The sequence below is a fragment of the Peromyscus eremicus genome, chromosome 10, assembly GCF_949786415.1.
Source record: "Peromyscus eremicus chromosome 10, PerEre_H2_v1, whole genome shotgun sequence".
In the NCBI taxonomy this organism is placed as follows: Eukaryota; Metazoa; Chordata; class Mammalia; order Rodentia; family Cricetidae; genus Peromyscus; species Peromyscus eremicus.
The window spans coordinates 77,105,690-77,168,614 of record NC_081426.1 but is presented as its reverse complement, the minus strand read 5'-3'; the positions used below and the strand labels follow the sequence as shown (position 1 = coordinate 77,168,614).

At 37.9% G+C, this 62,925-nt stretch overlaps 1 protein-coding gene across 4 annotated transcripts; it reads left to right on the top strand.

The window, feature by feature from the left end:
• Window positions 1–2,261: 2,261 nt before the first annotated feature.
• Window positions 2,262–56,524, top strand: Cenpc (centromere protein C). Of its 4 annotated transcripts, XM_059274599.1 has the most exons (19): window positions 2,262–2,544; window positions 8,805–8,848; window positions 11,035–11,105; window positions 12,746–12,816; window positions 18,227–18,326; window positions 20,351–20,633; window positions 21,503–21,712; window positions 23,837–24,441; window positions 25,950–26,123; window positions 27,145–27,424; window positions 27,921–28,067; window positions 29,476–29,558; window positions 37,799–37,855; window positions 43,156–43,260; window positions 44,198–44,320; window positions 44,859–44,954; window positions 47,430–47,584; window positions 55,056–55,146; window positions 56,362–56,524. In XM_059274599.1, the coding sequence occupies exons 1-19, from the start codon at window positions 2,527–2,529 to the stop codon at window positions 56,430–56,432; spliced, it is 2,784 nt and encodes a 927-aa protein (XP_059130582.1). In that variant the 5' UTR covers window positions 2,262–2,526; the 3' UTR covers window positions 56,433–56,524. The 4 variants fall into 4 exon arrangements, with proteins under 4 accessions (XP_059130582.1, XP_059130583.1, XP_059130584.1 ...); XM_059274600.1 differs by lacking the exons at window positions 55,056–55,146; window positions 56,362–56,524 and adding an exon at window positions 50,681–50,838 and having other exon boundaries at window positions 2,263–2,544; XM_059274601.1 differs by lacking the exons at window positions 2,262–2,544; window positions 8,805–8,848; window positions 11,035–11,105; window positions 12,746–12,816 and having other exon boundaries at window positions 18,225–18,326; window positions 20,356–20,633.
• The last annotated feature ends 6,401 nt before the right edge of the window (window positions 56,525–62,925 follow it).

The window sequence follows — 62,925 nt, the reverse complement described above, 5'->3', positions numbered from 1 at the left end:
ATGACATGGAGGATTCCAAGTCCCAGAGCATTTCCCTTCCCTCCTTTATGGCTTTCTGAGCTGTAAACTTGATGAGGTCTCTAGAAAACAGATGCATTCATCCTGGAGGTGGTCTCCACTCTCCTCATCCCTTGGCCGACTTCAGCATTTTGATGACAAAAGACCAATGGCTGTCCTGTTCAGTCATCTTCAATATGTGGCCTTTTTGAAAGTTTCACATGGATATCCAAGAGCTTCATGCTCTGCAGGGGACGGAATATTTTCATCTACATACAGGTCTTCAGGTTTGGCTGCATCAGCATAGCATGGAAAGAGGTGGCGGGAGTCATCTTGCAAGTCATCGTGGATGGCATCACTGACCAAAGCGACTGAACCTTCTGTATTAGTGATGTTCTCTTTGTCTTTAGTAGCTGGGAGACTCAAAGATTCACTATCAACTCTCTTTATTCTCCTGGAGTTCAGAGATTGCTTATGCTTTTTGGTTACCAAAGTTTCGAAGAAAAATCCGTTTTTATCCCGAACATTTCATCTGATTCTCTAGAGTAGATTCACTCTCAACTGCTTCTTCAGCAAACAGTGTCTGCACATTTGAACAATTCAGCATCATATACTTCCATTTGGTCACAAGTGTTTCTTGTTCAAAATACCCACAAAGCACAGTGTTGTGTTTGAGGACAACAGTCCCAAAATTGTTTCCAACATAGGAGAAAGACTCTATTTCAGTAGCCAGGATCAGCTGACTCCTCTCTGAGGTTTATCCAGTCGTTGCTCTTGTGCAACGTACAAGTTGCCTGGATTCCGCAGCTTTCTATTGGAGAATAGGGTTAATAAATGCAGCTCCTGCCCGTTAGGTTTGCAGTAGCTCTGCTGCCCTCTGGCGGATCTGGCTGGCAAGCCTGGCAGACGTTGGCGCAGCCACCAGCACAGCTCTTAGAGAACACCATCATTCTAAAATAATCTCCAATAAAGAAAAAAATATTTACTTTATAGGCATGAATGTTTTGCCTGCATGTATGCAAGTGCATCACGTGCATGCTTGGTGCCAGCTGAGGTCGGAGGAGGGCGTCGGATCCCCTGGAACTGGAGCTACAGATGGTTGTGAGCTGGTGTTTGGGGGCTGGGAGCCGAATTTTGATCTTCTAAGAGTGCGGCAAACGCTTTTGACCACAGTGACGTCTCTTTAGCCTTCATTCATTTACTCATTATTTGTTTGTTTTTAAAGGGCATTTTTTCCTCTCAGGATATAGTTCAGCTACAGGCTGCAACTGTGTGACTCTAAGTGACCCAGAAGTGGTACAGGATAGTTTTCAGAACATCGGTTTATTTTGTTTTCCAATGTGGGCCATTAATTTTGTGTAAGATTGAAGCAGGCACTTTCCCTTAATAAGTTGCTCTGCTAATACATACATACATACATACATACATATTCATGCAAATTACTTTGTCTGCAATGATACTTCATAAATAGTTTCTACATACTTGAAAAAAAAGACGACATTATTATCGTTATTATTTTCAGAGATAATGTATAGATGAGCTGATTTGGCTGCAGCTGACGAATCTGTGTAGTGTAATCTGTTCAAGATGTCTGCAATTTCTACCTTTAGTCCTTTTTCTTTGGTTTTTTCGAGACAGGCAGGGTTTCTCTGCGTATCCCTGGCTGTCCCGGGACTCGCTTATGTAGATCAGGCTGGCCTTGAATTCAAGACATTCGCCAGATTCTGCCTCTGGGATAAAAGACATGCTCCACCACCTTCCGGCTCTCGCTCTCTAATTCCTCCTACTATTGCCTATTAAACCGTAATAGAACGTAATAAACGTATTATACATTTATCTCAAGGATCACATGTGCTCGATCTGCTTTCCAAATAAAAGCAGCTATGTATGTGCACAGCAAACTGTGCTTGAAGAAAACCGAAGCCTGGAGCAGGAGCGTTAACCCTAGGGGAGGGCGGGGCGACGGGCGGGAGGCGGGGCGACGGGCGGGGCGGGAGGCGGGGCCGACGGGCGGAAGTCGGAAGGCGGGAGGGCGGGGCGACAGGCGGGAGGCGGGGCGACGGGCGGGGCGGAAGGCGGGGCCGACGGGCGGAAGTCGGAAGGCGGGAGGCGGGAAGACGGGCGAGAGGCGGGGCGGGAGGCAGCGAGACAGGCGGGAGGGAGAGACGCTCTGCCGGTCGGCAAGGCGCTGGGCGGGAGGGCGGGGGGAACCTGCGAAAGGCGGGTTGATAGGTGGAGTGACGGGCTAGGGGGCGGGATGAAGGGCGGGACTCTAAATAACGCAAATAACGGCCAATGGGCTATTGGCTGCGCGGTGCGTTCTGCGCACGCGCAGCAGTTTTGAATCCTCCTTCGCCTCTGCTGTTTATTTAGGGCCGAGTCTGCGGTGCGGATCCGGCGGCTCCTCGGCCGCCTCCGGCCGCCGTTTACCTCTCGGCCTGCAGGGTTTATTTTTTTTCGACCCTCCTGGAACCTTGGCCTGCGGGGGCTTCCCCCTCAGGCCTCAGTCGGGCATCGTGGGCCGGAAACATGGCCTCCTTCCATCTGGTAAGTGCGGGTCTAGGCTCGGGCTGCGAGCTGAAGCCGCTGCCCTGGGGTCGAGCGGTGCGGACGCGGGGCCGGTGCTGTGAGCTGCTTGTCAGGGGTGGGTCAGGACGGGTGCTGTGTGCAGCTGGTCAGGGGTGGGTCGGGACGGGTGCTGTGTGCAGCTGGTCAGGGGTGGGTCGGGATGGGTGCTGTGAGCGGCTGGTCAGGGGTGGGTCGGGATGGGTGCTGTGAGCGGCTGGTCAGGGGTGGGTCGGGATGGGTGCTGTGTGCAGCTGGTCAGGGGTGGGTCGGGATGGGTGCTGTGTGCAGCTGGTCAGGGGTGGGTGGGTCGGGATGGGTGCTGTGAGCGGCTGGTCAGGGGTGGGTGGGTCGGGACGGGTGCTGTGAGCGGCTGGTCAGGGGTGGGTTGAAAGCAGCACAGGTAACAAATCAGGTGTGATTGTGTACCAACAGTCGGAGTAACTGGACTGTTAGTCTCAAGGTTTCACATCGTAGTTTCATCTATGCCTGCTTTTTTCTCTCAACAAACAAAAACCCTGAAATTATACTTTTTGTCGAAATACTATTTTGTATGAAGTTTCTAATATTAACGGGACACCTGTTATTGATAGAGCTTTTAAAAGGTGCCAACTTTGCCATTTCATGTTTCTTGACACATTGATATTCATTAGTCTTTCAAATTTCGTGTGATTACTATGCTCTCACCTAGCAGTTCTATTTATCTTTTTAAGAAAATCTTCATTGATGATCTCCTATTATGCAGTTGTGTATGTATGTGTGTATGAACATGTATGAAAAGACAGTATAGTGTGTATTCTGCAAAATTATATGTAATTTACATTGCATTTGGTCAGAGGGAAAAATCATTAAAGCCACAAAGAGCAACACAACAAATGCTTGCTGTACATTATCAAATACCTGTTATAACCCTACAACTCTTTTGAGCTTATTAGTTCTGATGTCTATGTGTGGTCTGTTTAGAAGATAAGGGCAGAGAAGAGTTAGGGGTTATTCTCAGGTATTCTTATATACTCAAGTGTTTTCAAGGGGATTTCCTACCTTAGACATATTTGGTTATAACTAAAGAAACTTTGGTTTTTCCCAAGGTAGGCTTGGGGTTGGGATGGGAAGGATGAGGGAATATCCAACAGGTAACCCTAACAGGGTACTTAGTGGGTAGAGGCCAAGGATTCTGCTAAGCATCTTATAACAAAAAGTCATTCACTCTAATAGAGATTGGCAAATCCAATTGTGTTGTACATTTTTTTTTTTTTGAGAACTGTAGTCCCAGTGGAAGAAACTCAAGTTGAGATCAACTGAAGGATAAATTGAAGTTGACAGGTTGTACTTTCAAATAAATATTTTCTAGATTTTAACTCAGAATTAAGGAACCTTATTTGTCTTGGTTACTACCTGCTTTTGAGTGTGCCTAAAACTCACTGACATTCTAGTAGATGCTCAGTATTCATGAGCAGGTGACCTAGCCTGTCCTAAAAATGTTCCTACTTAGCAGAGGACGAGGTAGCATTGTATAGGTGTTTATGTTTAAAAACATGTTTCAGTGTGCAGATTTGTGATCCTTCAATTTACTGAAATGAGAAGAAATTTCATAAATTCGGGTCCAGAAGCTTGTGTAATTTACATTCTCAGGATTGGCTTTTATTTCAGTGCCTCACAGTGCTGAATACTGGAGAGAGACCTACATGTCTGCTTTAAACGTTTCCATCAAATGAGTAATAGTGGGGCTGTTTTAAAAATACCGCAGCTGCGGGTTTGAGGTTGTAACATAGTGGTGTAGAGTGTTTTTCCTGCATTGGTGGGTCTTGGGTTTAATCTTGACACTAAAAGAAAATTCATAATAAAGCCAAATTGTTAGACATTTTTTTCTTTAGTTTGCTACCTATAAAATGGATTCCATCTTTTTGCTTTTAAGATTATGGGTTCTCGCCTTTTTTAAAAAGATTTTTATCTAATTTTTTGTTTTTATTTATTTGGCATATCTTTTTTTTGTTGTTGTTTGGTTTTGGGACAATGTCTCGTGTAACCAAGGATGGCCTTGAACAGGAACTCACTATATAGGCAAGGATGACTTTGAACTCCTGTATCCATCTCCTGAGTAATTTGGATTATAGGTCTACAATGCCATCATGCCCAACTTTTGGCAAGGATTTTTGATTCTTTGAGACAGGGTCTCATGTTTACCGGGTTGACCTCGAACTCTCCTTCCACTCTTCATAAATGCTGGGATTACAGGGTTACCACCTCCTCATGTTTATGGGTTCTGGGGATTTGACTCAGAGATTCCTGAATGCTAAGAAAGCATTCTATCAACTGCACTCCTGGAACAGATTTTTTTTTTTTGTATGTTAATATGGCATATAGTTTAGTAGAAAAGTTTTAGTAGAAAAGTTCTGGAAAGAAGATAAATTATCTCAAGACAAAATCTTTACCCCAAGTTTCTTTATGTTTTTTGAAAAATATTTTATTGTGTGTGTGGGAGGAAGTGGGGGCGTGGATCTGTGTTTGTTGGTTAGAAGGTTCTCCACCTTTACATGGATTCTGGGCATCCAACTCAGGTTGACAGGCTTCACAACAGTGTTTTTACTCATTGGCCCATCTCCATGGCCCTTCCATGTTTCTTCATATCTATTTTGTTTTTGCCTTTTCTTCCCTCCCTAAGCAACACAGTCTGAATAATATTAGGTGGAACTAAACGATGTGGCTATCCCTGTGAATAGGAAACTGTAGTGACTCAAGAGCTGGTGTGTAGGAGCAAGCATGAATCGGGTTGACAGGATAGCCCAGTTTACAGTGCCAGGGCATTAGATGTCGAGAAGGTAGTACCTGTGTGCTTATGGATATGGGGACAGCTTCTGTAGTCAATGAGATCAAATATGGACATAGGAGTGATTCACTTAGGATTTTTGGTGAGGGGTGAATCCCAGCTAGGGAGCAGCGAGTGTTTCAGTGAGAAGTAATCCGGTGTGGTATGAGGAGGACATCCATACTGGACTGTTTGCATAGTGAGTTGGAATCCTGGTGGCGTCATGGGGCATCTTCACAGACAGTGGCTTAGAACTACATGAGAGAGCCTGAGCAGAGGGAGATAACATGTGGAAGGTGTGGCTGGGACCCATATGGGAGAGCTTCCTTAGCAGATAGGCATCTGGGAGGTTTGATCAGACAGAGTGAGGTCAGTATAGTAATGGATTAATACAAGCCACATTAATCAGCTTGAGGAAGATCACATATATCCTTCCATACTTTGGAGAAGAAAATAACGTAGAATGGGTCCTGTGATTTTAGATTGTAATTGTAGGGATCTGAACTCAGATACAGAGAAATAGAGGTGCACACATATTCTCTCTGTTGTCTTACAGGCTGGAGAACAGATAGCAGCTTCCCCACAACAATGAATATGCGTGACATTCAATTCATTCCTGCTTTCTAAACTAAAACAAAGGGAACTAAAGATCTCTTTAAAAATTGTGGCTTTCAGAGCTGGTGCAGCCAGCATGAAAGTTAGCCTAGAACATGTAGAATATTTTGTTATTTTTATATACCATTGGGTGTAATAAAAGTGGGGTTAAGTAAACAACTGGTGTTGATAGTGCTCTCATTTTTTTTTTTAATTTTTATTTTGCAATACAATTCAGTTCTACATATCAGCCACAGATTCCCTTGTTCTCCCCCCTCCCCCCTCACCTTCCCCCCAGCCCGCCCCCCATTCCAATCTCCTCCAGGGCAAAGCCTTCCCCACAGACTGAGATCAACCTGGTGGACTCAGTCCAGGTAGGTCCAGTCCCCTCCTCCCAGGCCGAGCCAAGGGACCCTGCATAGGCCCCAGGTTTCAAACAGCCGACTCATGCAGTGAGCACAGGACCCGGTGCCACTGCCTGGATGCCTCCCAAACAGATCAGGCCAATCAACTGTCTCACCCACTCAGAGGGCCTGATCCAGTTGGTGACCCCTCAGCCATTGGTTCATATTTCATGTGTTTCCGTTTGTTTGGCTATTTGTCTCTGTGCTTTGGTGATGGGATGGCCAAACACCCTAATTGTCATGCTAGAAACCTCATCCAACTACTGAGGGATCTGGATGCAGAGATCCATGACTAGGCCCCAGGTGGATCTCTGGGAGTCCAATTAACGAGAATGAGGAGGGTTTATATGAGCGAGAATTGTTGAGTGCTCTCATTTTTAAGAGTGTGCTGGTCATCATCTTACTACGGAATCCAACTAGAAGGTTTTCCTTTGTAATTCTACAATTAACAGATATGGTTCAAAGGGCATAGCACCATTTTACTGTACTTTGTCTGTCCTTTGTTCCCAATTCCTGCCTTTCTGTGGTGGGGTACATTTTAAAAATTAGTTTCAATTTTAAAATTATCGTAGTTTTAGGTAATTCTGCTTTTCATTGTTAAGAATTCTTGCTCTTTGCTTATTGTTGATAATATGCAATCTTAGATTTTTATTTTTTGTTATTTATTTTAGAGAGGATTTTGCTATGTGGCCCAGGCGACCTCATTCTTACAATCCTCTTGCACAGGCCACCACAGCAAGCTCCAGTTTAGTTTTAAGAGTTCTGTATTTCAGATATCTTGTAAAAGTATTAGTTTTCTTGTTTTTGGGTTTTCTCCGTTTTTGTCTTTGGCATTAATTTTCTCCTGGGACATTTTACATTTTAAAAATTCATGTCTTGATTTTCCTTTTCTGTTTTAGAGACTTAAATGTCCAGTAATCTACAGGTGTTGGTCATACAACAGAATACTTGTTGTGAGATATGCAACTTTAGGTTGTCTGTTCCATAATTATGCTTGTTAGATCCAAAGGAAACTCCCAATTCCTCAAACTCCAAAAGCAGTCCACATTTCCAGAAATGAGCTCAACCTGGACTATAGGAGGATTTCTGGCAATTAGAGAAAAGCCAGCATACCTCAGGAACTTGTGAAGCTGGTTCCCCTCTACCAAAAGGAATATTTTTTTCTTATTGCAGAAGGACAAATGGCTACCATGGTAGCTATCAGCATATCAAAGCTCATGCTGGCCTCTAGGCTCCCTCAGGAACACAAACACCAGTTACACATTTCAAAGTCCATGCTAGCATCCCAGCCCTTCTCACCTCCTTTTCTAACCTAAACTCCCTCCATGTCGTAAGCTTCCCTCCCCACAGATACTCATTCTCCTTTCAACCCTGCTATACTTGTTTTTCTTCATCTCTCTTCTGCTCCTGCTTCTCTCACTATGTTTTCTCTATTATCTATCCCTTGCTGGTCTCACTGTCTTCCCTATAGCCTTGGACAGGTCCAGTCTGTTGACCATGTGTAGTCTACTTCTTTCTTTCTCTGCTCTGTGCTCTTTCAGAGGCTTCTGGCTGTTCTAACTCATACCTATAATAGAAAATTTCCTCTTAACCATTTCATGTCATGCTGTCAGTTTATACAATGCTTTCTTTTAATCTCTCCTACCCACCTTTAGTAAGACAGAGTCTCACTATTTAGCACAGCCCAGGTTGATATCAAAGTTGAAATCCTCCAGTTTTAGCCTCCTCAAGTTCTGGGACTACAGTTGAGCACCCGCTGTGCCTGGGAACTGCTCTATTGCTGTTTGCTTGTCTTATTCCTTCTGTTTTATCTCAAGTTCCTTTTCTGCGTCTCTGTGGCTTTCTCTCGGGCAGATTAGTCTCCTTGAAGGAATTAATATATTAATATATCCAATGGAGGATATTATATATTATATATCATATATATAATAAGGATATCATATGTATCCAATGAAGAATATTAATATATAATATTTGATCTTACTTTAGGTTGCTACGGTTTTTGTCATATTTCATTATTTATCATGCTTCATCTAGTTTTCATCTTTCAGAAAATTGTTGGTTTATTTGCATATGGCTTTCTATTCCATTTTCATTGTTAATTTATTTCTTGCTATTTCATTTAGTGTGTGTGTATACTCATGTGACATGTGGATATCTGGGGACAATTTCATGGAGTCAGTTCTTTTTTTCTAACTTAACTTGGATTCTTGGGATCAAACATGTCATCTAGTTTGTATTGTGAGTGGAAAGCTCCTAATTAACCATCTTGCCTGTCCCTAGTTATAGTACTATATTGGATAATTAATAGATACTTGTTAAATGAGTAAATGGAAAAATATGTTCTTTTGTTAATTCTGTATTGTACTGGAATTATTTTGAAGATGAGTTGTATTTGATTATAGTTTTAAAAAATTAATAGTTAACTTTTCTTTCAGGATCATCTAAAAAATTACCACAGAAGATTTTGCCGGCCTTCCAGGTGACATGCTTATACTTAGGCTTTTAAGATGACTTATTTTCATCTTCAGAAAGTGGGTTTTTTAATTTAAGATAGAAAAATCTATTACCTTTGGCTGACTGATTTCTATGCACACTGATTGGTCTTTTAATTATTTTATATAAGAGAGAAATATTAACACAAATCATCTAATGACTTAGTGGAAGTAAGAAAAAATGCTTATATAGAATCGTGGACAAGAAGAATTGAACAATGAATTATTAGCACTCAATGGTAATATTAGTGAAATATAACTTATTTCAATAAGTAGTGAAGTATACTTATTTTAGTAAGTTTTTGGACCATAAAGAGCTTGCATTTTGTTTGAAAGATTTTTTTCTGTACTATCAGTAAAATTACATAATAGACAAAAGTATTACTTATATAGGATAATAAAGTAACAGTTTATGTCCTAAAAGGTTTATATATAATTTAGCTATTAATCTGAAGTGTACCCAGCCATGTGAAAAATTATATGGAATTTGTGTGAATTTAATGAAACATTAAAGGTTTAGTGTAATTTTAAGCAAAAGTTTATTAACCCTCTTTAGACCTACATATCTAAATTATGCTGACCAAAATCCAGATGTCATTCATTAGGTAAATGCTTAAACTCTGATATATTCATAGCATAGAACATTATTCAGCAATAATTGGAATGAATAGTTCATTCTTGCAATAACTTGCATTACTCCCTAAAGAATTATAGTGAGTAAAAAAAGTCATTGCAAAATATTGCATACTATACAATCTCATTTTTATGGATGATTATTTTTTAAATGACAGAAATTTAGAAATGACAGGTAGTTAGTGGACGGGGGTTAGGATTGATAGGATGAGGTGAGGACAGAAGGGAGTTAGAGGGAAATAGATCTATTACTGAAAGGGCAATACAGGGATCCTTATGGTGACCAAACCAGTATCTTGTCTCTGGTTGTGATATTGAATATTGAACCTTTCAGAGGTAATACATTGGGTAGAATAATACACAAACACACACACACACACACACACACACACACACGCACACACACGCGCACGCGCGCACACACACGCACACACAAACACACACACACACACACACCCATAGAAACTGAAATGATCTATGTGAGATAGTTACTGATAACCACACAGATTAAACCAGTTAAAAGTTTTGAGTCCTTTTAATGGCCAGAGAGCAGACTCGTGCCTCTGAAAAGGCTCTTAGTGACCAAGCTCAAGGGTACAGTGTTTTTAAAGACAAAACCACAGTTATATCAGTGCTGGCGGCTGGTGGAGGAGAGGGGGTCATTCACATTAGTGAGGGATTTTTCCAGACACTACATGATAATTATTTTTGATTTATATTTCTCTTAGTTACTTGTTTTATTTTTAAACTTCCACAAAGATCAGTTATTTCAGTTAATATATCTGGATCACAATCAGGGTCATGACAGTTCCCAAAGTGATGCCAAGATAGATGTGGCTATTGGAGGTTTGGAAGGCTGAGAAGAGTCTAGTCAGACAGTAAAGTTGAGACAAAATTGTATTACATTAGTCATTTCAAAACATAAAAACATGAGTGAGTACATATTGAACCAGAGAAAACTGAATGAATATAACTATATGGTAATATAAAATCAATATAATACTTAATTTAAACTATTTCTATCCATCCATAATTGCTGATTAATTAAAAATTAATGCTATTGAATCCAAAGTGCACTTGAAAGCTTGCAGAGAAGACAATGTTACTTGGAGATGTTGAGACTGGTGTCTATAAAGTCTTCATTAAAGAAGCATTTAGTGCTTGAAATAGAATTCAATGGTAGACAAGTTGGCCTGGAATGCCAAAAGCCCTGGGTTTAGTTCCCAAAACAAAAGCAAAACATTTCAGAACCAGTTTAGTTCTTCAAAAATTGGAATTGCTATTGAAATATAGCAGTTGTCTGAACCAGTTTTAGATAGAGATATTCAACTTTGAGTAGATATATGTAGATAATAAGGTAACTTCTCTTAATATTATATACAAATAGAATGTTTGTTGGACTCAGACTACCAAGTTTTCAAATAATAGAGATATTTTTCCTCTTTACAGTTAACATTTTATATGAGATTTTCAAGCAGACAAGTAACAAAGTAACACATATCTTACAGAAATTATATATTTACTTTTTTTTTTTTATTAGAGCGCCCAACATTCAAGCAAAGCAAGGCCAGAATGTGCTGGATATCTTACAAGACTGTTTTGAAGAACAAAGTAAGGCTTCATTTCTAGATGGACTTTCAGAGTTGGTATAGATAAAAATAGAAATTTATCACTAATGTCAAATGTAGCAGATATGTTCTAGCATTTAAATATGTAGGGCAGTTTCTTCATAACTTTGAATATACATAATTAATCCTTCTTGTATCTTTTGGTATATTGAGAAGAATATAGAATACTACTGATACAGCCACAGTAATGTACCATCTTTAACTCACAGTAGATCCCTATAAACTGGAACTCCATAGATCACTACTTTCCACAAAAGAAAATATTTTTTTAAATGTGAAAATCTAAAATCATATATGCTTGGAAATCCAGAAGTTTGGATATGAATATCATGCCACAAGTGGAATATTCTATGAAATTTTATTTTATGCACAAAATTACACTCAGTCTTTGTAAATAAAGTGCACGTGAAATGTAAATAAATTTTGTGTTTAGACTCAAGAAAAATCTTAAGATGCATATATAAATATTCCAAAATCTGCATAAAACACGATATTAGGTACTTATAGATCCAAGCATTTCTGTAAGGGAGAAAGCATAAGGGATCATTTGAATTTGAATTATTTTTGGCAATTTACATTTGTTTATTTCAAAGTGATGAATTAACGCAAAAAGCGTTCTGAGGCTGGGCATGAGTAGGCGAGTGGAGAGATGAATGGTAGATGCTGCTCTTGAATGTCAGCTCCCCAAGCCTGGGCTGGAACATTGACTTCCAGTGCAACTGTTGAGAGATGAAACTTGAGTTGTGGTTAGATCATAAGGTTTCTGCCCTCATGAATGAATTTGAGCCAACAATAAAGGCCTTGGGAGCTTTGTTGGTTCTGTATCTTACTTGCTTGGGATAAAATAAAAACTCTTGCTAGATACAAAATTTCTGAAATCTCTGAGCTTTTTAAATCATTCAGTTTCCTATATTTATTTTGCAGATCTGGGTATGAAGCTCAGGGCGTTATGGTTGTTAGGCAAGCACTCTATCACCGAGCTACATCCCTAATTCAGTCTCAGGTATTCTGTTACACAAAAGTAAGACAGCGGAAAAAGTATCTTCATTACAGACGGAAAGAACTGAATTTTTTTTTTTTTAATTTTGTTTGTTTTTATGTTTCTGATGCTCTGTAGGAACATTTGAATATTACATTGACATCTCTGTTTCTTTTGGCTAATTGTATTTTGGAGAGTCAACTGACAGTTCTTCACAGGTCATATAGAGTAGTGGTTCTCAATCTTCCTAAGACTGTGACACTTTAATACAGTTCCTCACGTTGTGATCCCCCAGTCATAAAATTATTTTCATTGCTACTTCATAACTAATTTTGCTACTGTTATGAATCACAATGTAAATATCTGTGTTTTCCAATGGTCTTAGGCAACCTCTATGAAAGGGTCATTTGACCCACAAGGGGTCATGACCCACAGGTTGAGAGCCATTGATATAGAGTCCCTTTAATTGTTCAATTAGAATTTTTCTTTCGAGATAGGGTTTCAGTATATAGATCAGGCTAGTCTTGAATTCACAGAGATCTGCCTGCCTCTTCTGCCTGAGTGCCGAGATTTAAAAGTTGTATTCCACCTTTCCCAGCTTTTTTTTTTTTTTTTTTAAGTCTTGTCAATGGTTTTTATTACAGATTCTACAGAGTCCTTGCGTTGTTCCACACCTAAAGTGAAAGATAATCATAGTCAATCAGCAGGCAAAGAGGTAAGTCTAATAGAACTGATGTGGGTTTGGTACTTTAATGAATGATATTTAAACAGTGTTCTTATGTACATTTTAGTTGTCTTATTCTTTAAAGAGAATCCTATGCTTCCATTGCATTTCATAAAATTTGGAGATATTATAAAATTTTGGTTTGATATTTCTAGTGTTTGAAATTGGGAAAAAATACAAAATTATAGCAATCCTTTTTGTTCTAAACTAATACTTAAGAGTTTTAGGGAAATGGGTAGCTTTAAAGTTCCTGATTAGACTGATAAGTGTGGTTGTTTTCTGAAGACTGATGGGACTGGTTACTGTCCACAAAAACTGCTTTTGGTTGATTATGTGCCTTAAAAGGGTAGGTTGATTTATTATCCAAAAGTAGTGCAGTTTTAGTTAGAATTTTTTTTCAAGTGCCATGTTTGAACCCAGGGCCTTGCACATGCCAAACACAAGGCTGGATTACTGAGCCACACTCCTAGTGGTAAAGTTTTTGAAGCTAGTAACCTAAGAGATATTATTTGGAAGCATAGTACTAATTAGAAAGATCATAGAAGTAAAAACTGATAAACAGTGTACCACAAGCTGACCTGGAACTTAGCTATACTACCTAGGCTGGCCTTGAGTTCATGATCCTGATTGCTGTACCTGTATAGATTGCCTTTGGTTTAAGGAAAGTACACAACATATCTTCCAGAATTTGAGAGACCTTTTATAATATGAGAGATTACATTGATCTTTGAAAGTTAAAATCAACTTTAAGTTTCTTGGCAACTTGACTTGATCATTAAATTCTTAAGAGGTAAGTCTGTACTTGGACAGTTTTATACATGTGTATAACAAATTGTCTGGTTTTGCTTAAATTTAGTTTAATATTTGAAATGTTTGCATCCATATTCATGAATATTCTTCTATCTTTCCCCTTAAAATGTTTTTATAGGTCTTAACTTTTGAGGTTCCTTTTCTGGGTAGAATAAAGTATGTTATAGCAGTCCAGGAACACCCTATTGTGATAGCTAATTAAGTATAAAATGTAAACAAATTATAGTTTTAAAGCTCAGAGATAAGGTAGACTGGCTTAGTAGTATATAATCTGTAGCCAATTTTCTTCATTTCTGAGGGAGAAAAAGGTTCTTATGTGTCTTTTGACTTAGGAAGGTTTTCCTTTCTAGCTGGTAGGTACAGGCATTAATCTAGCTTCTGTTTGGCTCAATTTTTTTTTTCCTGGCCTTGGTATATATGTATATATGTATTTATTTAATTATTAACCTACCCTGTCTCACTTGAGATTGAACTCATGAGCTTCTTGCACAGTTTCCTGAGTACCGGGATCACAGATGTATACCATTGTGCTGGCTTTAAAAAAATTTCTGAGACAAAGTCTCATGTAACTTAGTCTGACTTTGAACTTGCTGTGTATCCAAGGATGGTCTTGAACTCCTGATCCTTCTCTATCTCCTAAGTATTGTGATTATAGTTGTACACTAGCTTGCCTGATTTAAATGCATATTTGATGAATTTTTATAATCATGATCTAGATCAAGGTATACAATATGAAGGGCTGAGATTCTATTTTAGGTAGTCATGGTAGACAATCGAGGTTTTCTTTTTTTGTCATTTTCAAATTATTAACATAAATTTGGTAATAACTTTCTAAAACTTTTTTTGATGTTTTTAGGATCCATAATGATGTCCTCTTTTATATTCTTGACATTGGTATTTTTCTTTAGCATTTTCCTTCATTAGTGTGTCAGGGTTTCTAGTTTTGGTCTTTTGGCAAAAGGAAGTTTAGTTTTGCTGATTCTTTTCTATACTTGTTATTAGTCTCGTTATTTTTCTCCTTATATAGTTGCTTCTGTGTTATTTTTTATTCATATATACGTATGTGTAGTTTTTCTTCTGTAAAAGGTACTTCAAAACAGTAGAGATTTTGTATGTATTAAGTTTTTTACCCAGATTGGGACTTTATAAGCTGCAAAGTTAGTGTGACCTTCACATAAGAAATGTAATTTGGGGGATTTGACAAATGGCTCAGTGGCTTAAGATCACTTTTACTCTCCCCAGAGGATCTAAATTCAATCCCAGCACTCATGTTTTTGGCTCACAGCTGCCTAACTCAAGCTCCAGGGAGTCTCTTTGACGTCCATACTATCAGCATGCATGTAGCATACACAGTCACACTGACATACATGTAAATAAGATAAAATCTTACAAAATTTTTTGTTACTTTTAATTATGTATATGTATGTATGTGAGTACAGGTACCTGAAGAGGCCAGAGGTGTTGGTTCCTCCTGGAGCTAGAGTTACAGGTGGTTGTGAGTCACTTGATGTAGATGCTGAGACTCAAAGTTGGGTCTTTGGAAAGCAATATGTGCTCTTAACTGCTGAGCCATCTCTCCAGCCCAATAAAATAAACCTAAAAAAAAAAAATGTAATTTGTTCATTTGAACTGAAAATTGAGTTTTATTACTGCCATACAGGTAGGACAGGTAGCCAGGTTGATAAGGGGAGAAGACATCAAGTCTAGACATCCATGTGCAGGCTCCTGTGTTATCCTAGGAACCATGAATATTAGATTTGAAGAGTAATAACACATACACACTCGGATACCCATCACTTACTATACTATCAGTGAAAGGCAATCATGCATATGTTATTTCTCCCTGAGAAAGCTTTTTGACACCAAGTCCATTTTTATTGGGTTCTGGACCCCTGGACATTCCCTGCCTATCAAATATAATCCCAGAAGGAAACAAAACAAGTGTTCATCATAATCATATTTTGTAAAATAGTTAAGGCAGGTTGCCACAACAGGTTCAACCTTGCCACTTGTTAAAGAAGAAGCATTATAAAACCCAATCTGTAGATTCCTGGCAATGGCTTTTAGCTGAAGTTTTTCTGTTTTCTGAAGTTATATTCTTTATAACTGTATGACCATTAGCTCAGGCTTATTACTGACTAGCTCTTACACATAAATTAACCCATAATTCTTATTTATGTTTAGCCACATGGCTTGGTACCTTTTCTCAGTTCTGCCTTCACATTTTGTTTCATCTGTGTCTGGCTGGTGACTCCTGATTCAGCCTTCCTCTTTCCAGAATTCTCCTTGTCTGTTTATCCCACCTATACTTCCTGCCTGGCTACTGGCCAATCAATGTTTTATTAAACCAGTATACAAGAGCATTATCCCATGGCAATGGCTAGCCCATTAAAATTAATCAAGATTTAAATGATTAAGTATGCTGTGTTAACACTTTATTACATAGAGTGAATTCCTAAATATTGTCTTGTTTCATACTTTCTTTTATCTATTTTGCAATTTAATCTTAAAGACATCACTATGTATTTCATGAACTTGCTTTTTTTTGTTAATATAACCGTTTGTGGTTTGTGTTAACTCTGGTGTTTGAACTGTTAGAGATATATAATGTTCCATAGTTTGCTTATGCCCTCTCTGTTCAGTAGTTCTTCAGTGTAGATGTAACCAACCGTCTTATTAAATAAGAAACACAGAGCCAATGCAGAGATGAAAGCCCAAGAGGTCAGAGCTAAGAGCCTTACCCTTCACTGCTGCAGCTATCCTCTTCAGCCAAGAGACCTACTTCCTGTGTGTTTGTCTTTATATAGACTTTCTGTTCTGCCTTCTCATTGGTTGTAAACCCAACCACATGACCACCTCATCACTGCCTGTCTGTACAGACCTCCAGGTCTTCTATGGTTGGTATTGAGATTAAAGGCGTGTGTCTCCATGCTGGCTGTATCCTTGAACACACAGAGATCTGTCTAGCTCTGCCTCCCAAGAGCTGGGATTAAAGGCGTGCACCACCACCGCCCAGCTTCTGCGATGGCTTGCTATTAGCTCTGACCCCCAGGCAACTTTATTTACTAACATACAAATAAAGTCACATTTCAGTTCAAATAAAATATCACCATATTTCCCCTTTTTTATTTTAATAAAAAGAAAAAAGGAAAAGGTTATAACTAACATAAGAAAAACTATATACAAAAGTACAATAACTATATACCATATATACAAGTAATAAATACCTAAACAATGTCTAGTCCGTTTGTATTTGACAAATTCAGAGAAAATAATTCCATTATCTATCCTATTTTGGTAAGTCCAAAATGTACCTAATTCACTTTCCATCCTAACTAATCTTCAACTATAACTAACTAATCTTCAACTCCCTCAGAGACCCAAGAAGGAAATAATATTACCTAACAAAAATAAAAACAGGAAGTGCATAATTCGATCAACATTAATCTTCTCATATAGTTGTTGTATTGTCAGACTGCCTAAAATTTCAAACAAAGCCCAATTTTCTTCCAGTGCACACATAAAACCCATTTTTTTTTAATGTGGAAAAAAAATTCTCTTTTAAATAGTTTCCTTTAAAATATCTGATATCTTAATTGACTTTCCAAGTCTGCGTAGAACAGTAGAAATCCGAGGGAATTTCAAAACAGCCACCTAGTGTCCGAGGGGTGAAGAGAGAGAGAGAGAGAGAGAGAGAGAGAGAGAGAGAGAGAGAAAGAAAGAGAGAAAGAAAGAGAGAAAGAAAGCGTAGCCACAAGTTCTAGCTAAAAGCTTAAATCCAGCCACGTGTTCCTGCTTGAGCTGAGTTAAGCCTGGGCTCCAGCTTCCTTAAGCTCCGACCACGTGCGTTGGCTTTACAGGCAGGGGCCCTGTTTGGCAGGGCAGGCCTGAGTTGTTTGTAGCACCGGCTTTAAGCAAGTAGCAACAGCTGTGGGTAACCGCTTGGGGCTACGGTCAGTCTGGCCTGAGACCAAGCCGACCTGGGCCTGAGCTAGGGAGCCGGCCGCCCAGGAGGGAAATCAGACCTGCCGTCAAGCCAAGCGGTTTTTAATGGATTCTTGCCATGTTGGGTGCCAAATGTAGATGTAACCAACCGTCTTATTAAATAAGAAACACAGAGACAATGCTGAGATGAAAGCCCAAGAGGTCAGAGCTAAGAGCCTTACCCTTCACTGCTGCAGCTGTCCTCTAGGGTTTGAATTTGAATTGAATTTTTTTTCTTTCTTTTTTTTTTTGAGAGACAGGGTTTCTCTGTGTAGCTTTGCGCCTTTCCTGAAACTCACTCTGTAGCCCAGGCTGGCCTTGAACTCATAGAGATCCACCTGTCTCTGCCTCCTGAGTGCTGGGATTAAAGGCGTGCGCCACGAACGCCCAGCTCTGCTATGGCTTGCTATTAGCTCTGACCCCCAGGCAACTTTATTTATTAACATACAAGTAAAATCACATTTCAGTACAAATAAAATATCACCATACTTTAGTATACAGGACCAGCTGCTTTGTTGTTTAACTGACTCCCCCCATTTTAAAAGCATGCATCTAATCAGAATTGACAATATAATAAAAGTACATCAATGTATTTCTTTGTGCTCAGTGCCAGACATCACATTCAAAATCAGTTCCGAGTTCTTCAAGGAGCAAAGAAGCTTTTCTGCAAGTTGCTGCAGAACTGAGTGAAGCTGCTCATGGATCAGGTTGGTAGCGTACTCATGACAATTAAAAAGCTGCCATGACAAAGGTGGTGACACCTTGTGTCAGGTGACAAGATCAGGGTTGGACAAGGTCCAGTTGATTGTGGTCAGGTGACAAGATCAGAGTCGGACAAGGTCCAGTTGATTGTGGTCTGGATGATTTTCTTCCCCCTTTTCCTTTTGCTTTATTCTGTGATAGATGCTGCTGTTTTTTTTTTTTTTTTTTTTTTTTTGGGTTTTTTATTTGTTTTTTATTTTTACATTTCTTTATCTTTGTTCCAAATTAGAAGACTACTATTCTGTTTGAGCTCATAGACTCAAAGATTGAAAAGAAAAATCTATTCATTGTTTCCATCATTTTGTTTTGGGAACTCTTTTCTTCCATAGCTCCATTGGTGCTCATAAATTTAAAAGAAATAAGCTTGTGTGTGACATGATTGCCCTGTGTGGCATATATGCTTCTAACTGATCCCTAGACTATGGGCTTAAAAATATAAATATATACATTTAAAAATTGTTATTATTTGCATGTACATGTGTGCACTGTGATTGGCATGCCATGGCATGTGTGCACTGTGATTGGCATGTGTGTGGAGGGCAGAGGATTACTTTGGAGCTGGTTCTCTCCTTCCACGTTCACACAGGTTCCCGTAATTGAACTCAGTTGTCAGGCTTGCTTGGTAAGCAGCTCTACTCACTGAAACATCAGGCCAGACCTGAAATAATAATAATAATAATAATAATAATAATAATAATAATAATAACAATAGTAATAATAACTATTTTCATTTATTCACCTACCATTCACAAAATGTTTCTCTGAACTTTCAGTTTTATTCGGTTCCTGATAACTTCGTTAAAACTCTAACTAGAATGGGCTTGATGTTGTAATTTTTGACAATTTTTATTTCTGTCTTCTTCAACAACATATATATGCCCTTCAAAATGCTAAAGCTTGAAGGGCACTATAAACTGTGTAAATGGATAACTAAGGTGTAGTAGAAAGTGTACATACAAATTATCTGATAAGGACTTTTCCTCCATAATACTTACCCCTGTCCCACAGTACAACCTGGCTCTTTGCTTCTCTGCCACTACAGGCAGAAGAGAGCCCCCATGGCCCATGTTCTAGAGCAAGGGTTGGAGTTTCCCTCTAGTCTGTATGCTCTTGCCTTATTGAGAGAATGTGGATTCTTTCTTTCCCTTTGCTTAGTGTCAGTTCTGGGTTGCAGACATCTCAGACGCCTAGTCCAGGGACAAATGGGAAGTGACCAGGAAACCCAAAGATCACATTGTGAATTGTTCCTTAGTCTTCTGTTTTCTGCATTGATACCCTAGTTCCTCTCAGGGTTCAGAGCCCCATTTTTTTTGGTTGATGGGTGATTTCTAAGGAATTTAGTTTTATTAAGAGGTAGAGTAGAGAAATGACATCTTACCACTGAACCACAAGCCCTTTTTTGTTGTATTTAATTTTTAAATCTGTGCATTTAAGAGCAATACGTTAGTATGAATACTGTCTAGTCATTTTTCTTTGACATTGAAGACTGAAGGTGATTTTATGTAAATATATATGTATATTCTCTGTATATGTATATAGATACATGTATGCACATGTTATGTGTATGCCTGTTATACTTGTAGGTATGTTCATCTAGCCACAGTAGCTTACTTGCTCTTAGCCTGTCCACAGCAGAATTTCATAATTTCTCTGTTCTGCATATTTTAGCTGTGTAAAAACTGTACATCTCAAGACTTTGGGCATACATTTTGGAGTTTCTGTGTTTGAGGATTTCTGTGTTTTTATAACCTCAGATGATGTAGACATGTATATGCTTCAGTTCATTAATTTGGTATCAGAACTCTTAAAATACTTAGGTATTTAAATTATAGGCCTTTGATTCTAAACTTAATGAAATATGTGTCTTCTGAAAGCTTCTTATTCTAACTATGGTTAATTTTTTAAAGTACATTTGATTTAAATACTGTTTTTAACTACCAAGAACTGTCACCATATGACTTTCTTTTAGTTCAGGCTAATGAAGTTCATCAGAAAATGCCGGCTACTGATGTTTCTAAAAGCACAGCGGACTCAAACAACATGTCAAGTACAAAAACAAATGGTCACCACAGTGCCACCAATGATGACTTTGTCTTATCTGGTGGCTCCCCTGTGGTTCTTTTGGGTGCAAAAACGTCTGAATTGCAGAATGTTATTTCATCTCTTGGCCAAAAAAGAGTGGCTTCCGTCTTAAGAAATTCAGGAGATACAAAATCTTCAAATACAGACATTTCTCTTAAAACCAGGAAAAGGTAATTTTTGTCTGAGTAATAATTCTTAATTTTTATCCTTATATTGCAAATGCTAACTTAGCCTCTTATGTAGATTTGAAGAAAGGGTTGAGGGGTAACATGAGAAAAAAACAAATGCTTTTTGCTTAGCTTTAGTTTTTAATTAGTCATAAGAAAGGCATTAAAGTATACTTCAGAGAAATTGGGAGGTTAACGTTTCTAGAGTCTGTGGGAAAATGTTTTCTTTGTGGGGCTGGTGAGATGGCTCAGCAAATTAAGCCACCTGGTGTGCAAGTCTGATAACTAGAGTTCAATCTCTGGAAACCAAATAAAGCTGGAAAGAGAAATCTGATTCCACAAAGTTGTCCTCAACGTCCATGTGTGTGCTGTGGCATGTGCATCCTTATACATCATACAAAGTTGTCCTCAACGTCCATAGTGCTTGTGTGGCATGTGCATCCTAATACATCATACATGCAGATACACAATAAATAAGACAAAGTTTTCTTTGTGATAGTAAGTTTTCTGTAATGTCTTTTGTTTATTTAACATGTTTTAGTTATCTTACAAAATAATAATTTTCACTGACAATTTTTATATACCATTGTACATTGCTTATATTCATTCATTCCACCCCATTATCTTTAACTTCTTGACAGAAACAATTTATATTTCCTGCATGTTATTTGTGATTGCAAGTTTGAGTATTAGGTTCTTTCTTGAACAACAGAGTACAGATGAGTTCTAAACCCAGTTCCATTTCTTGGAGCTTTCCTTTTTGCTTTTAGGATACAAATAATAGGTTATTTAAGATACTTTGTTATTTGGAGACCTTTGTTATAAGTGTAATTTACCTTATGGAGAATTTACTTACCTTTTCAACCTTTCAGGTTAAACTTTGAAGATAAAAGTATTTTGAACAAAGCAGAAATAGAGAACAATGTATTAGAAGAAGACAGGACATCAGAAGTACAAGAAGGGATAGCATCAGAAACGTCTCAGAGAAGAGGACAAGATTTGAGCTATGAAATCCAACCACGATCTAAGAAGAGTTTTTCAGCATTGTATTTAGAAACTGTCAAGAGGAAAAGTGAATCTAGGTAAAGTTATTACAAAACTGTCCTTTTGGACATTTCTTCTGATTCATTCTCTGAACCATATCTGGGTGTTCTTTGTTATTTAATATAGAAATTTTTTTTTCTTTTCTTATTGACTTATAAAATTTTCATTAGAATTTTGTATAATGTGTTTTGATCATTCATACTCCTCCTCATTTATACAGCTCCCCGAACTCTTCCCAGATCTGGGCTCCTTCCTTCCCTACCCGCACAGCTTTGTGGCCTTTTCTTTTTTAACATGTTAAAAGTCCATTTTATGCTGCGCATATATTCTGGGATGTATGACCTTCCCACTGGAGCGTGGTTTACTTACTAGGGCTACATTCTTGAAGAAAACCAAGCATCTCTCTGCCAACAGCTCTCAGTTGCCAGTGTCCTTGGTTAGGGGTGGGACTTTGTGCTCACTTTCACTGGCATGCGTTTGCACAGGTCTTATGTATACTGTCCCCACCACTGTGAGTTTATATGTCCAGCTGCCCTGTTATGTCTGGAAGATACTGTTCCTTTGTAGTCACCGCTGCCTTTGGCGCTTATATTCTTCTCACTTCTCTCCCACAGATCATCCTTGATCATTTGATCCCTGGAGAGAAGGGAGTGTGATATAGATATCCATCCCATTTAGGACAATCCACGGTCTCTAATTTTCTGTAGGTCTCTTTTTCTACTATAAATAGTAGCTTCTCTGTGAAGGTTGAGAGATGCATTTATGTATGGGCATAACAAAAAGCCAATAGCACTTAGTTTAATACTGTGTCCATTTAGAGAGTAATAGTAGCAAGTTGTCCCGTAGGGCCTATGACCCGTGTAGCCACAGGTGCTTGACCCCAATAGTGCTGCCTGGTATGGGTTTCATCTTGTGTAGTGGGAGCTAAATCCAGTCAGAAAGTGGTTGGTTACTTCTGGTATTCCTGCCATGATTGTACCAGTGAGTCTGTTAAGAGACCAGTCATTATTGTAATTCAGGAGTCACAGCTGGGTAAATAAGATTGGCCATGGAATAGTACTGCTAACTAGCTTGCTCCCTGGTGGCTCGCTCAGCCTGCTTCTTAGACCATCCGGAACCACCTGCCTAGGGGTGGTACTGCTCACAAGGGGCTGGGCCCTCTCACATCAATCACTTAACAAGGGAATGCTCCATAGGCTTGCCAATCTTATGGAGACATTTTCTAATTGTGTTTCCCTATTAGAGAACAGTAGCTGGTGTCAAGTTGATAAAAACCAAACCAAACAACAACAAAACCCGTAAAACAAACAAACAAACAAGCCCAACCAGGGCAATTACTAAATGTGTGAATTGCCTAAGATGTACGAATGTGTTCTTTTATGAATATTTTAGTAAATTTATAATTCTTTCATAACTGAGTATATGCAAGTATGATAATGCTTCCTTAGTAAAATCAATTCAGGGTCAGCTATGTGGGGATAGAAGGCTCTAGCAGGAGACAATGATTTGTCCTCATGACAACAGATTGTGTGGCAATGTCTGCTTTATAATAAGCCATCTTTCCCTGTTTTTTTAGCACTAGATTTCTTGTGCCTGTGGTACCCTAGTCAACTTCATTCTGAACCACTATTATTGTATAGAGATATCTGTGAGAATAAGCATGAAGTATTAGAACTTAAGCTGAAATTTTGTATTATAGTTCATTTATAAGAATGATGATTACATTTCTTTTACTTACATCTGTCAGATATAAAAAGGATAAGAAGGCATTCAAAATCAGTTATATTACTTTTCTTTTAAAATATTAGATGTGATGGCTTATTATATTTAATATTGTTAATGTTTTAGATGTAAAGAAATGCAGATATCTGTACAAATAGTTTAATCAAACATGGATAAGGCATGCACTCTTTTTTTGTAAGTAAATACGTTTGGGTTATAATTATACAGTTGTAAATTTCAAGGTTTTAGCATGTGTATTGATTGAGGGGCATCGAAGTTGATGCCCAACTTTAAATTTCTATGATCTTAGTATTATAAAATGGAGAATAAGATTAAGAGAAAATTGAGGAGACTTGTGATTTTATTTCCTGTAAAGAATATTCAGTAAGTAAAGATGAAACTTCAGTTACTTTAACTGTTAAAATAATGTTTTGTTTCAGTTCCATTGTTAGGCATACAACAACAGTTCGACCTCTTTCATCTCCTGCAAATGACATGAAATTATTAGAAGATGAATTTATTATTGATGAGTCAGATAGAAGTTTTGCAAGTCAACCTTGGGTGACAATACCAAGAAAAGGCAGACCTCTGAGACACCACTCGCCATCTCCTGAAAACACTGTAGCTCCTAAAGATAAGAAGTCAAGAGAAAAGCCTCATAGTGTGTCAGCTGAGACTTTGATAAGTGGCTCACAGTCTCATAAGGCTCCCCCAATAGAGAAATCTCAGCCTTCTGTTGAAAACCTCCTGGGGATTCGTTGTACAGATGAACTGGAAAATGACTGTAGATCTACAGAAAATAAGATGCATTCTGAGAATGCCAAAAAACCATCTGGAAGCAAAAGGACTGTAAGACAGCAGCAGAGAAGAGCATTGAAGTCTACAGTAGTTGAAGAGCAGCTTAATGTGCAACAGGGTAAAAAGGGGAAGAGGAACATGTCAAACATTGGCCAGGACAAGTCACATGTAAATTCAAAAAGAAATATGGAAGACTGTGAAGAGGGGAGAAATGAGCCTGTTCCCAAGAAACAGATGCTTCCTGTTGGTAAGTGTTTATATTAATTCAGAGTATGAGTACTTTATAGTTGTTATATTCCTCCTTAGCTTTCGGAGATAGGCAAAGGAAAGCTGCCTGCAGATTCACAAGTCTTTGGGGGTTCTTTTTGAGAATCTCTCTAGGTTTAGTTCAGTGCACAGTCAGTTTTTTTTTTTTTTTTTATTGAAATAGATCCTAAGGTGGAAACACCCATGGAGAAGTGAAAGACTATAAACAAGTTAATGAAACATTTTCACCTGCTAACATTTTTTTTTTGTGTGTGTGTGTGTGTGTGTTTTTTTTTTCTTTGTGTGTGTGTGTGTGTGTGTGTGTGTGTGTGTGTGTGTGTGTGGTGGGTATGTAGATTGACAGATACACATGTATATAGGATGAAAGTAGAAGAACAGAAAATAAGTCCCTACCCAATATTGCCAAAGATCTTTGTATCTTCATAAATATTTTTGAGTAAAGAATGAATATAATGTTCTGATGTGTTGCCATACTGATTCTGATTTTCCATTTTTGTTACAAATTTACTAGCTTAAACATAACACTTAAAATTTTTTTCCTATTTTTATATAATTTTTAGGTCAGAAGTTTCACAAGATGGAAACAAAGATCTTTGTTTAGCTCTATTTCTGATGTGTCTGTAAGAGGTCTGCTCCTTACTTTTTCCATTGTGTTTAGGTACCCATAATCCTAGATGGTCCTTCTCCATCATCAAAACTTAACAGTTTCTTCTGTGGCTGATTTCTCACTTTTCCTGCTATCATCCCAAGTTCTGTTTGATCACAAATTTTAAGAATACATGATTGAGCTAATAGGGTTAATCCAAAGTAATCTCATTTCAAGTTTTATAATTTAGTTATACTAAAATTCTTCCAAAATTAGATTTCAAAACAATTAAAATGAAAGGCAGTAATTACCTGTTTTATTTTTGTGAAGTGGTGATTACAAAGAAACAATGTTTTGTTTTTCAAAAGATACTCAAGCTAGAGAGATAGCTCAGTGCTTGTCTTTTAAGCAGAATGACCTGATTTTGATCCTCAAAACCCAAGTTAGAAAAATAAAGCTGTTGTGGTTTTCCACATTTGTAATACCGGTACTAGGGAGGCAAAGATAGGCAGATCCTTGGGGCTTGATAGCCAGTCAGCATAGCCTAACTGGTGAGTTCTAGGCAGTAGCCCTCTCAATAAAACAAAATAGAAAAAAAATAAAGAGAAGAGATGACATTTAAGATTGTCCTCTGGTTTCCATACATGTGCACCTGTATGCATGTACCTGCATGCACATACACACATATTTCTCTTTTAGTTTATGACAGGCAATGTGAAGCGTTTACATTTAACTGACAGAAAACCAAAGATTGAAAACACATGGCTTTTTAAAGAAACTAATTTGAAAGTAGCTCATGAGATAAACATGTTTCTGTAATTGAATTTTATTTATTTAAAACCTGTTGTGAACTTTTGAAAACTGATATTTTGAATAGTTTTTGTGGTTTTTCTTTACATTAGAAAACAAGAAAAAAAAGCATAACACCCAAAAAGATAAGAAAAAATCCAGAGAGAAATGTTTTTCTGGTGAGTCTAAGGACAAATGTGTCCCTGACGAAGTGTCTCTGAGTGTCAGGAGAAGTTGTAGAATTTCTCACCATCCATCTGAGTGGTGGCTGGTAAAACCAGAGGAAGGTAAGTATTTTTATTTAAACCGTCTTCGTTAAAAGCCCCCTCCAATCATTCTCTACAGGGTTATGTGTGACTTATTCCCATTATATAGAAAAATTTTATAAAGACAAAGTTAAATTCGTTCATCAACAGAAATATTATCAGTTATAAAGTATAAATTTATACAGTGTTCTGTGTGGAAGCATGGTCTGTGGATAAAACATAGCCAAAGTTAGAAGTCCTTGTACTTAAGAAGGTTACATTCTATAAGGGAAAATAGTATAGATAAAATAATTCATGTAATGATAGATGTTTAAAAATCAGAAGAAGAATAAAGATAAGAAAGAGATGGTAGGGAATCCTAGATAGAACTGAGTACGATTTTAGTACAAGATGCTATGGCTGGCTAGGTTGCTACAAAGAAAGATGATAAACTGAGAAATTTGGAATTATAGGAAACACTCAGATCTTAAGGATGCTATCTTAACCACTTTTCTGTTAGTGTGATAATACTCTGACAAAAGCAGCTTACGAGAGGAAGGATTTATTTGGCTCACAGTTCTAGAGGGGTCAGATACGGTGGCATCAGGAGGCTAGCTGTGCTTGTAGTGCATCTGCATCTAGGAAGCATCTTTCTCCACTTGAATCATCCAGGATCCAAGATGGCAGCCAAGGAATGGTGCCACTCTCCTGGGTGTGGGTGGGTCTTCTCACCTTAGTTAATACAATCCACATGGCCTCTGTATAGGCATACGTAGAAGCCCATCTCCTAGGAGATTTAGATTCTTTTAGGTTGACAACACTTACCATTACAGATGGTCAGGGCAGAGCCAGAGAAAAAATTAAGGAAGTTTGTGATAGATTTAAAAAATCTAGCATGTCGCATAAATACAATTGAAAAATGTAAGAATTTTTTATGTGAAAACAGATTTAGCTTATGAAATTGTTATGTTTATTTATGTGTAAATATAATGATGTTGGTATTTCAGTGAGCCAGATCACTTGAACAAACATGCTAATTTCAAATTGTCATTGAATCTTTCAGGTTCTATTAATAGAAGTTCTTCAAGAGAAAATGAATCGTCAGGGGTGTATCACAATAGAAGAAAACGGGCTAAGAAAAATCAATTACCTGAGAATCCTGGGAAAAAACCTTTTCCATCAAAAAGACAGAAGACAGAGAGCAGCTCGAGAGTACAGAAGTCTTCAAACGTTAAGGGTTCTAGAGGAAGTGTTAGTCATGATGAAATCTCTGGTTCCCAGAGTGAGCCATTGGAAAACAACGAGGCAGACCCAACTCAGACGAAAAATCTGGATATTTCTGGGTAATTTCTGTTGTATTTACAATATAGCTGTTGTTTTTCCCTCCCCTGTTGAGAATTTAGTAGTTGTCTGTTACTCAGTCTTCAGAGTAAGAATAAGCACTTGGTTGAAGCTGATATTAAACCCAGGCTCTGCAATCAGCTAGATGACACCTAGGTACATTACCACTCTGAACTTGTTTCCTTGCTTTCAAATTGGGAATATGAGTATCTGGTTGTGTAGTGCATGTGGTAGACTGTTAATGTCACTCAGCATCACTCTTATTATTCTCAGGCCAGGTTTGTACCATTTCTTTCTTTTTCTTTTTTTTTTTTTTAAACTGGGAGTCTTGGTAGACTTCAGATACCTTTGTGGACCTAGTTGTAAACCTTAAGGTCTGAACATGATGAACTGATACTTGTTATAGCTGAGTATATATTGCATGTATAAACATTTGTATATTGTTTCTAGAAGAAAGAACTTTTGAAAAATAATTTTAACCTTTTTTTTTTCTCATAGACCTACACGAGGCTCTAAGTATCAAAACAGTATTATGACTTCACAAAATGTTCATTTAAAGTCTCATACTGGGAAATATACAAGTAAGACACCAATAGAGTCTAATTGGGATTCAGGCGAGCCTAAAAATTCGATTTGGGAAGAAAGGTGTGTATATAGCATAGTGAAAGTAGAAGTTACTCACTGTACTGTTTATCCATTTTTATGTTACTCCAAACAGAATTTTATTTTTGCTGTTGGCTTGCAAATGTGTGTTGCTTTATCCTTTCTGTGGGGTCAGAAATCTGGGCAAGGCTTAGCCAGCTGTTTGGGTTTGGAGGTGTCTCTCTGTATCTCTAATGACTTGACTACACCTGGAAGGATCCATTCCTGGTTCCTGGCTGTTGGCTGAAGGTCGCAGTTCTCTGCTGTCTTTGGTCGTCAACCTTCGCTTCTTGTCATGTGGCAGCTGACTTCCTACAGAGCAGATAACCTGAGAGAAGACAAGGGAAATCAAATACCTCTTAATTACTTAATCTTGGAGTTCTGTCTCTCTTTTCTTTAAATTAAGGAATTTTTTATTTATTTTACATACCAACCACAGATCCTCCTCTCTTCCCTCCTCCCACCCCTCCAGCCTTCTCCCCCCATAACCCACCCCCTATTTCTTCCAACAAGGTAAGACCTCCCATGGGGAGTCAGCAGAGCCTGGTACATTTAGTAGAGGCAGGTCCAAGTCTCTCCCCCTGCATCAGGGCTGTGCAAGGTCTACACTCACTTTTATGGTTTCTGTTCATCAGAAACAAGTCCACACCACACTCAGGAAAAGGGAAGTAAGACTTTATCTTTTGAAAAGAAGATTGTCGCAGAATTTGTGGGTATATTGTTAAAATATTCACTAACACTGAACAAGTGAGATTAACCTGCTTGTTTTAGCTATGAACTTTTAAAACCTTTAAAAATGCAAGATTAGTAAATTAAGCAAACCTCGGCTTTTGAAGGAGGGTTCCTTATTGTGATTAGGACTTGGAGGAGGAAAGGAACCTGAGACTACCATAGCTTGAGTCAACTATGATGATTTTGGGACTATATGTTTAATTTTATTTTTTGTAGATGGTTTCTTTTAAAATTAGGATATGCTTGCTGGTTTCTGTTATTTGTGTGAAAGAAGCTTGCTATTGGACTTGACTAAATTCATAACTGATCCATGAATTAATGTAAAATGTTCTAGCTGAGCTTGGTAGTGCATGCCTAGAATCCTAATGCTCAGGAGGCTGAGGCAGGAGGATTGCAAATTCTAGACCAGTTTAGGCTACAATAAGGAGGCCCAGGGCCTGAGCTATCTAAGCTCAATCTCTTTCATTTATATAAATTTGTATTTGTCAGATTTGTTTCAATTATGGGATCAAATCATAGTCCTTGCTTGATGCTGCATGGAAATACATTCTTGATGTATTACATCACTTTTAGTTTCATAAGAAAGAAACTGATGGCAGTTTTAAGACATCATGAAATTTAGATACACAGGGTTTTATATTATAAAAGCACAAATTTTATGGTTTATTTTGTTTTTAAGTGGACCTTCCAGGTTCAAGGATCATTTAATGTCTGGAAGCAATAATTCTGACGTGGGTGATGGAAAGGATCAGAAGAGTATGGGTAAGTTATTATTTTCTTTCTTTTTTTTTTTTTTTAAAGATTTATTTATTATGTATACAGCATGTATGTCTGCAGGCCAGATCTCATTATAGATGGTTGTGAGCCACCATGTGGGTGCTGGGAATTGAACTCAGGTCCTCTGGAAGAACAGCCAGTGCTCTTAACCTCTGAGCCATCTCTCCAGCCCCAAGTTATTATTTTCTACTGTCTTGGTTTCTATGGCACTATGACTATAAAGTAAGGTATTCTGTGTTTATTTAAATTTTCAGTAATAGTAAGTGTGGATCTACTTTTGAGATTATTGCTTTATAGTTGGAAATTGTTGAAATGGTCCAGATGGGTAAAGGCACTTGCTAACAAGCCTGACAACTTGAATTCAGTTCCCTAGAACCTACCACATAGTAGATAGAGAGAATTATCTCTATAATTGTTCTCTGGTCTTCACACATATGCTCTGCAACAGAATAAATAAACAAATAAATCCCTTAAACTGTAAGGAAATACTTAAAGAAACAGTAAGTACATGTTGATGGTTACTGAAGTTAGATGGTGGATATATTGGATTCATTATGGTGTTTTCCTTTTTTTAAAATAATTTTGAAACTTCATGTCTCAGTAAAGTTTTACACATTTTTTTTTTTTTGTGCTTGAATATGAAGTTATACCTTTTTTTTTTTTTTTTTTTTTTTTTTCGAGACAGGGTTTCTCTGTGTAGCTTTGTGCCTTTCCTGGAACTCACTTGGTAGCCCAGGCTGGCCTTGAACTCACAGAGATCTGCCTGGCTCTGCCTCCCGAGTGCTGGGATTAAAGGCGTGCGCCACCACTGCCCGGCAAGTTATACCTTTTTTGTTCCTAATTCACTAATTCTTTTTTCCCCCATCTTTAGATTTATTTTATATATTTCTTTTTAAATTTACATCTTTCTGTATTCTTTTTTTTTTTTTACTTTTTATTTGGTGAAGAAGCAGTGAATTTGCCTGAGTACAATTTTGATGTGATTTAATAGGTTTCCCTAAATAGTACTGTAATAGATTCTTTTAGAAATAGACTTTTTTCAAGTATGAAGATTGTTTTAGCTTTATTTATTTTATGTTTATGAGTGTTTTGCTTGCATGTTTGTCTGTGCACCACGTATGTGACTGCTGTCTTGAGATCAGCAGAGGGTATCGGATCCCCTGGAAGTGGAGTTACAAATGGTTGTGACCCATGATATGGGTGCTGGGTACCAAGTCCTGGTCCTCTGCAGGATCAATAAGTGGTCTTAATGCTGAGTTATCGCTCCAGCTCCTTGTAATATAGTTTGAATTATAATGATTTTTCTGTTACCCAGGAGTTACTGAAGGAGCACATAGAGATCTTGCTGTCTAGACCTGGGGGTAAATCTGCCTTTGCTCCTTACTAGCTCTTATCTTGAAATTCAATGTTTGTAACTTCAGTTCACTTACATATAAAATTCTGGTATTGATTCCAATTAGTATTAGCTGCTAGTCTAAGAAGTTATGGGTTTTTTTTTTGTTGTTGTTGTTATTGTTTGTTTCTTTTACTGATAGTAAATTTTGGAAGGCAGGGTCAAGAGGAGTTCCTGACGACTGGGTTGGATATAAGAAATAAAAGGTGCTAGAAATAACTTTTAAGGTTGTTGGCCTACGCATCTGAGACAATAGCATTGTTATTACCCAAATTGGAGACAAAAGGAGGAGCAGATATTTGGGGGGAGGCAGAGGAAACAGAATGGTAGATTTGAACATGATAAGCTTGATATTGTTGTGACCGTTTGTATCCTTTCTGACTAGAGATCCGTTAATCACTGGTAGAGGTGGAGTGAGTGTTCACTGCAGCTGGATGTGTGTTGGCTTCCCCTTGTGTTCTGTATAACCCCTGTTTCAGACCTGTCGGTGCTGTTATCCAGTGTGTAAACCCCCGGATGCACTGAAATGCATTTTATTTACTTATTTTAATCTGACAATGTCATGGAGTTTGGTTTGATCCCCTCCCTCCCTTTCTTTTTTAACGGTACTAAGGAATGAACTCAAAGCCCTGTGCATGCTGGGCAAGCACTTTACCATCGAGCTATATCTTTTACATTCCTCTTCCTTTTTGTTTTGAAACAGGATCCTGCTAAGTTGCCCAGGCAGGCCTTGAGCTAACTCTGTAGTAGTCACCAGCCAAGTTGCCAGACTTGACCTCATTGACCTTGCAGCCTGCCTCTGGCTCTGGAGTAGGTGAAATTGCAGGCCTACATCGCCAGAACTGGCAGGCTGTTGTTTCTGTTTTTCTTTTTTAATTTTTATTTATTTATGTGTTTTATGTATGTGAGTGTTTTGTGTGCATATACATCTGTACACCAGGAGAGGGCATCAGATTCTATGAGAATTACCTGAGACCACAGTTACAGCGGCCTGTAATCTGCCACATGGGTGCTAGGAATTGAATTCAGTATCTCAGGAAGAGCAGCCAATGCTTTTAAAATGGAGTATCTCTCCAGCCCCATTTTCTATATTATTAATGTTTTTGTTGTATTTTTATTTCCAAGGGAGTTCTGGGGACTGAATGTAGGATCATGCATCCTAGACAAAACCTCTTGTCCTCTCCACCTCCTCCTCCCCACCTCTCCTCGTTCCCTCCCCTTCTCTCACCCACTCCATTCTCGTGTGTGTGTGTGTGTGTGTGTGTGTGTGTGTGTGTGTGTGTGTGTGCGTGCGCGTATGTGTGTGCACTTCTGTATGTGTGATCTCCGCAGCTGTGAATGCACACGTGCAGATCAGGTTGATGTTAGAGTGGCTTCCTTTTTTCTCTCTACCTGTTTTTGAGACAGACTCTTTTTATTAAATTGGAAGCTTGCTGTTTGGGCTAGACTGGTTGACCAGCAAGGTCTGGGGATGTACCTATGCACCATGTCCCACAATGCCTTTGGCCAGTACATAGCTTTTAGGAGGGTGATGAGAATCCAAACTCATGTCCTTACACTTGTGCAGCTGGTACTTCATCCACAGAGCCATCTTCTCAGCCCCTTACTTAAACTTTGTTAGGGAAGTGAAAAATGTCTTACAAACAGCAGACTGAATTGTTACATTTTAAACTTAATGCATCATCTTTTAAAAAAATACTTAGTTTTTGCTCTGTGGTATTATAGTAATTAACTATCATTTATTCTTATACTCAAATAGTGATAGATCTCATTATTTGCTGTTATTTTAGCTGGTGCCTTCTTTTGTTATAAATCTATCATTTTTGGAATACTACCTTTTAGGGAGTTGGGGGATGTAAGTTGTTCCATAAGATGTACTTTTAACTTTGGAATTGATTATTTCTCTGAAAACACTTGATTTATTTTGGTGGACTATGGCATTTAGAATCCAAGATCAGTGTTATTACTGACATACCTTTGACTCTAGTTTTTTTTCTAGCTAGGATAGGAAAACACACACACACACACACACACACACACGGTGGGAGGGTTGGTGGGAGGCAGAGAGACTGAGACTCTAAGACTGACTGTATTTAACAGTTGCCATCTATCTTACTGCTGTGATAAAACACCATGACCAGTAGCAGCTTAGGGAGGAAAAAGTATATTTCAGCTTGTAGTTCCACATCATAGTTCATCCCAGAGGGAAGGTAGGACAGGAACTCAAACAGGACAGAAATCTGGAGGCAGGAGCTGATGCAGAGGCCCTCCTATATTAGTCAAGAAAATGCTCTGCAGACTTGCCTACAAGCCAATCCTAGGCAGGCATTTTCTTGATTCAGATTCCTTCTGCCCAGATGACCCTAACCTGTGTCAAGTTGACAGAAACTATCCAGCACAACAGCTATATATGTATTTATATCTAGAAACCACAGATTTACATCCACACCTCCAATTCCAGCACAGTACACTTTCTCTTTTCTGTTTGTATAAGCCCTTTCTCAAATAGTAAGAACCTCATTCCCATTATTCTCAATGCATTCAGTCATCTGTCTACCAGATAGTGGGAAATTTTCAACAAAGACAAGGCATCTACTTATGTGCAGATTACATGGGAAATTGGATTGGAGTGGAGGTGATGACAGCTTAATTTTTAAGATAAACTTCACATGTCATAATTAGTTTACAAGTCAATGGTATGTAGTCATCATTGGATTCTCTTCCTCTCAGGCCTGGGCAAACACTCATCTGCTTTTGATCTCCACAGATTTATTTAGTACAGGACAGTTCAATTTTATAGACACGAAAGTTTCTTCCAAATCAATAATTCTATTTTTGATTTAGTAGTCTCAAAAAAACAAAACAAAACAAAATTGTTTTCTGAAAGCTTGGACCAACTTTTCTGGAAAATGCATATATTTCAGTCAACATACGTAGATCATGAACAAGAAGTACTCCAACCACTTACTGCTTCATTGCTACCTCAAAACTCAGTGGTTTACTACAGCCATTGATTTACTTTATGTGGTTCTGGTAGTAGACTTGATTTGTCTAGGCAGTTCTTAGGAGGGTATATATGATTTGATAGTTAGATATGAGCTATTTAACTGTAATTTCTGTAAGTTTAATTGAACTAGATATTTGAAATGAGTTCCCCACTTCTGTGTTTGGCTCCCATCTTGGATAGACAGAACACTGTGAGCTGTCTCAGAATCTTTCCCGCTGTATGGCCTTTTCGTGGGCTGTCTTGGCTTTCCTGAAAGTGTGGTAATCTCGAGTAGTTGATAGCACTATTGTCTCCCTGCAAAGTTTGACTCCCTTATGGAATTTGCATATCTTTTTATGATTTTGGATGTAACCACATTAGTCCCAGAAAGTAATTTTTGTGTGTTCAATTAGTATACCAAGTCACTCTGGCAGAAATTCAAAAAGGAAATGAAAATGTTGCTGAGGCTTTTCTTTTTGTTGCCATTTTAAAAATTTGAAATATAATTACATAATTCCCTCCCCCTTGTAATTTCAGTAAATCTAGAAATTTGTCCATTTCTTTTAGATTTTCCAACTTAATGGAGTATTTTTTTAAAGTATTCACTTATAATATTGATTTCTTTGGTGTCTGTTATAACGTTTCCCTGTTCATTTCTGATTCTGTTAATTCAGGTCCTCTTTCTTTTGGCTAGTTGAGTCAGGGGTAGGCTAATCTTATTTATCTCCTCAGAGATCCACCTCCTAGATTTGTTAACTCTTTTTTTTTTAATTTAAAAAAAAATTTTTTTATTCATTTTTACATACCACCACAGACCCCCCTCTCATTCATCCTCCCGCTCCCCCTTCCAGTTTCCCCCAACCCCTGCCCATCCCCCATCCCCTCCTCCAAAAAGGTAAGGGCTCCCATGGTGAGTCAGAAAAGCCTGGTACACTCAGTTGAGGCAGGTCCAAGCCCCTCCCCCCTGCATCAAGGGTGAGGAAGGCTTCCAGACATAGGTAATGGGATCCAGAAAGCCAGCTCATGCACCAGGGATGGATCCTAATCACACTGCCAGGGCCCTCTCAAACAGACCAAGCCACACAACTGTCTCCTGTATACAGAGGGCCCATTCTGGTCCCATGCAGGCTCCACAGCTGTCGGTCTAAAGTTCTTGAGTTCCTATGAGCTTGGTTCAGTTGTCTCTGTAGATTTCCCCATCATGATTTTGACCTCCCTTGCTCATATAATCCCTCTTCCCTATCTTTAGCTAGACTTCTGGAGCTCGGCCTGGTGCTTGGTTGTGTGGATCTCTGCATCTGCTTCCATCAGTTATTGGATGAAGGTTCTATGATAAAAGTCTCCCAACCAAAAAAAAAAAAGCCCAGGGCCAGATAGTTTCAGTGCGGAATTCTACCAGAATTTCAAAGAAGAGCTAATACCAATAGAAACAGTTCCACACAATAGAAACAGAAGGAACATTGCCAAACTCTTTTTATGAGGCTGCAGTTACCTTAATACCCAAACCACACAAAGGTGAAACAAAGAAAGAGAATTATAGACCAATCTCCCTCATGAACATTGATGCAAAAATACTCAATAAAATACTGGTAAACCGAATCCAAGAACTCATCAAAAAAATCATCCATTATGGTCAAGTAGGCTTCATCCCAGAGATGCAGGGATGGTTCAACATACAAAAATCTGTCAGTGTAATCCATCATATAAACAAACTGAAAGAAAAAAACTGCATGATCATCTCGTTAGATGCTGAAAAAGACTTTGACAAAATCCAACACCCCTTCATGATAAAGGTGTTGGAGAGATCAGGAATACTAGGAACATACCTAACATAATAAAGGCAATTTATAGCCAACCTACCTACCTTCTTCCTTCCTTCCTTCCTTCCTTCCTTCCTTCCTTCCTTCCTTCCTTCCTTCCTTCCTTCCCTCCTTCCCTCCCCCTCTTCCTCCTCTTCCTCCTTCTTTTCTTCTTTGTGTTCCTAGTTGTACTTTGTATTTCAGTAATTATAGTTCCATTTGTTTTGTTTTCCTTTTTTCCCTACGGTCTCTTAATTATGCATATTTCTCAGTTTAGAAATAGAAGTATTGTTTCCAATATTCTCTTTAGAGCTGGTTTGGTGAACATGAATTCTTTTAGCCTTTTTATATTATGGAACATTTTTTGACTATGACTGACAGTTTTGTTGGTACTATAGTCTAGGTTGTCACCCATGATCTCTTAGAACTTCTAGTGCATTGCTCAAGGATCTGCTGTTCAGTTTCCATTGAGAAATCAGCAGTTACTCTGATGTGTTTTCTTTATGTCAAATGTGGTTTTTTTTCCATGTGGCTTTAAATATTCTTTGTTCTGTATACTTAGTGTTTTAACTATGTATCTGTATGGGTATGTTTTTCCTTAGTTTGGGGACATTTTGTTTTATTATCTTGTTAAAGATCTGGTCTATCCCATTGAATTGGAATTTTATTCCTCATCTATGCCTATAATTTGTCTTTTCATGGTGTCCCACAGTTCCTGCATGTTCCTTTCCTGTAGGTTATTTTTTTAAAAATTTCTCATATTCTTTGCTTTTAATTTCTCATACTTCTACATTGGCTTTGAGTCCTCATATTGTCTACTTTTTGATTCATTCTACTTGTAAAGATTTCTCCTAAATGTTCTTGTTGAGTTTTTTTTTAATTCATCTTCATTTCATCTTGAGTTCTCTACAATATACACCTCTTTATTGAATTTAGTGTTTGAATCCTTGGATGTCTTCATCATTTTCATCAGCTTCATGTTTGTGTGTAGGTTTTTGTTTTGTTTTGTTTTGTTTTGTTTTTTGGTGTCACTTAGGCATTTATTTTCTTCAAGTTCATTCAGTTGTTTCTTCTTTAAACTCCTTGAATTCTTTGAAGTTTATGGTAGTTCTTTTGCACTGGATGTCCTAAAGTGCATCTAAATAATTTATTTTTCGAACTCCTCTGTAGGGCTGGTGGATTTAGAGGGAACATACTGTTTTGATTTTTCATATTTTTATTTTGTGATAAACTGTGGGCATGTAAACTTCTATCATTGGTTCTGTGTTTGATGTGGACACAGTAGGCTGGGACAGAGCATAGCATGTGGAAGTTGGATATGATGTGGGTGGATTGAAGTATTAGGGACACAGAGAATTCTGGGGTAGTACATAGGATGTGCATCCTGGCCCAAGCCTGGAGGTTAAGGAGAGTTTGGGGCTGGGGCTGGGGCTGGGGGCTCAGCAGATTAGGCCTGGGCACTGAATGTAGGATTATGGCTGGATCTGAGGATTAGGAGTGTGAGTGCAGGGTAGACTAGGTGGACTCACCAGTTTGGGCACCTGTACAATATTGGGACACTGCTTCTTAATAAAGATCACTTGTGTATATGACGCGGGGGAAAAAATTCAATGACAAAAAAATCTTTTGGTGTTTTATCACATTGCTAAGTTGAGAACCTGGGAGTGTTTTTACTATTGGAACTTTAAGAAGAAAGATGTAGGTAGATTGTAGGTAACGTTATTTCATATTATTCCTAACCATTATGCCATGCATTTTTATTTGCTAGTGGATTATTTACCATTCATGAATAATAGAGTTTTTTTGTTAATTTTAATGGTTGTGCTCTTTAAATATGTTTATTGTATCAAAGTGTAAAGAGATGTTATACTGCTTTTTTCCTTAGTTTATATTGTTTCTCAATGGAAAATGAAAGTATAAATTATATTTTCAGGTTTAAATTTTATTTATAATGCTTTGTGAAAGTTGACCAGATAGTAATTTAAGTCAATATAGAATTAGCAGACATTGTTGTATTGTTTATAATACTATCTTTTGTATTTTGCAGATTTAAGAGTAAGAAGTTCTAATGTGCCACCAGATAGGAATATACATCACAAATTTGGTAAAATAATTTATTTTTACAATATTTCATTGAAGAAAATGGTATTATTGAATTTCTCTATAAATATAACTTAATTTTTTTTTTTTAAAGATTTATTTATTTATTATGTATACAGTGTTCTGTCTGCACATATCCCTGAAGGCCCGAAGAGGGAACCAGATCTCATTACAGATGGTTTTCAGCCACCATGTGGTTGCTGGGAATTGAACTCAGGACCTCTGGAAGAGCAGCCAGTGCTCCTAACCGCTGAGCCATCTCTCCAGCCCAACTTAATTTTTTTAAGCAGGGAAAATACATCCCAATTAGTATTACATATTTAGTTCTCAGCATTTTATAGTGTATTATGAAATCTCAAAGTAGTTTTTTTTTAATAATTTATTTACTTTTATTTTATATGCATTGGTGTGAAGGTGTTAGATCTCTTGGAACTGTAGTTACAGACAGTTGTGAGGTGCCATGTGGGTGCTGGGAATTGAACCTGGCTCCTCTGGAAGAGGAGCCAGTGCTCTTAACCACTGAGCTATCTCTCCAGCTCCCTCAAAGTAGTTTTAATTTATATTTCCTTGATTGTTAAGGCTGCTAACCTTTTTAAAAGTATTTCTCAGGTATTTGTGTTTCATCTTTTGAGAACTCTGTTTAGTTGTATACACCATTTTAAAAATTGGGTTAATTTCTTTTCCTGTTCAGTTTTTATTTCTTAATATATTCTAAATATGAACCCTATGTCAGATGCATAATTGGTAAAGATTTTCCCCCCATTCTGTTGACTACTGTTGTGTTCAAATTATGATGTCCTATACCGTATAGAAGCTTTTCAGTTTCATGAGAACTCATTTATTATTGGTCTTTGGCTTAGTTATTGTTCTGTTGCTGTGATGAAATACCATGAACAAAGCAACTTATAAAAGGAAGCATTTATTTGGGGGCTTGCTTACAGTGTCAAAGCAATAGTACATTTCCACTCTGGGGAGCATGGTGGCAGGTAGGCAAGAATGGTGCTGGAGCAGTAGCTGATTGCATCCTGATCCATGGTCTATAGGCAGAGAGAGAGCAAGATGACCTGGCATGGGCTTTTGAAACCTAAAGCTCACCCCCAGTGACACAATTCCTCCAACAAGGTCACATCTCCTAATCCTTTATAAACAGTTCACCGAGAACCAAGCATTCAAATATATGAGCCTTTGAGGGCCATTCTCATTTAAACCACCATAGTCTTAGTCTCTAAATGTCTTGTTCAGAATTTTTTTTCCGCTGCAAACGAGTTCAAGCTTATTTCTTATGTTCTCTGTTAGATTCAGGGTATCTGGTTTTATATTGAGGTCTTTTTTACATTTGGAGTCGAATTTTTGTGCAGGATGAGAGATATAGATCTATTTTCATTGTACATGTAGCTATCCAATTTGATCAGCACCATTTGCTGAAGATGCTGTCATTTCTCCATTGTGTTTTTGGCTTGTCAAAATCAGGTGTTCATAGGTGAGTGACCTTATGGCTGGGTCTTCAGTTTGATTCCATTGATCAATGTGTCTATTTTTATGCCAATACTATGCTGTATTCATTACTGTAGTTCTGTATAGTACAACTTGAAGTCTGGAATTGTGATAACTCCAGAACTTCTTTTATTATTTAGGATTCTTTTAGCTATCCTGTTGTGTTTTGTTTTGTTTTGTTTTGTTTTTTAGTTTGTTTTTGTTTTGTTTTGTTTGTTTCCATATGAAGTTGAAGGATGTTTAATTCTGTCAAGAATTATGTTGGAATTTTGAGGGAGATTGTATTGAAACTGCAGATTGCTTTTGGTAGGATGGCCCCTTTCACAACATTAATCCTACAGATCCATTAGCTTGGGAGATCTTTCCATCTTCTGGTTGTAGCTAGAGTTTTCCTGCCTGGCCCACAGTCAGGACAAATCTCTTTCACCGGCCAGTCCCACAGCCACTCAGACCCAACCAAGTAAACACAGAGACTTATATTGGTTACAAACTGTATGGCCGTGCCAGGCTTCTTGCTAACTGTTCTTATAGCTTAAATTAATCCATTTCAATAAATCTATACCTTGCCACATGGCTTGTGGCTTACGGGGATCTTCACATGCGGCTTGTCATGGTGGCGGCTGGCAGTGGCTCCCTCACCCAGCTTCCTGTTCTCTCAATTCTCCTCTCTGTTAGTCCCGCCTATACTTCCTGCCTGGCCACTGGCCAATCAGTGATTTATTTATTGACCAATCAGCAACACATTTGACATACGGACCATCCCACAGCATCTGGTGTCTTGTTTCTTTCTTCAATGTCTTAAAATTTGCGTTGTCTTTGACTGTTAGTTATCCCAATTTTGTTGTTGGTTTTGAGGATACTGTGGAAAGCACTGTTTTCCTGATTTCTTAGTCTTTTTGTCATTTGTATATAGAAAAGTTACTGACTTTTGTGTGTTACTTTTGCATCCTGCTACTTTGCTGAAGATTGTCAATGGTAGGAATTTCCTGGTAGAATCCTTAGGGTCTCTTATGTATAACGTCTTAGCATCTACAAATAATGATACTTTGACTTCTTCCTGTCCTATTTGTATCCCCTTTATCTCCTTCAGTTACCTTACTGATATTTCTAAAATTTCAAGTTCTATACTGAATAGGTATGGAGAGAGTGGACATCCTTGTCTTGTTCCTGATGTTAGCGGAGATGCTTTGAACTTCTCTCCATTTAGTTGATGTTAGCTATGGGCTTGCTTTTAATTGGCTCTATTATGTTGAGTTATGTCCCTTGGATCTTTAGTGTCTCCCTGATTTTTATCACACATACACACACACACACACACACACACACACACACACACACATATACATACACACACATATATACCATGCACACGTACACCTTTATACACACATACAAACACACACTTATACACACACATATACACATATACACACATACATATACACACACATATATGTTAGGTGTTTGTTAAAGGTCTTTTCATGTAATGAGATGATCTTGTGATTTTTGTCTTCCAGTCTGTTTGTGTGGTAGATTACATTTATTGATTTACGTATGTCGAACCATCCCAGCATCTCTGGGATGAATACCACTTGATCATGGTGAATAATCTTTTTGATGTGTTCTTGAATTTGATTTGCAAGTATTTTGTTGAGAATTTTTGCAACTGTGTTCATAAAAGAGATTGGTCTTTAATTTTCTTTGTTAAGTCTTTGTATAATTTTGGTATCAGTGTAATATATTGGCTTTGTACGATGAGTTAGGAAATATTCCTTCAGTTTCTCTTTTGTGGAATAATTTGAGGAATTTTGGTGTTCATTCTTACAATTTGTGGTAGAATTCTGCATCCATTTGTCCATGGGCTTGTTGTTGGTATTTGGATGTGAGGCTCTTAATTATTCTTTCTGTTTTACTTGGTTATATGTATCTGTTTAAATTGTTTCATCTCAATTTTACTTTGGTAAGTTGTATATATCAAGAACTTGTTATTTAGGTTTTCTGGTTTGAATTTTTTTCTGGTCCCATATATTTGGTATTCTATGTGCTTTGTGTACCTTGTTAGGTATTTCTCTCTAGATTGGGGACATTTTCTTCTATGGTTTTGTTAAAAATATTTTCTATGTCTTTGACCTGGGTTTCATCTCTTTCCTTTACACCTATTATTTGTATGTTTGGTCTTTTTGTAATGTTGGTTGTTTTGTGCCTGGCTTTTTTAGATTTATCATTTTCATTAACTGAACTATTTCTTCTATTTTTTCTTCATCACCTGAGACTCTCTTTTCCATGTCTTTTTTTGGTGAGGCTTACTTCTGAGGATTCTGTTTGACATCATAAGCTTTTTATTTACAGTTTTATTTTTGTTTGGGTTTTCTTTAGTGGTTCTTTTTTGTTAATTCTACCTTCATATCTTGAATCGTTTTCATTATTTCATTCAACTGTTTATGTTTTCATGGTCCTAATTAACACATTTATTCATATCTTCTTTAACATCTTTGAACATATTTGTTTGTTGCCATTTTTGAAGTCCTTTCTTGTGCTTCAGCTAAAATGCTTTTCTTGGGGCCTATTACAATAATAGGATTACAGGCTTCTGAAGGAGGCATTATACTATCCTGTATTGTCTTGGTTATTCATATTCTTGTTTTGTTTTTTTTTTTTTTTTTTTTTTGGTCCTGGGATCTAGCTTCTGAAGTTAATGACTTTTGAAGTGATTCTTGGCATAGCTAACTCTTTTTGTCTTTGTTATGTGGTGAATGTTCTGTTTTGGTTGCTATTGTCCATTCTGGGTCCTAGCCAACCGTGGTTTCTTTGGAGTCCCTGATTCCCAGCTAAGTGTGGTGACTGGGGTCCCTGGTAGTTCTGTGGTTCAGTGAGAAGAGACATAATGTGATGGAGATGGGATAGAAGGAAAGGCTGACAGATGTGGTAAGGAAGAACTCTGCACCAAGAGGCTGAGTCTGAAGGGCTTGGAAATGGGCTTGGGAGATGTTACTGAGGTGGGCAAGCTGCAGCAGGCCTAAAAGTTGGTCTAAAGAAACTGGAATGGAGAGCAGGGAGGAAGATAAAGTTCATCCACTTGGGACCTAGCCATATATTGTGACTGGGGGGCTCTGTAGCTGAAGTTTTCCTGTGTCCCAGCCTGCCAGTGGTCAGGAAAAATCTCTCTCACCCACCAGTCCCACAGCCGCTCTGACCCAAGTAAACACACAGAGGCTTATATTATTTATGAACTGTATGGCCATTAGCTCAAGCTTATTACTGACTAGCTCTTACACATAAATTAACCCATAATTCTTATTTATGTTTAGCAACATGGCTTGGTACCTTTTCCCAGTTCTGCCTTCACATCTTGCTTCCTCTGTGTCTGGCTGGTGACTGGCAGCGTCTCCTTACTCAGCCTTCCACTCCCAGCCTTCTCCTCTCTCTTTGTCCCACCTATATTTCCTGCTTGGCTACTGGCCAATCAGCATTTTATGAGCAACACATTCAGAGCATACAGAACATCCCATAGCAGGGGTCCCTGGTAGAAGTGGTTCTGCAGGTTAGTGGGAGTCATAAACTAATGGAGTCTCAAATTATAAGAACCAATTCTGTTCAGATAATACCATTAACATTCTCACACGTGGGTATTATCAAACTTTTATTTCTTGGCCAATCTAGAGGCTTCATTTTTCATGGACTTTTATTTATTTGCACAAACATCTAAAAATTTGTGGATTTTGTCTCATCATAGAAACATTATGTTCTAAGGGTTGGCATGCATCTTTACTATGTTTACCCAGCCTTTGAATTTTTGTTAACTTTTGGCAGTACTGCCCTCCAACTCACCAAATGTTCGTAGAACAAAGAGAATACGTTTGAAACCTCTGGAATATTGGCGAGGGGAACGGATAGATTATCAAGAAAGGCCATCAGGTAAGACCTAATTTAGATGATAATGTTTTATAAAGGAAGGAATTATTGCTCTAATTAATTTTATCATGTGACAGGCCCTAGCCTACACATTATTATACATTACCTCATTTAATCATCACCTCCTACATACAGACATCTGAAAATTGGGTTTTCATTCAGATTTGTCTCATTATTTTAGAGGTGTTGACTTTTTTCCTTTTTTTTGTTACTATCTATTTGACTTTGTGACTTTGTAGATAGTGTCACTTAAATATCTGAGGTTTCTGATTGCATAAAGTGAATCATTTTAACTTTTATTTTATTTAATTATATGTATGTGGGTGGGTGTGAGGATATGCACAGAGGCAAAGAATCATTGGATCCCCCTGGAGCTGGATTGACGAGGTGGTTGTGAGGCACCCATCATGGGTGCTGGGAACTGAACTCTGGTCCTTTATTAGAGCAGTATAAACAGTCTCTTTACTGGTGAACTGTCTTTCCAGCCTAAAATGAAACATATTAGAATATATCTGATAAAAATGGTGTCTTTCTCATTCTTAGCATCTATTCTCTTTATAGAGAGTTAACAAGGAACAAAGTGATAAGGTTATTTCCCTATTTAGATGGACATAGCTATGTTAAAGGACACTTACATGTGGCTTACTCCTTCAAGTTCATTACTAGTTTCTAGAGCGTTCTCTTTTGTCTTTAGCCCTCCATTGATAACTGTTGATTTTGGGTGAGTAAACAGCTCATTGAGTCTTGTCTCATCAGTGCTTCTAGATTTAGAGTGTTAGAGGCACAAATGAAATTGGTTAATATTTGTGTCACTTTAACAGCTGTAACATGTAGTAACAGCATTTCCCTTGGTACTTTGAAAAGAAATATATTTAATGTTTTGCTTTTAGCTTTTGAAGTCCCCAGAAATGTTATTTTTACCCTTTTTATTAAATTTTAGGAAGAATTGTTCTTGGAATAGTATCCCCACCTCCAGTATCACCCAGAAGAACGTCGAAAAGAAACCTGGCCAAAGTCAACAAAAAAGCTAACAGGAAATGGATCCATCGTGATAGCTATGAAAGTATGAACCTATTCTAATGTAACTTCGATTTCTTACCTTTTAAAAACTTGAGACATAGTATTCTCTTCAGTAAAAACCACTTTATAATGTTGCCCCCCCAAATTTAGAATGTAGGACAATTTTATTCTTATAAAAATAGCTGTATAGTATAGTATAAAATATTTCCTTATGAGTGCATTACCGAAGGGTCATATGACCCTTCCCTTTTCCATGCTCAAAATATGGTTACAGTAGACATTTAATGAACTTTTTCAGAACTTTGCCATGATTGCAGCTCTGAGGGAATATACAAATCATCATTTAGTTTTTTGTTGAAATAAAAGTTTACATAATGGCTCACAGAGGTATTGGTTTTACATTAAGTATGTCTTAGAATTTAAAATTTTGTTTCTTAGTGTGCTAACATATGATCAGGAAGAGATTGCTAAATCTTTGTCAGCTTTCTTTACAACTTGTCTCTCATTATATTTTGTACTGATTTTTTTTTATGATGGAGATGAATTAATTAAGTTTTATTTTAATGGTATTTGTTTTACAGAGGATAGGTTAGTAGTGAATCTGGATATAACTCTAGGAGATCCCTTTCAGGCAACGTTGGCAAAGGACCCAGAAACAAGAGAGATTGTCCCTATGGGTAAGCTTGGGAATGATACCAAAAATAATTTAACAGAAACTATTGAATGGTTGGTTTGTGTGTGTTCTCTCCCTCCCTCCCTCCCTCCCTCCCTCCCTCCCTCCCTCCCTCCCTCCCTCCCTCCCTTTACCTCTTCCCTCCCTCTTTCCCCTCTTCCTCTCTCAGCACTAAAGTCTATTCCAATAAACAGCCTCTGTGAGAATAATTAGGGATGAGCATTTATGTCAAGTACAGTATTATGTGTTTGTGTTCTGAATTCTGGAGTTCAAGTAGAACTATTACCTACCAGGTGTGTTATCTCCTCCAGTAGGCCTAGGCTTTCTATAACTGGGAAGAAATGTAAGGAACTTTCTATGGGAAATTATGGAAAGTTAACTGGTATGCCCTAGGAGGTAGTCCGTGTGACCAAGCGGAATTTGGGCCAGGGCACACACCATCTTCTGAACCTTTGGACACCAATAATGGTATCTGGGACATGAAACCTTTGTGTAGATGACTGTATAATAGCATCAATCGGCTATACAAACATTAGCATTAATGTTAAGAACCTAGAAGCCTCATGCTGTATTACATAGATGCTTAACCATTTAGTTTCTGGGAGGCCATACACAATTCTAAGGAATAAACTCTAGTGGTATAGGGGTTTAGGGAATACTTGGGTGTTTACCAACTGTCTTAAGTTAGGTTTCTATTGTTGTGAAGAGATACTGTGACCATAGCAACTCTTATAAAGAAAAACATTTAATTGAAGTGGCTAGCTCACAGTTTCCAGAGGTTTAGTCCATTATCATCATGGTGGGGAGCATGACAGCATGCAGGCAGACATGGTGCTGGAGAAGGAACTGCTACGTGTTGATATGCAGGCAACTGTCTCACTGGGCGCGGCTTGAGCAAATATGAGACCGCAAAGCCTGCTTCCACAGTGACACACTTCTTCCAACAAGACCACACCTAGTCCAGTAAGACCACACGTCCTAATAGTGCCACTCCCTTTGGGGGCCATTTTCTTTCAAACCACCATACCACCCAAGCAGTATTTACATATAGGAAGTACTTAAATATCTTAATAACTGTAAGGATTGTGTCTTAGTCACTGTCCTATTACTGTGAAGAGAGACCATTAACCAAGGCAACTCTTATAAAAGAAAGCACTTAGTTGGGGCATACTTCACACTTTCATTTATCATTATGGTTTAGTCCATTATCATGGCAGCAAGCATGGCCGCAAGCATGGCAGGCAGCGGTGCTGGAGAGGTAGTTGAGCTACATCCTGATCTGCAAGCAGAGACACTGGACTTGGCGTTAGCTTTTGAAACCTCAAAGCCCACCCCTAGTGACACACTTCCTCCAACAAGGCCCACAACCCTGGTGACTAAGCATTCAAATATATGAGCCTGTGGGGGCCATTCTTATTCAAACCACCACAGACTATCAGAAGTAATAACAACTATTTCTCAAGTCAAACAGATTGGTCAAACTAGAAGTCACTAATGGTATTCCAACTTAAATTTTGTCTGTGAACTAGTTTACATTTATCATCTTTAGAGTCATTCTGTATTTCAGAGTTTGAAATACAGAAGGCATTGTTTAATGTGAAAACTGAGCCTTCCAGGCTAGAAAAATTTTTTCAACTTTTATCTGTTTCAATAGTCTATGCATTTTTTTTATTGCATTGTATATATTGACCCTTAACATTCTCAAATATCTAGTGACACAGAGCCAGAAGCTATGATTAATGAATGCATTAAGAGGCTTGAAAGGTTCATAAATGCAAAGGAAACCTGAAATGAGAGAGTGATTATTTAGCTAAGGCTTATATTCTGTTTTCTTGTAGTCTTTGCTTAATTAAATAAAAATGTTTCTGATTAATCATCGAATGAACGAAAAACAATTTATTGTTACTGTGATGACACTTTTTATTTTGACTTTGTTCAGCTTTGTAAAGACACGAAGCTCTTTATTTTGTCTCCCCTAATATTATTGTCCTTCTTAGCCTCCATAGAAGTAAAAACAGTTCCAGTATTGTTAAGCTAAGATAAATAACATAGTGCTTAGTTTGAGCCAGTCATTCCTTTTTGTTCTATATTAACTCTTTGATGTTCACAGAAGCTGTTTAAACATAGGCTGTTGCTCATTTTTACGGAAAGGAAATTGAGGCTTAGAGAGAGAACTTAAGTAGTCCAAAGTCATGCAGTTTATGAGCCAGGCAGAATGTGACCTTTGGCATTCCAGCTCCAGATTCAGTCATCTTCACCCTGTGTAATAGTACTTCCTCTATGTATGCATGGTCTAAATGACGTGTCTATAAATGTTTAGTATATCATTGAACACTGCGGTTACAATAGGGTTTCCCATGCATAGTCCAGATGGACTTCTGATTTATAACCCTCCTTAGTTCTCGAAGTGCTAAGATGACAGTTACAGGCTGTTGTAGCTTGTGATGGTTTTATATTTGTATTATCCTTTTCCTCCTAGATCTTATAAGACCACGAGATACATACCAATTTTTTGTGGAGCAACATGGTTTGAAAGTTTTTAAAACACTGGATACAGCAGTTTTTTCTACTGGAAAATTGGTTTTAGGACCCCATGAAGAAAAAGGAAAGCAACATGTTGGCCAAGATATATTGGTGAGTATATTTCTCCATTTATTTCTGTTTTTCTAGAAGTACAACTGAATTTTTTCTCTGATGATGCATTAAAATTCTATTTAGTTAGTAGTGAAATCCCATTGTTATGCTGCACAAAGAAATCTTTCCTTTATTAAATCTATTGTGGTTAGCCAGTCAGTAATTATTTAAAAATACCTGTACTGTGTATAGCACAACCTTGAGCTTCAGTGATTTAAGGTGTGATTGTTTTTTAAGAGAATCTTTGGATACAGATTTGCAAAGAAATAGAATTTTAGAGCTGGAGGGGATTATGGAGATTAAGTCTTGTGAATTTCTGTAATCATCTTGTTGAGAATCAAAAGAGTTTAAAAATGACTTAACTGGTTAAGAGTTCCCTGGAGACAAAGGGCTAGCTGCATCATTCAGTACCATAGGCTGTTGTCCTTAATAGGGTCTGAAGTTACAATGAGATTTATGATGAGTTATTTTATCTCACTCTCTTCCTCTCTCCCTTCTTCCCTCCTTCCTCTCCCTTTGTCTCAGTATCTGCTCTGCATATGTTCATGAGTTCTGATTTCATTCTAAACATGATAAGTATAGAACCTATGAAGTATATTTTAAAGATATTTAATATTATGCCATCATTTTAGCAACATTATAAATAAGGGACATTGCAAGAATAATTTATTGTTGCATCATGATGACTAGAATCAATTAAAATAATTTCAGTCTTACTATTCTGTAGCTTTCCAGGTGTGGTTGTGTGTACATATGTATATGTGGTATGTGCACACATGGCAGGTGCAGAGACCAGATGGTATCCTGCTAAGTTACTCTCTCCGCTTTATTCCCGTGAGGCAGGACCTCACAGAACAGGCAGTTAGGATGACAAACCCAAGCCCAGCGCTTCTCCTGACTTCCCTCCACCTCTTTCCCTGTACTGCTAGGGTTCCAGGTACACATGCCACAGCCGACTTTTGACGGAGGTGCTGCTGTTCATGCTTGTGCAACAAGTGTCTTTCCCATTGAGACATTTCTTCAGCTCCTGTTCCGTGATTCTTAATGACTTATTTAATGCAGTGGATACAACAGTAACTAATGATGAAGACATTTTATGTCATCACAGACCTAATAGTAGTTACCCGTTCAATTGTAATGCCTTTACATAAAAGGAAATTTAAATAATAAATATTTGAAATATTTAACCTGGTTAGTATTCAAAGGGATCCACGTTTTAAAACAAGTGACACTATAATGAATTAATAGAATTTATTATATTAGAATACAAAATGATTATTTACCCTTATTTGTAATATTGCTTATAATTGGAAAATTTGGAAAAGAAGAACATACTACAGAGAGAAAATGGCTATATTTTTATTTTGGCTTAATAACATAAGCCACTATGTGGCAAAATAAAGTTATATAACTTCAAATGTAATCTAAGAAGTGTCTGTACATTTAAAACTATCTCAAACATATCTTTAATACTAGCCACATGAGAAATTCTTTGGACTAAAGTTCTAAAGCAAATTTTTAAGACAAAAATTTATATATATATATAAAAACTTTTTTTCTGTTTGCTTTACTGTGTATTAGGAATGGAACTTCAGGGTTTGGTATGTGCTAGACAAGTTTCTTCCACTGGGCTGCATCTTTAGCCCCTGATTAGAGTTTGAAAGTGTAAATGGCAAGCAAATATGGAAAAACGTGTTACTATGTGATTGGTTATTTGCCTTGAGTGTTAATTTTTTTTGTTGTTGTTTTTTGGTTTTTCAAGACAGGGTTTCTCTGTGTAGCTTTGGGCCTTTCCTGTAACTTGTTTTGGAGACCAGGCTGGCCTCAAATTGAGTACTAATTTTTAACTGAAAATCAGCATTAAGTATTATTAGGAACATTTTTTCTTAATTTTTTAGGTTAGCATATGAAGTATTTTTTGCATATTTTTAAAACTTGAAACACACTTGATATGATTTTGAAAAACAAACAGAGACAAGAATAGAGAGAGCCCCAGCCTTTGCCTTTAGCTCCTTCCTGATACAATGTTAGAGACCCTGTCTGAAGAGGAGGAGGAGCAGACCAAACCAAAAAAGATTAACATTGTACTATTAGAGTTGATGATGGATCTTCCCTAATAATCAAAAGAACACTTAGAAATAGTAAGTGGAGAAGGTAAGGAGGGCCATCAGGATGCTTCGCTGAGTGAAGGCGCCTGCCGCCACGCTTGACAGCTTCGGAAAGGAGAGAACTGGTGTCTACAACTCCTGATTGTGGCCTGTGGCTTGTGCCCCCCTCCCCCAAATAAATAAAATAAAATAAATGTTAAATAAAAAATGGTATGAATAAGAGAACAAAACATGACAATGTACTCAAATAGTAGGAATGTTGAAGACAGAATTTCTTTTTTTTAAAAAGGGGCTGAAAGTACAGTTTTAAAATTAAATGAAAAATTCAGAACTAAAGCCAAAAAAACTTCTCGACCTGCTCACATTAACCATTTCTCCATTTCTTGGGGGGAAATGCCTGACTTGGGGCCTTTGGTTCAGCTTTGAATATTTTTATCACACCATACCTGATGAAAGACCACCACAGATGAGTAGGATTAGGTAATAACATCTCAGCAGCTAGCTTGAAGATGCTCTTCCACTGGCCAAAGATAAAATCTGCACTGCAGCATCAGTAAGAACACCTTAGTGGGCTGATGTACTTCAGTTATGTCTGAGTCCATCACTGTTAGCCAGCCTCTGAAAGAAAAATTAATGTGTTAATTCTGAAGGCTTCTTAGAAGCTTCTTACCATGTTCCCAGCTGATAGTTAAGCTGAGGGGGAAATCAGTCTTTTATTCTCCCTTTCCCATACAAAGTCTGCAGCTAGGTAGTCAGACAATAGACGAGAATTTTCTTGTTAGGAATACTTAGGTACGAAATGAACATGGAATGTTACAGTTGAAATATCACCATTTTGCATCTCCTCAATAAACTATTTAATGTGGGCACTGAGCATCAGTGGCTGCTGACATCTGTAAGGAGCATAGGAGCATAAGGACATGTATTTCCTGATAGAAAAATAGAGTTCTGAGTAATCTTAGTGTCTCTATCTCTTTAAAATACATAGAAACTGGAAGAAGACAACATGGAAGGTCTCTAGATTGAGCTACTAGTTTACAGGGAATGAAAGAAAGCTGAAACTGAATATAATGAGCAAAGTCCTTCTGTGTGTATAGGAGAGCAGTAGGAACTGAAAAGAGAGAGAGGACCAGGTAAAACCTCTATGTCAGGGCTTCCCAACATAGCGCTGTTGACATTTTGCCCTGGGTGATAGTTTTTATTGAAGCAGGGAGCTATCCTATATATAGAAGGGTATTTAGAAGCTTCCCTAGAGTCTCCCTACTGGTACCACACGAGGTAGTGACAGTTATATTTTCAGAAACTGTTGTATCCTGAGGAGAACAATCAATCAGCCTTTATAGAGACCACTGCTATTGGCTGAAAGGACTGACCAGTCACTGTGCACCTCTAATGTATACCCTAGTCCAAAAAAAACCTTGCAAATATGTGGTTGATACAATTAGAATTTTAAACATTAATTTTAGCAATGGCAATATTGTGGTTATATTTTTATAAAGTACTTAATCTTTTAGTACACAATGAATGCTTATAAACTATTTATGCTAGGCTTTCTTCTCAAATACTAACTAATGAAGGAAATAGACTGTATATTGGACAGGTAGTTTGTTATAGGTGTTCGTAGATGTTTGCCATTTCGTTCTGTTTTTGTATGTATCAAATTCTTGTGTGTGTGTGTGAATGTGCTTGTGTGTTGATGGGGCTGCATGTGTATGGGTAGGGTATACATATGCACATGGAAATCAGGTTGATTGCAGTTGCTTTTCTACCTTATTCTTTGAGATAAAGTCTTTCCTAAATTTGGAGCTCTCCAATTGGCTAGACTGGCTGGGCAATGATATCTTAGGATCTTCCTGTCTTCACCACCCACGTACTGGTATTATAGGCATGTGCTATGTTACCTGTTTATTTTTTTAACTTCAGTACTGGGATCTGAACTCAGGTCTTCATGCTTGCGTTTACTACTTGAACCATCTCCAGCCCCTCAAAAAAATGTTTTCTAATACATTTGAATCATGCTTTGTTTAGTTAAATCTTATTATTTTTCCCCTGAGTTAAAAAGCAATACATAGAGAGTAATGTGATGTTTTGATGCATGTGTGATACACTGTATACTATTTAAATCAGGTTAAACGTACCTATATTTCGCATTTTTATCATTGCTTCATGGTAAAAATGGACAGGGGAAAGTCCACAAGGCCTCAACCCTATACAAAGAACAGCAAGCAACTAAGGAATTCTGAGAGCAAGAGAAAGAGTCCTCTCCAGGGAAGAGCACAGCAACTGGTGATCCAGTACCAAGTGGTCAGCCCTGAAGACATACACACAGTGACCTACAGACTGAGCAGGCTATACTTAGGAGTATATATGTGTGTAGATGTACATATATACATATAGTAACAATTAAAGAAAAAGAGGCCATGAGTTTAAAAGAGAGCAAGGAGGGGTATATGTAAGGGTTTGAAGTGAGGAAAGGGAAGGGGAAATGATGTAATTATAACTTCAAAAATAAAAGAAATTAAAAAATGTTTCTTACTGCTTTAAAAATGTACAGAGTGTTCTTTTCTGTTGTAGCCTTTTTGTGGGTCAGAGCTTTTTGCTTCTGTCTCTCTACCTGTAACTTAATACCCATCGGGATTAGCTTTTTTACATTCCAGGAGTGTCTTTTTTCGTTGGTGGCTTATTCAACTTAAAGATCTCTAGTTTTATTTGTTGTTACAAATAATAAGATTTTCTTTTTTATGATATAATATTCCATGCTGTATGTGTATCACATTTTATATCCACCCATTGGACAGTGAGCACTTAGGTTATTTCTAGTGCTTGGTTGTTGTGGACATGAGAGCCTCAGGTACTTCTTCAATATATTCATTTTATTTTCTGTGTATTTGTATCCATTAGAGGAATTGCTGGGTTATATTATAGCTGTGGTTTTAATTTTTGAGGTATCTCAGTGGTGTTTTCCATAAGGCACACACTAAATTACATTCCACCAATAGAACAGAAACATTTGCTTCTCTCCGTATCCTTACCAGCAGTTTTTATTGTTAATTTTTTTTTTCTCCCGAGACAGGGTTTCTCTGTGTAGCTTTGCGCCTTTCCTGGATCTCGCTCATTAGACCAGGCTGGCCTCGAACTCACAAAGATCCGCCTGCCTCTGCCTCCCGAGCACTGGGATTAAAGGCGTGCGCCACCACTGCCCGGCTTATTGTTAATTTTTTTGAAAATAATCATTCTTAGTGGGGTAAGGTGATAGCTTGTAACTTTTCTTTTCCTATTGATAAGTTTGTTATTCTGATATTCAAATATTAGCTATTTGTATGTTCTCATTTGATGTCTATGTAGAGCTGTTTCTCATTTAAATAAAGATTATCTTAATTAAATATTGGCAAAAATGAGAAGAGATCCAAGCTGACCAGATAAGGAAAATGATCTAGAGATATATGCATGCCTTTAAATTCACTTTTTCTACTTGAGGCAGGTCTTTAGATGACATAAGAATTTTCAAATTTTTTCTAGTTTCTCAAAAAAAGTTGAGGACCATTTCTCCATTTAGAGAGCTGTCCTTTTGTAGAAGTTGGGAATGTCAGTTGTGGAGTCAGTGCACACCTCTACTCCCAGTTCTGTCCTTTCATTGACTTTTGAACGCTGTCTAACTTCTGTGCCCCCACTTTTCAAACATAGGCATTTTATCGGCAGCAAAATATTCTTGATGGGTACCTTAGTTTAATCATAGTACTATAGATTAGTGTCTCCAAAAATGAACATTTATTTCTCAGTTTTAGAGACTGAGATGTCTTTGGTGAAGGCATACTTCCTGGTTTACGTGTAGGAGAGAAGTCGGGAAAGGGGATGGAGGGAGAAGGAGAGAGCAGAGGAGAGAGAGAGAAAGGGTAGAAGGGAAGAAGGAGAGAGACAGAAAAGGAGAGAACATTCTAGTGTAGCTTTAAGGACACTGTATCATCCTTTCAGAATGGCTCCATACTAATACCATCAAATTGGGAATTAAGACATCAAAGTATGAAATTTGATGATAAAAACCTATCAGTAGGCACATCTTAAAGTTTGGAGACTTTGTATTTATTTTTGTTGTCTCCAAAACAGTTCACGGTATGTCTACATCTAAATAAATTGTGAAGTTAGCCATCTTTGAATTAGAAGCCAACACAGCTGAAAAGCAAATTTATCCTATTTCTTTTTTAGTCTGATGCTTAAATATGTGAGATGGGCTTTCTGTTTTGTCTTGTCTTGTTTTGTCGTCCCACACACCCACAAGATGGATCTGACTTCCTATCTGGGCTTCATCATTCCTGTTGAGAAGTGTGGTATCCAGAAAACGTCTTAGAAGAAGCATGTATAACATTTTCCTTTTTTTTTTCTTTTTCTTTTTTTTTGGTTTTTCGAGACAAGGTTTCTCTGTGTAGCTTTGCGCCTTTCCTGGGACTCAACTTGGTAGCCCAGGCTGGCCTCGAACTCACAGAGATCCGCCTGGCTCTGCCTCCCGAGTGCTGGGATTAAAGGCGTGCGCCACCACCGCCCGGCTAACATTTTCCTTTTTTTAGTAAAGTTTACTAGCAAGGTAGTATTGCCTTTTCATGACATTGAATGAGCAAAATTAGAGCAAAAATGAGTTATCTTAGTTTTCTATTATTGACCTAACAAAGTACCACATACTAGTAGCTTAAAGCAGTGACCTTTAATTATCTTATTTTGCCTAGTTAGACATCTTGCAGGCTCGGCTATGTAGTTTGTTCTGAGTAGCACGGGTCTGGAATTAAGATGTTAACAGGTTTGCTTCCTTTTTGAAGGGTCAATCTGTCCATTTCCTTCCAGTTTTATTGATGTTGTTGGGAGAATTCAGTTCCCATGTGGCTACAGAACCGATGTTCTCATTGTTTCTCTGGAAGTTGGCAGCTTTTACAAACAGCCTGTTCCTTGGCTTGTGGCCCCTTCTTCTTACCACCAGCAAGAGTACAAAAAACTTACGTTTAAAATTGCTCTTTCTGCCTCATTTTTCTACTACCTACTACTTCTCTCTCTCTCTCTCTCTCTCTCTCTCTCTCTCTCTCTCTCTCTCTCTCTCTCTGTGTGTGTTGGGATGTGTTTGTATGGGGGTCAGTCGCTGGTATGGGGGAGTTCATCTTTAAGGGTTTGTATGTTTAGATTGGGTTCAGTTGAAATGAAGGATTAGTCTCCGTCTCTAGGTTCTTTTGCCACATAGGATGTAATTGCAGATTCTACAGATTAGAATACAGACATCCATGAGGAGTCTTTATTTTGCCTGTTGCATTTCATTTAAGGATTTCTGAAGTACAGTCATTGTGGTTCAATTTGAAATGAGATTTTATTTTTTAATTTTGTAGGTTTTTTATGTTAACTTTGGTGACCTTTTATGTACCTTACATGAAACACCGTATATGATAACTACTGGTGATTCATTCTATGTTCCTTCAGGTAAGAACAACTAAAGCATTTTGATTCATATTGTTACAATGTCTGTACAGTTGCTAGTGTATAGTTCCATGAATGTGGAAGCTACAGTGGTCAAAATGAACTACCATGTTATTAATGCCAAAGCAGTTTGGTACATATTTCCCTTTCATTTTATCACTAAGTAAGTATATATTAGTGTTTTGATGTGTGAAATTCAGACAGATGTCAATTGCTAAAGAATAAAAATATTAAGTTTTTATGTTGCCTTCCAAGCTATAAGGGAAGTTATTTCTGCAATGTTATTTTCTATGACAGTATATGGTCCTTTGTAGTTGATTGTTTTAACTATACAGACCAGTGTATTTTTAAAAAATTACAAGTCATTGGTAGTAGGTATTTTGATTTATTTGCTTGCTTATACCTTCATTCAGTAAATATGAGTAACAGTGTACTGTGGTGCCAAGTATTGCTCTTTAAGTTTGGGATAAATAAATGGAAAAGAGAGAACTCTCCTTCCATTTACAAAGCTCACACTGTGATGAAGGCAATAGTAGCTATATTTATATACTTTTGTCTTGTGGTGCTGGGAATTGAACTGAGATCTTTTTCTTATTGCTAGGCAAGTGCTCAGTGAGTACATCCCCATCCCTAGCTCTGAGCTTACTGTGTACTAGCACTGCTGTAGAAATGTTCTAATTCTATTAGTTTTAATGAATATTAATTTCTACTATAGAGAAAGGCACAGTAATAACATTTAATAATAATGCAAGTAAACCTGCCATATGTGACACTATCCATCTGACACTGTTATATTACCTAATTAATTAAGAGCAGCATTTGCTTTTAAAATTACTTTATATAACATTGCACCTTTCATTCTTACCTATGCGTGCATGTACGTGTCTGGTTTATAGGAACCTACAGCATTTCGAAAGATCATTTAAAGATTGGTTTCAGAATTGTTTCTCTTCTTGCACATATTTCTAATTTAACTCTGCCTTTGTTAGAGAATGACGGGAAATTTGTGTTCTTTCAGATCCTCTCTGAATCAGTAGGTGGTGATTAACTTTTGTATCTTTGGATTCATGCAATTAAAATTAAATAAGTTACTTTAAACTAGATAAATTGTTTCTATTTCATATTATATGCTGTATGTGTTACGTGAAGAAATGATTCTATGGAACAGATCTTTTTGTTACTTGAAATAATTCTGTTTTCTTGTTATTTTACTTTTAGGTAATCATTACAACATTAAAAACCTCTTGAATGTGGAAAGTTGTCTTCTTTTTACTCAAATAAAGAGATGAAATATGTGTATGTGTATAAAATAGGTTGTTTATTGTAAATTTTTGTAACTATGATTATTTTAAAATAAAACATTTATTTAGTTTTGAGTAAACTTGAATTAGATAATCATTTCATACTCCTGGTTAAACATTTCACCATCTTGCCTGAATGTGCATACTACCTTTAGTGATTGCCATTTTGCTGGTATTGTTTTAATAATATTGAAAAAGCAAAGTCACTGTTCCCACAATATAAAACACATCTGCTATAAAAGAGATAATTAATATGTCTACTCATTTACAATAGTTGGTTCCAAATACAAATATTAAATCATTGGTCATTAAATAATCTAATAGAAAGCTGTTGTAAATGTGATGAATTAATTTCCATGGGCTGCTGTAACAAAGTGATTTAAAACAATGGAAATTGGGTTTATGTATTTTTTTGCCTCAGTTTTTTGAGGCTTGAAGTGTGAATTCAAGATGTCATCAGGTCAATGCTCACTTCTGTAGAAGGGATTCATTTCTTCTTTCTACTATCTGATTTGGTTCCTGTTTTTGGCTTTCCTCGTCTTGTACCTTAAACACTTCAGTCTTTACCTTTTATCATATGTCTTAGTTACTTTAATATTGCTGTGATAAGACACCATGACAAATACAACTTATATAAGAAGGTGTTTATTTGAGGCTTACAGTTTCATAGGGTTAGAGTCCACAACTATCTTACAAGATGAGCTTACATCTAGATCCATAAGCATAAGGGAGCGTGAGCTGAAAATACCATGTGCTTTTAAAACCACTGGGCCAGCTCCCAATAACACACCTTCTCTAACAAGGCCACTCCTCCTAATCCATCCCAAACAGCCACCAGCTATTCAGATTATTTCTGCACTTAGCCTGAGGCTCAGTAAATACTGACTAATTTCTTGGGGCAGTGGGTAATGGCCCAGTGTGCCTGCATGGTGGTAAACACACATCTCACCAGCATGAGCTCGGGAATTGTCTGGGCCCAGATTGTTTCTTTTAACACTCTGATTGAATCAGGTTATTTGCTTACAAGTTTGGCTTTTTCCTTTTGCAATCCTGGAGTAGCTTTTGCTTATGTATCCATCTTGTGGAAATAGGAGATGAAAAATGGAAGTCTGAGAAATAAGTGCTTTGAAGGTAAGAACCTGTTGCTGAGGACTTCACACATTTCAGATACGAGACTTAGAGGAATGAAGCTGGACCTGATGTAGAAGCCTTGCCTGAAGACTAGTTCTCATAATACCAAGAGAAGCTATGCAAGCTGCCAAGGGAGAAATGTATTCAGTAGTCCTACCAAGTTGTAAAGCCTACAAATCACAACCATAACCAGGGTGGCATGGTACTTCTTCATCTGTGGCACTTGTATCATGAGGATTCCCAACAGCCAATTAATTGGACTTAAGGCCTGCCCACTCAGTAGGAGTAATTCATGACTGAAATAGTAAACCTAGCCCATTACCTATGTTTGGTGAGGTCAAGGACCCTAGAGGAGAAACTACTACAACCACCTTTCCTAGACCAGGATAATTTCCGTATTCTAAATACTTATACTCACAGGTAAGTTTAGCTTTCATCCCTTGTCAAATTTCTTTTTGTAGCCAATGAAGACTATTATAGAAATCAACTAACTTCAAAATGCAGAAAACAACTAACTGTGTGGTGCTTGACCCAAATTAATAGGTCTGCAGCACAAGCCCTACTTCATGGAACATTAAGGAAGAGCAAGAGCATATACTGTAGGAGCCAGAGGCTCATTATGTATGTCTGCTTCAAGATAGTGCCTTCCATATATGGGACCTTCTATATACAGGGAAGCTGCAGCCATGAAGTTTTGACATTATGGTTGCTAATAAAGGCATGTGCCACCATACCTGCTTTTATGTAGTGCTAGGGAATTGTTCTGGATAAAAATCATCTGAGAGGAGGTGTGGTGGTTTGAAAAAGGTATGGTCCCCATAGACTCATGTTTGAAGGCTTGGCCCGTAGGGATTGGCACTATTAGGTCTGGTCTTTTTAGAGTAGGTGTGGCCTTGTTGAAGGAAGTGCATCATTGTGAAGTTGGGCTTTGAGGTCTCATATATGCTCAAGCCATGCCCAGTGTCTCAGACCACTTCCTGTTGCCTATGAGTCAAGGTGTAAGAACTCCCAGCTCCTCCAGTACCATATCTGCCTGCATGCTCCCTTGCTTCCCACCATGACAACAATAGACTAAACCTCTGAACTGTAAGCCAGATACCCCAATTAAATGTTTTCTTTTATAAGAGTTTTCTTAGTCATGGTGTCTTTTTACAACAATAGAAACCCTAACTAAGACAGGAGGGGACCTCCATGAAGAAAATGCCCATAAGATGGGGCTGTAGTCAAGCCTTGTAGGTATTTTCTTAATTAGTGATTGATGGGGCAGGGCACAACCCATTGTGGATGGTGTTATCCCGGGTGGTGGTCCTAGGTTCTTTAAGAATGGAACAAACTAGTAAGTGGTATACATCCATGGCTTCTGTATCAGTTCCTGCCTTCCCAGGTTCCTGTCCTCACTGCTTTTGATGATGAACTGTTATATGGAACTGTGAGCAAAATAAAGCCTTTCCTCCTCAAGTTGCTTTTGGTCATGGTGTTTCATCACAGCAATAGCAACCCTAACCCTAAGACAAGCTGGTACCAGTGGGGTATTTCTGTGACAGAACTGACCATGTTTTGGAGAGGATTGTGGAAGGACTTTGGAACTTTGGGCAGTGGACTATAGCCAGCTGGAGCCTAAAAGATAAGTTGTGTGTGCTGCAGAGGGCAGAACTGGAGAATTGACCCAAGGTCCTTGGAGAAGCCCAGAAGATTGTTAGTGAATCCCAGATAATTGGACGTTGAGTTATTTAGACTGTTGGAGTTTGGTCTTGCTTGGTTAAAATTGTGACTGTGCCCTGGTTCTTCCCTCTTGAAGAAAGTATTTAACTAAATTTTGATTTTTTACAGGAACCCACAGCTGAAAGATTTTGAACTTTTAAAACATTTTAGAATTTCAAAGAGATTGGATATTTTAAAGAGACTGAACTGTTAATGTGTTTGAATTTGTATTGACTACGAAACTTTTAAAGTTATTTATATATTTATGTGAGTTCTTGGGGACGAATGAAAAAGGAAAGGTTGTGGGTTTATAGTGATGTGTTTATGTATCAAATGGACAAATGTGGGATAGTTTTATGTCAGCTTGACATAAGCAAAAGTCATCTGAGAAGAGGGAACCTCAATGAAGAAAGTGCCTCCATAAGATGGGGCTGCAGGCAAGCCTGTAGGGCATTTACTTAATTAGTGATTGATGGGGAAGAGCCCAGCCCACTGTGGGTGGGGCCATCCCTGGGCAGGTAGTCCTGGGTTAAGAAAGCAGATTGAGCAAGCCAGTAGGCAGCACTCCTCTTATGGCCTCTGCATTAACTCTTGTCTCCAGCTTACTGCCGTGCATGAGGTCCCACCCTCGCTGCTTTTGTTGATAAACTGTTGTATGTAACTGTGAGCAAAATAAAGCCTTTCCTTTCCAAGTAGCTTTTGGTCATGGTGTTTCATCACAGCAATAGTCACCCTAACTAAGACAGGATGGAACTCAGTTTCATGCATACTAGTTAAGCCCTGTACTAATTGAGGTACATCTCAGCTGATTTTTGTTTAAAGAGAAGTCTTTTCCAGTTTTTAAAGTTATACTTAATGGTTTATAATAATACTTAACTATATACAATAACCAATAAAACTAGTGGAAATATTATTAGAGTATAGTAATGAAGCACTAGTTGTGAATTAAGGCTAAGGAGGATAATATTTTATGGAAGATAAGATTCCTAGGTTTCAAACCCCACTTCTTTGGTTCAGTTTAGAAGACATGAGAGCCAACATTATGCTGGTTTTTTTTTTAAGAGATGATAACTGATGCCTTAGGATTAGCTATCACATCTGTGATGTGCATGTTCACAAGCTATCTGCTTTGTGACTATTAAACTTAATTAGACTCTGTAAATGATAGTCAAATTGGAAATAGGACCTCATGAAGAGTTTTAATGAAATGTTTTAAAGTGTGTCTTCTGTAAGCTTTTTGTTAAGAAAGAACTTAGAGAGCTGCTTAGAAAACATCCATCCATCTAGTTTGTCACTGTAGAAGAGTAAGAGTCAACCAGCTTGTCTGTGTCTGGAGGGGTCATTACTTTCTCCAAGAGGCAGTTGGTCAAACAGCACAGGCTATGCCAGTTGAGACTTTCTAGATCCCCTGCCTCCACTTAATGTAAGAAAGAAGATGAAAATGACAAGAACATCTTTAGTGTTTTTAAAAAATGCAAGGTCCCCATGTGTAAAATTCATATTGCAGTTAAGTATCTTATGTTTCCTGTGCATGAAATTAAAAAAAATTTCCATATATAAATATATTCTGTGTGTATATATATATATATATATGTGTGTGTGTGTGTGTGTGTGTGTGTGTGTGTGTATGTGTGTAATGATTATGTATTTATATATACACACAGCATCTGTATGGGATACCTATCATTGATATTTGGAATTATACATAAGATTTTGTTGTTGTGGCTGTTGAAAAGAAATTGTTATAATTAGAAGGGAAATAGTGAAGAGGTAGTGTTTAGATAGAGCTGGTGAACTAGGCTCAATAAAGGTTTGTATGTGCTGGTGGGAAAGGTCATATGCTAGAGTACTAGCCTAGCCTGGAAAAAGTCCTGAGTTTAATTCTTAGCACCACATTAAACCAAACTTTGTGGCACACATTTGTAATTCCAGCACTCCAGAGGTGGAGGCAGGAAGTCTGATCATCCTTGGCTACATAGTGAGTTCTAGAGCACACCTACCTTTCTGTGATGCTCCAAATAAAAGTTTTATATCCTTAAAGTGTCTTTCTATATGCCCTAAAATCAGACCTCCTCTTCCTGCCCCCGCTAACTCCATTTAAGCCAGACTGGCTTATTTTCATGTCCTTAATTCTGAGGCACACTGTTCAGCTTCCAGCATCTCTCCTCAGTAGGCACCTATGTAATCTCTTCCCTCTAAGAAGGCAAGTTAGTTTGAGGGAAACCTAGTTCTCCACCCTCTTTCTTACACTTGTCAGAATACTAAAGTCTACCAAGACTTCTGGGTCCTAAGTTAACTATTTGGAGGAGCTGAGGCTCTTGATGTTCTTCCTACAGCAGGATATGCTGTAATACTTGAGTTCCACAAAAGATTGCCAGGGCATAAAATTCAGAGCCAAGCACATTCTGGGTCCCCCGGCAGCAGTGCAGTGTCACTCACATACTGTCAAGACTGCTTTGGGCAAGCAGCCACAAGGGGCCAGCTCTTCTTGCTACCTCTCTACCTTGTTTTTATTCTCATCTGACTGTTCTGTTTCACCAAACTCAAGTGTTAGAGATGAGCCTTTGCATCCTCCTTTTAATCTTTGCCCAGCGGGCACTTCTTGAGAACTTCCTTGACTAGTCTTTTAAACTTGTAAACTTCCTGACCATACTCAAGAACACTTTTCCTGCTTTATTCCCACAACACTAAGCAGTTTCCAATTTCTAATTTATTTGTGGTGATATTGTGTCCCCCGGTATGTTGCGCACCTTAATAAACTTATCTGGGGTCAGAGAACAGAACAGCCACTAGATACAGAGGCCAGAAAATGGTGGCACACACACCTTTTATCCTAGCATTTTGAAGGCAGAGATCCGTCTGGATCTCTGTGAGTTCAAAGCCACACTGGAAACAGCCAGGCATGGTGACACATGCCTTTAATCCCAGGAAGTGATGACAGGAAGCAGAAAGGTATATAAGGCGTGAAAACCTGAAACTAAAGCTGGTTAAGCTTTCAGGCTTTTGAGCAGCACAGTTCAGCTGAGATCCATTCGGATATGAGGACACAGAGGCTTTCAGTCTGAGGAAACAGGATCAGCTGAGGAATTGGCAAGGTGAGGTTAGCTGTGGCTTGTTCTGTTTCTCTGATCTTTCAGCATTCACCCCAATAACTGACCCTGGGTTTGTTTTTATTAATAAGACCTTAACAATTCTTGCTACATTTATTTGTATAGTTTATTGTGTTTTTTTTCTTTCTAAAATGCTTCATGAGTACAAAGATTTTAAAATTTTCTTTTCACTATTCTCTTAAGACTTATTTCTATTCTTTGATATAAAACCACAAAGAAGCCACACAAGGAGAAAATGATTATTCTGCTTTACACTTCCAGGTAACAGTCTATCACTGAGGGAAGCGAAAGCAGAAACTCAAGCAAGGCAAGAACCTGGAGACCGAAGCAGAAGCCATTGAGGAGTGTTGATTACTGGCCTGTTACCTCTTGGCTTGTTCAGCCCCCCCACCCTTTTTGAAACAGAGTTTGTCTGTGTAGCCCCACTGTCCTGGAATTCTCTCTGTAGACCAGGCTGGTCTCAGACTCATAGAGATCTGCCTACCTCTGCCTCTTGAGTGCTGAGATTAAAGGTGTGTGCCACCACTGCCTGGCTCAGC

What these genes read in the sequence shown, in the direction of transcription:
- Cenpc (XM_059274599.1), top strand. An exon ending in AGATTTTGCCGGCCTTCCAG is followed by an intron (nt 8,849 to 11,034) that starts GTGACATGCTTA and finishes TTTTTTTATTAG; the next exon opens with AGCGCCCAACATTCAAGCAA. An exon ending in AAAGGATCAGAAGAGTATGG is followed by an intron (nt 29,559 to 37,798) that starts GTAAGTTATTAT and finishes TGTATTTTGCAG; the next exon opens with ATTTAAGAGTAAGAAGTTCT.